The following is a 72,089-nucleotide window of genomic DNA, read 5'->3' as shown; positions in this document are numbered from 1 at the left end:
AGATGTCTGGCTTCTAATAGGAAAGTGCAAATAGCCACATTTGACCTTGCAGCTTTAGATTTGCATATAAGAAAGTATCTGAGTCCTGAGTCGGGAAGATATAAGCAGCCATACCGATTTCAAAGGAAATGTCTCAATGTTAGGGCATCTTTAAGGCCTTAAAGATATCAGCGGGATTTCAGTACACATTTAAAGTTAATCATGTGCTTATGCATCCTTTCTGAAGTGGGCCCAACAGCCCCATTGAGTCTTGCAGAAAATCTTCAATCCTTACAGGCCTCAGGATGTGCTTTCCCGTTTTATTCCTTCCTCACCATCTTTCCTTGAGATTTGGGCAGTGATGTGTGTGTTACTAGCGAATTAGAGCAGGATGAGAGATCACCCACTTTAGAAACCCCATGAATTCACGGTGTCCGGCTGTGTTGGGAGCTGGACCTTTCCGCTCTCCCAGTTATCCTTCTATACAGAGGACATGGAGGCAATGGGGCTCACGGAAAGCCACCTGTCTGAAGACCTCCACGGGTATCTCCACCTGCATGGACCTCAAATCCACACAGCAGCCAACCACCTTTACCTTTACTTTATATAAAGTCTATACATTGACAAGGATTTCTGGGTCAATGGTGTTCCTGCAGCTTTTCCTCCAACTATTTTTTTGGCTCCTAAATTTTAAGTTGAAATTCAATTTAACCAAATGCGCAGATGAGCTGCTGGACTCTAATGAGGGCTGAGCATGGAAATGTTTTCACATGTTTTTACTCGCCATTTCACCTCAAGGTGATGTCTTTCAAGGCTGAAAGAAATTTATCAAAGAAAAAGGTGATGGGGGAAGCTAGCCCTTTCCCACTGCTTGCCATCAGCCCAGAGAGAACTGAATTGAGCTGTCAGAGCTCAAAGGGAGTGTGAGAGGGAGACACGCAGCTCCATGCCAACAGTTCCCAGTGCACATTCTCCCTTGAGCCTCAGGAGGGCATTTTGATGGTGCAATATGTGGCACTAATCAGAACGATGAACTCTGCTCTCGTGAGACCCCACCTGCAGTGCTGCGTTCAGCTCTGGGGCCCCCAGCATGAGAAGGACATGGAATGGTTGGAGCGAGTCCAGAGGAGGCCACAAAGATGATCAGAGGGCTGGAGCATCTCTGCTGTGAAGAGAGGCTGAGACAGTTGGGGCTGTTCAGCCTGGAGAAGAGAAAGCTCTGGGGAGACCTTCTAGCAGCCTTCCAGTACCTGAAGGGCCTCCAGGAAAGCTGGAGGGGGAAATTTTACAAGGGCATGGAGTGAGAGGACGAGGGGGAATGGTTTTAAACTGGAAGAGTGTAGATTTAGATTAGATATTAGGAAGAAATTCTTTACTGTGAGGGTAGTGACACACTGGTCCAGGTTGCCCAGAGAAGCTGTGGCTGCCCCCTCCCTGGCAGTGTTCAAGGCCAGGTTGGATGGGGCTTGGAGCAACCTGGTTTAGTGGAAGGTGTCCCTGCCCGTGGCAGGGGGGTTGGAACTAGATGATCTTTAAGGTCCCTTCCAACTGAAACCATTCTATGATTCTATGAAATATCTGGTGCTCTGAACACTCCACCAAAAGGCAAAGCCTTCCTTTTACTGAAAAAAAATCTGAGTGGTGGTCGTGCAATGACAAATCTTACAAAACATCATCTGTGCACAAGCGAACCAACCCCCACCAGATCTTTCTCACTTGTCCCATGGCAAGATCTTAAGTGCAGTACAGCACCTTCATGGACAATACCAGCAGCTGCAGGTCTAATTAATAATGAAGTACTTGCCACAAGGGCCACCAATATATGCCCACCCAGATCCCAAGGCTACAATTAATATTGTCCTTTCTGCTCTGGTGACTCCCTCAGAAGACAGATGCCCTTCTCCTCAAGGCAAGCTTCCTTACTTGCTTAACATCCCTTGTTCACCAGTAAAGGGCTTCAGTGCTAAAGCAGAATTAATAATGGAAGCATTAACCGTAACTCTGATCATCCGTAAATGCACTAAAGGAACGTTTTAGAGTAAGGTGCACTTCACTTCCCAAAGACGCAAGGAAGCATATATTTATGCTTTAAAATCAAGAGAAATAAGGATAGAAGGTTAAAATAAAAAATAAGGTTGTAAGGCTAAAAGGAATGTTTTATTTTTTTTCCCCAGGAAATCACTACTTGAAAATTTTCACGGACACCACAGCCACTTGAATAATGAATAAAGTAGACTGGTTTAAATGCAGTGAAATTGCCCTCTCCTCGGCTTCCTTTTAATCTTTTGTGGCCCTACAAGGGGCCTTAGAAGAAGAGGCCCTGTGACATGCTAATCCAGCAGTCCTCCAGCAGCTAAGCTTAATCAGTCAGTAAGAGCCGAAGCCACTATGCAGATTTTCAAGCAGGAACCTCAAATTCCCTTTTTGACGGCTAAACATTTGTTGGTTTTACATCTGCGGAATTAACTGCAGAAAAAAACAACAGTAACCACAAACAACTTAAACGACTAAATCCACACTGCTAATAATTCCTAATCTCTAACCTGAAAGTCCATAACACTCCTGATTGCCAGCTGTCAATAAAGTTATTTTATAAATGCATGTTGATTTTGAAATTGTAATGACTCTGAATTAGTAAATGTGTGAGACAGAATGGTTTTCTGAGTCAGGGGCCCTACATTATGAATGAAAAGGTTTCCGATGTGTGTAGCTCCTGGGGTCTCAAAACATTTAAAAATGAATTCGCCATCACTCAGAACACCTGGGAAGTAATCAGATGTTTGTGTTTCGCAGAAGTTAAAACCACAGCATTAACGCAAACCTGATGGTTTGTATCCTGCCACCAGGTCCACTGCAGCACGAGTCAGGATTGAGGCCAGAAAAGCTGATTGCAATAGAAACTGATAGAAACCCATTTTACTATGGAGCTGTGTCTTGTAATTAATTACCGGTGTGTCTAGAAAGGTGCAGACTCCAGCTGGAGTCACAGTTTCAGCTCTCTCTTGAGATTTCACTCTGCTTTCTTGCAAGTGTTGAGCTCTTCCTGAGCCCCCCAGGCTTAGGTTGTCCAGAAAGTCACCTTCACTGCAGGACCTGAACAACCTTTGGGACTGTTACTTGACTGAGAAGAGAAGTGGTAGCAGGGGCACAGGCAAAAAGAGAAACAGAATGCATATAAGAAGAGCAGTGGGATCAAATAAACCTCATTTTTCCAGAAATGGACCTAAAAATATAATTTTTGCTTTCTATTTGTGCATTTCACAAATCTTGGCATTGTTTATTTTTCTATTTTCTTCTGTTGCAACCAGATAGACTGCAAATCTAAAGTGTGGTCCTTGCCAACAGACTCTTGTGACTGGGAAAGTCTGTAGCTGATTACACTTCACTGAAGCAGCAGGGATTTAATATATTTCTCCCTTGCTGAACAGAGCTTTCAAAAGAACTGAAAAAAAGCTTTAAATACTTAATTTTTTTTTAATCAAATGGTACTAAAGAAATCAGGACAAAGTGCGCACAGTCTGAAATTGGTTTTCCTTTAATGAGTTAAAAAATAAACAAGTTGAGAGTGCACCTTCAAGGAACCAGCTTGGTATTACCTAAAATGATATTGCAGAGAGTAGAACCAAATTCTGGCTTTAGTTTGCTTATCTACACATTGACTATTTGATCATCTTCTTCACGTCTTACAGAGATGAAGGAACTCCAGTGGGACAAAACCAACTATAATCACTAGAAATGCATCCAAGCAGTCATGTTATTATTTAACCATCTGTTTTTAGAGAACATGTCCCACTGTCCATGTGTGGTTTTGGCCAGTCTCTTATAGATGAAAAAATGGATTTTCATTCGTGAAGGGCTGACCTGAAGCTCCGCAGGAGAAGATATTTATGGGGTTAAAAGTCTCCTTTTCGGGAGAAGCTAACAGCTGATGAATATATTAGCTTAACTCAACTCCATTCCCCTCCTGACTATGCAAAGGTGAGCTACACCAGCGTGCCCAAGACGGGAATCAATTACCTCTCATTCCCATGCTGCTAAGTATTCAGATCCCGTTGGTACATCTCCTACTGTTTGGCTCCAGTTCTCTTGCAGGTTAGCAAGGAAATCAGATGCAAATCACATAGGTGATTCCTCTGCAGGAGGACAGAGCTGTGGCTGCCAAGGAGGAGGCAGGCTGCCTTTGTGTTTTTCAGAGTCGCATAGCACTTAGCCACACAGTTCCCATTGACTTTCAAATGGGAAATATGTAGATGAGAGTCAGAGTTATGGAAATGTAGCCTTTCACTGTATCATTAGTTTTTTGTTTCCACATGACAGAAACTCATGATTTATTTTGAATATTTAAACTGTGTCAGTGCAGCTTTTTTTTGGGGGGGGGTGGGATCTTTTGGCGACTGTGAAATAAGCAATCCCTACAGTATTGGCAGTGCATCACTGAGAAGCTAACATAGCTGAAGAACATTGTAAAGGGGCCTATTTTGCATATCATCTAATCAAATTGCAACATATGTAGTGTCCTTATAATTATAGGACAGGAATATGGAGGTTATCATCTGGGTTGTGCTCCTCCCTGCTGGAAAAATCAATTAGTCAATATGCTACATCTGTAAAGTAGAAATAATACCTTAATCACATGGAAGTTTTAAGCTTTTGTCGAGGCTTGAGTAGTGCTCTGATATTTTTTGATTCAGTACAATGTACTGTCTAGGCCGTATACAGATATTAGCAAGTTAGTGACTATTACAGTTCCTTCATTCACACCATCCCACTAAGCATCTTTTATTCATGTCTTGACTGGCACTTATGTCTGTGGTTTAAGACTGGACTACATGGGACACAGTCAGCAGGATTTTCTGTCCTCTTGTTAACACTAAAGAAAACCAGAAATTAACTCCACTGAAAGCAAGGCTACAGACAGTTTCAAACTGAGCTGCAGAGATGTAAAGAGATGGAGGCTGCTGCTACATATATTTTTTATCTCCTCAAAGTCTTATGCAATCCTGAACATTTAGATTTAGCAGAATCCATCACCTGATGGTTTGATTTATCTTGCTCGAGCCTGCAAAGCAGTTGAGCTACTTAGCAATTCAGCTGAGATTATGGCTGAAAAGCCCATGCTGGTGTGTCTCGCCGAATCATGTCCTTACTGCAAGAACTTCAGGGGCCACAAGATGATCTGGTCAATGAGCTAAGAGGGACCATTTCTCTTAGCTAAGCTTTTCTCAGAGGAAAATGGATATTTGCATATTTTACCAGTAGTATTAGACTTTGAATAGTTACAAGGAAGCCATAATGGTATCTGCTTCTAAATTATTTACCCACAAGTACCTATCTATAAGTTATTTTACTATTCAGGACACTTTATTGGAGTCTCTGCCTTGTGCAGAACTACAGAAAAATTACTGGCCTCATGCTTCTCTAAATTAAGTAGCATAAATCATGAACAGTTTCACTGAAACCAGTGAAATTTCAGTGATGTACAACTGATGGGGAAAGAGAAGAGGGCTCTTGAATTTCATAGCTCTGTCTTTAATATGCTCAGTCCAGGGGTCTTCAGCATATAACCCCTCTACCACAGATTGCCTCCTGACAGGACTCTGATGCAGAGTGATTATTTACAAACAATGGTGCTAAACTATATTTTCTCCATGGAGCAGGGCTAAATACTAATAAATGCAGCACATAACACATTCTTCCCAATACGCACCTATTAAACAGAAACCACAGGGTGATCAGCTGCTTCGTGACTGGGACAGCTTGAAAACAGAGAAGTGTGCCTAGTAATTTAGTACACATGCTCTCTAAGTTTGCAGAAGAATTTGGGTTGGGATTGATTTTTTTGACAATAATTCGTTTGTGTTAAAACTTTGGAAAAATATCTGGGCAAAACAGTTTGCAAAGAAAACAATGTTTTAAAAATCTGAACTATTGTCTAATCTGTTTGGTCAAAAAGCTTGGGACAGGCTATAAAAAGAGTGAGATTACAGAAGAGGGATGAAATTAATACAGTTTGCTTGTCATGAGGATCCCTCTTCCCCCCCTGAAGCCTTTGCAAAAGCAACAATTTGTGATGACATTGAGCTGCCTTTTGGGGGGGTCTTGTATTTCGTAGCTCCACAGGTTCCCAGATGCTTTTGTGCAGCATTAATATCTGTAATGATTGAGACTTTCCCTAATAAGACATAATGGAAGTGGAATAGAATTTCTATCGCTGTTGAAAGAAACAAGCACCATGTTCAGAACCTGGGAATCCAGCACTCTCTTACCCTCCTGCAGCAATAGGGGAAGATTGACCATGTGTATGCGGCAGGATGAACAGGTGGAGAGGAAGAAGGTCTGGAAGAAATGAACGCACAGCTCCTGTTCCCACATGTGCCTAAGCCTCGAAGTGTTTATTGCCCTTATTATCACTAAAAGACTTTTAAAAACTTTTTTCCAGAACATGCCTCCACCAAATTTTTTCACTTTTCTCTCTTCATTTTTTGTAATCTCTGCCAAGCTCCTCTCCTAAGGATACAACAGGGAAGTTCCTCATAGGCAATTTTTTTTTGAAGAAGTAAAATACAGGCATGTTGGCAGCAATTTTAGTTATTGAGAATCAAAGGTGCTGAAACAGCAGGAGAGAAAGGGAAGAATCAGTTTTCAGGCTAGGAAATACTAGCAACTTAATCAAAGGGTTTGCAGGCACATAACCTTACTCCGTCTTTGTGTATGTGTTTTGTTACCCCAAACTGGAGAGGAAGATGAAACCAGTGTTTACAATCTGGTCTTGCAGGTGCAGTCTGAAAGTTTCATCCCTGTGATCGCCAATTGCTTTTCATCCTTTCTTTCAGTCTTTATCCTTCCTTTCCCTGGTGATGACAAATGGGGACACAAAGAAACAGGGAAGAACAGAGTGAAGCGCTGCTTTCCAGCAGCCACTCGAACTTCGAGTAGAATACTGAAAGAACCGGTATAAAAGAAGGGAGGTTTTTTTTTTTTCCACTTGCTCCTTGTTAAGCTTCACAGCTCAACAAGTGTCCTACTTTGAAAGAGAAAAAGGAACAAAAATATCCACTCACTTCTCCAACTCCCTAATTAACCTCTTTTTCTTTCCTTGTCTACATTTCCCTTCAGTGCTCTCTTTCCCAATTCTATCTTTTGTGAGACAAAATAGTGGAAGATGAGACAAAATGGCAGAGGGATACCAGTAGTTGGGAATCTTTTCAAGAAAAGCATGCCCAGAGCATATGCAAAGGTGCTACCTCTCTACTTAGATCATTCCCTTGGCAGCAGGACAGGATAGGCAAAATCAAACCAACACTCAGAGATTTTCAGCTGCAGATCTCAAGGTTTGGCAGGCTTCTTTATCGTTGTTTTCCAAATGGGAAAGCAAAGGGACAGGGAATTTGAGAACATATGGTGATAGAATAATAAACTGGTAAACAGAATCCTTCCAGGCTATGTCCTTCATTGAACCCCAAAGGCAATTAACGATAACAAATTCAATCTGATAATAATAGATATAGGACATGATTTCAGAGAGCCAGAAGGTAGCCATTGAAAGTGTCTTCAGCCTCCCCCTGTCACAGTTAAATTGATGTACAACAGCAAATTTCCCTTAAATTTCCTTAAATTCCCTTATCATGGAAAAGACAGGTCAAAACTCAGTTTTACCACCAAAATACATCTCTTCTTTGCAGAGATTTCTTTCACTAAGATGATGCAATTCTAAAAATGTATCTATAAAAACGATAACAAATACAAGAATCTCCTTGTTTACTGAGATATTCTTCTGACCCTGAGGCCCTTATCACAATCATGTTCATCTAAACTTTGGAAATATATTATGCATTTAATTTAGCTAAGAACAAAATAATGAGCACTATCCCAGCAAGTATTTGGTTACTTCTTCATCTGTATACCACAAAGGGACACATGGAAGAAGATCTGTTGCTGAACAAGTTGCTTTCTTTTATTATACCGGATGCCAGCACCCCTGAAGTTCAGAAAAATTAAAAAAAGGAAAAAGTAATTAAAGCATGCTAGGCCTAATTACTTTCCTGCCTGTTTCAGCAGTGTTTTGGGGGAGAGAAATTTTAGTACTTCAAACCCCCATGTCTGCTTAGGAACTGCAATCCCCAAGCCTTCTGCTGTGTAGAAAGCTGGAATTCTCTTTTCTCAACTGGACAGCCTCCTGCTTTCATCAAGAAACTTGACATTTCCCATAGCCAGCTCCACATGGATCTCCTTCCACAAGATACCATTGAGACCCAGGGATTTGAAGAGGAAAATACAAATGACTATTTATACTCTTGACATATTGAGAATGTTTTGAATTGAATGCTGGTTGCTGAAGGATGCTGAGAATGTTTAAACTTAGAGGGTAAATACTCAAGAAGTAAACAAGATTGTTGGAAGGCAGAGGACGGTTCATGCTCTAACAATTCCTGTAACTACTCTGAAGTTGGCTATTTTAGAGGTACAAAGGTTGATACACAAAAGCCCTGGGAACATAATAAAAAAAAACAGAAGAAAATATCTGACAAACAGTGGAAGAAAAGGGAAAATCCAAAAGGGAAGTAAAATAGTGGCAAGAAAAATCAGAGATAATGAATGTAAAATAGAAATAAGACAACAGCAAACATGCAGAGCAGCAGAAATGCCTACTAGATTGTTTAGGGTTTTTTTCTAAAAAAAGAGATTTGAAGCCAGGAAAAAAAAAAAAAGGTGATTGGAATAAGGGAAAATGAATATTTCAGGAGAAATAATTTTTTTCCCATTACTTGGCATTCATCTGGCCACATCTGGAATACTGCATCCAGCTGGGCCTCCAACAAAAGAAGGCTGTTGACAAACTTCAGGGAGTCTAGCATAGGCCACCAATGTGGTCAGGAGGTTGGAGCACGATGTACAAGGAAAGGCTGAGAGTGCTGGGTTTCTTCAGCCCAGATACTCAGCAGGGACTTCGCAGTCTTACAGCACTTCTGAGTAAGTTATTAAGAAGATGGAGCCAAGATGAGGTGCATGACAGGGAAGGATCCATCTGGATAAAAGAAAAAAAACCCATCCAGTATGAGATATTCAAGGCAGGATAAATTGTGGGACCTCCATCCTTTGAGATTTTTAAGACCCTGCTGGAGAAAGCCCTGAGCAATCTTGTCTGAACTCAGTGATGACCCAGCTGTGAGCAGGAGGTTGTGTTAGAGACCTTCTGAGGTCTCTTCCAATCTGCATGATCCTCTGATTCTATGATAACTTCAGCAGAGACATTTTAGACAGAGTAATTTGGGAAAGGCAGAGAGAAAAGCAGTAGCTACTGAAATATAGGACAATTCGAGCACAGGCTGAAATATTTCAGCAGTTAAGATGGATTTTTGGAAAAGAGACAAAAAGATTTTGAAGACTGCGAAGGATGGAGAAGGATGTCTGACTAGTCAGAATTATAATCTGTGAATCTGTTCCTTCTAGAGTAAAGAATAAAGTGTTAGGTGAAAAGCAGGCAAGGTCATATCCATGTTTTCCCTTTGCTTCTACCATTTGAATAACCATGGATGGAAAGATTCTCCAGGACGTAATTCAGTGCTTTCTTGTGCCCCCCCTTTCTACCCTACACAAATAATTTGGGTTTCTATTTGTTTTTGAAGCAAGTTAGCATACTTTGCATACAGATTTGAATGGGAATAGCTTATGCAGAGGAAACCTTTTTTGTTGCCATCCTTCTTATTAGTCAAGAGCACATATACTACATTGATGCGTGGTGGGCTCTTGTGTCCTCAGGCCTGCCATTAGTCTATGTGAAACGGGTAATAAGAAAAGCTGCAGGATGTACAAGAATATGAAGTTGAATTGTTTGGAGGGGTTATAACCAAAGTTTGGACAACACTTGATTAGCACAGGCCAGAGTTGCTAGAGGTGTTGCCATAGTACTGTACACATTTGTTTGATAACAGGCAACAGTTACTGTCCATTTTACACTGGTGTCACATTTTGATTTCTTTATCGATGTCTGCATTTGAGTCCTCATCAAGTCTTGCTGCTCCACGGGGAACATTTGTAGATCAAGGTTCTGGATAAGTAAAATCTTGACATTCCTGAGGGCAAAGGGAGCTTTGGTCTGACTCTCCACAGGATTTTAACAAATTGTAGTACGTTTGACATTTAAGGAGAAAGAATGGTTCACACGTATCACCAAATGGTAGCAGCTCTACAAAATAAAACTACTATGATATTTTGTTTTGCATTGCCTACTGTGTATGTTCAGCAGGTTAGTGACATCCTAGAGTTTTCCTTCCTTGGAATGGAAACACAGTCATTAAATTTGATGCCAAGGCTGTTTTGCAAGACTTTTCATTACAGTTGTTACACAACTAAGAAGTGCAATCAGGAACAAAAGATGGTAGGTACTTCCCACTCTTTGCTGCCACCTCCTTAGACCACACCATGCATCCTGCTTCATCTTAGCCCTTCTTTCATTTGCCACTGATTTGTTACAATGAACATATCTGAAAGATTGTGCTCACACAGAGAGCTTGTGAACCTTTAAGGGGACCCATTGATTGGCTTGAATAAAACATCCATAAGTTCGGATGCCTGAGCATTATGCAGTTGATCTGATCCTTCCAAGATCCACAAAGCCCTGACAATGATTGTGAGGCATATTCTTGGATGAAGGATCACAGTGTCATACTCGTCAACGTAATATTGTAATTCTAACGATAAAAAACTTATCACCTTCCCCAATACTACTAAATTTTGTGTAGTCTTACAGGAGATCAAATATTCTTCCCAAGAAAATAAGAGCACCTCTTATACGTGCTAAATAAACTCCCACACCTTCATGGACAAGCTCCCAATAATGTATTAATTATGAGCAAATGAGACCAAAGGGAACTATGGAGGGGCATCCACACCCCTACCACCAGACTGAAGGCTTTATCTAATTTGCTTTGCAGGATGGTGAGATGAAGAGTCTAGTCTAAGTGATGTGCTTTCCCACTGAATTTAAGTCCATACTCCCAAGTGGTGGTAGAAATAGCTGCCACTGTGTACTAAGGGACAAGTGATCAGAGACTGAAGATATAAGGAAACACATGTACAACAATTGAGTAGCTCTCATACTGCTAAGACAGGAGATGTCCTAAGAAGAACTTGCCAGATTAAGATGTAGATCCACCATAGTTTTGATACCTTTTCACAGAATCACAGAATCAACCAGGTTGGAAGAGACCTCAGGGATCATCGAGTCCAACCGTTGCCCTTACACCACCCTGTCAACTAGACCGTGGCACTAAGTGCCATGACCAGTCTTTTCTTAAACACATCCAGAGATGCCTGGGCAGCCCCTTCCAATGTCTAATAACCCTTTCTGAAAATAAATTCTTCCTGATGTCCAACCTGAACCTCCCCTGATGAAGCCTGACGCTGTGCCCTCTTGTCCTATTGCTAGTTGCCCGGGAGAAGAGGCCAGCTCCCACTTCACTACAACCTCCCTTCAGGTAGTTGTAGACTGCAATAAGGTCACCTCTGAGCCTCCTCTTCTCCAGGCTAAACAACCCCAGCTCCCTCAGCCGTTCCTTGTAGGTCAGACCTCCAGACACTTCACCAGCTTGGTCGCCCTCCTCTGGACTCGCTCCAACACCTCAACATCTTTCTTGAAGTGCAGGGCCCAGAACTGGACACAGTACTCAAGATGCGGCCTCACCAGTGCCGAGTACAGAGGGATGATCACTTCCCTGGACCGGCTGGCTACACTATTCCTATTAGAGGCCAGGATGCCATTGGCCTTCTTGGCCACCTGGGCACACTGCTGGCTCATGTTTAGCCGGCTGTCGATCGGCACCCCCAGGTCTCTTTCCACCGGGCCGCTTTCTAACCACTCTTCCCCCAGCCTGTAGAGCTGCATGGGGTTGTTGTGGCCGAAGTGTAAGACCCAGCACTTGTTCTTGTTGAACCTCATGCCGTTGGTCTCGGCCCATCTATCTAACCTGTCCAAATCCCTCTGTAGGGCCTTCCTACCCTCCAGCAGATCGACACTCCCACCCAGCTTGGTGTCATCTGCAAATTTACTGAGGGTGCACTCAATCCCTATGTCTAGATCATCTATAAAGATATTGAACAGCACCGGCCCCAGAACTGAGCCCTGGGGAACACCGCTAGTGACCGGCTGCCAGTTGGACTTTGCCCCATTCACCACCACTCTCTGGGCTCGGCCATCCAGCCAGTTTTTAACCCATTTAAGAGTCCAAAAGACCCTTTTAATTCAAGATCTCTCCACAAGGTAGGACCTAGAGGCCATCTCCTGCATTTTTGGAGACTCTCCCATGTCAGTCATTTCTAGGGATGCAAGTAATCTGGAAAGGAGCATAGAGTCTTCAGTGTAGTGGAGAAAACCTTTTCCTGGGATTGTTTCCACTTACATTTTATAGTAGTTGGTTATTATAGAGTTTTAGTTACTGTACAGACTCCAAATTTTACCCAAATGTGGATTGTGCTGACAGTTTGCCGGAAGCCAGATAGTGACAGAAAAAGCAGGACAGAGTATTCTGTGCTTCTAAAACATACAGGGGTGATTTGCTGGAGACATGGAATTTCAGTACCCCATCTGACAGCCACCTTCATCTTTAACTTGTGAAGTTGAATAAAGTGGAAATGTTGCCTCCTGGGGTACATAGTCTACATGATTTGCTCAAACACCACTGAAAGCCCCAGGGCCCAGAATTTCTTGTGATGGGCTGGACAGTACACGCAGCCACAACTGCTATTCTCATCCACATGTTACATCAGGAAACATTTGCTGTTACACAATCAAAACCAGCCACAGTTAAAATTTCTGAGAAGACAAAAAAATAATCTCACAAGAAAAGGACACGGGGAATTATTAACTCAGCTGCTTCATTTGGCATGTGATATTCCAAGGGATCAAGAGGAATTATATGAGAAAAATGCACAGAAGACATACTGTGGATTGCTGTTCATTATCAAATTAGCACCTTTTATATCATGTTTCAATCTCCTCTCAGGCTTTGCCTTGTAATGTGTGTGATTAGGAGTGAATTAATAATAGCAATAATGTGCCAGAGAGTCCATTTTTCAGTGAGTGCTTTAAAACAAAAATGAAAAAGGTGCTTTTACAATAATTTTAAAGAATACTTCATTAAGTGGAGGGAGGTATACTAGAGACAAAACTCCATGCCCATGAAAACACAGTATAAGCACATAATTTCCAGGCCTCTGCCTTTAATTGCATGTGAAAGTCATTGTTCCCCAAACAAAAGAAGCCATGGGGTGAGTGTTTTGTGTTTCATTGTGTCTTTATCAACTTACATCACTCAATATGAAAAACGCAGTGAAGTCAGTGGTGCCAAAGTTCTGCTAGTTTCTTACTGGTCTAGTTGCTAAGGTATCCTTTTTCCCAACTACTTTTAGCCATTCATGAATATTCCCTTGCCTCACAATACGACGCAGTAATGTGGTGCTTTTTCTCTGGTGACCTCAAATTCTTTCAGCAAACAGTTTATTTTGCATCACCATGCTGCAGAGAAGATGCTCTGCAGAAGGCATAGAGTCAGACTAGTGGGTTGCTCAAAGTCTGAAGTCAGTAGAAGGGTCAGGGATTGTTTTTGTTTTTTTTTTTTAAGAGTGGAGGGCATAACTGTGTGCATTTTATTCTTATCCTCTGTTGTGCAGAAACACAAGATAAGTGCGTGGTACAACATTTGACAAAACTATCCTCATCCTTAAAAAAAGGGCATTCTGAGTTGTTTTGTTTCACCAAAATTAGTCAGGCAAAAAGCCTGATGGAAGATAAGCTAGCAGAGTGAGGGAAAGCAAAACCTATCGTCTTAGTGCAGTTGTTTGAAAAGTATTGGTGACTATAGAGAATAGTGCTTCTTCCTATGAATGAGGAAACAGAAGGTCTCAGATAGAACAAAGTTTTGTATGAATGAGTTTAAGCATTGTATGTCTGATTTGGTTTCCACCATGGCTTCAATTGAAGGAATATATTAATTTTCTTCCTCTTTTCAAGTTCTTTCCTCAGCCCTCATTTTTTAGCACACAAAGAGAGAAAAAGAAGAGAAATAAGTTTCAGATGTCCTCCCACACAAATGTGGATACAGAGCTTGGAAAGAAAGGTGAGAAAAAGAACTACAGTGATACCCTTAAATATAGGTGAGCGTTTGAGAGAAACGCTGGGTTTCGCAGAGCTCAGTGATGAAAGGAAGCATTGGAATTTATGATGAACATGAAGTGCACACCAAACAATCACAGTTAAATCCCATCTGTCCCCTACACACAGACGATACATTTTTCTTTCTAGTAGACTGGTGACACTGCCCAGTATTGCCTCCCTGCCCCAGTCCCTCCCCTTTGGCTTTCAGCATCATTCCCCATGGGAAATTCGTGAAGAGAGCTAATCAGGAGCAACAGGCAGGGACTTCAGATATTCTGTGGGCAGCATGCACCGGCAAGGATCACCCTCCTTCCTTTGTTTCATAGAAATAAGGCATTATAACTGTTAATGAGTAAGCTAGTTGATAGACCCACTTTTTTTTTTTTTCTTTGAGTTCCCCTGTTTGCTTTCTGGTTAAAAGCCACCTAGCACTTCTAGGATATTGCTATGGAGCATCAATACATGACACTGCTAGTATTATCCCTTGACTATCTAGGAAAGTTCAATCAGAAAAAAAGAGGTGCCCGGACGGGCAAATTGGACCTTTGAAACATCTAATTAAGGCTACGTTTGCATACTGATTTCAAGGTTGACTACCTTTGCCCTTTCACTCAATATGGACCATATGTAAGCAACAGCAGGATATTAATCACAATGAGAGAGCATGTTCTCCCCCTACTTAGACTTGCTGTAGTTGTTATTTTTCCTATATGCTTTATATTCAGAGAGTTGAGGCATTACTATCAGAAACTATTAAAACAGAAACAATACCTTTCAATTGCTCTTTTGCAGTGAGGAGTCAATATACATTTGCTCTGTCTTGGAAAATAAAGAAGCATAATGTGCTGCTTTGTGCTGGCTTTTCTCCCTGCTTAGCATTACCCTTACTGTCTCTTAGATAAGCATCTCTTCTCTCCGTGATCTCCAGAAAAAATCTGAAATTGCTGTTAATTTGATCCTTCTCCTTTCCAGGCTTCTTATTGCTTGAACTAATATTCTCCTCCCCAGTACTCGTGTTTTAAAGAGCTGCCATCTCATGGAAAAACTTTGAGAAACATTTGGGTTTGAAAAACATCCTCCTCTCCCCATTGCTGTGGACATTCACAGATAAAAAAAATCTTTCTTCCTTTGTTTTTCTTTTTCTTTTCCAGGCTTCATTGCTTATTCTTTAATCACGCATACAGTGAAGATGATTGTCAATTCCAGACTATGGGATGTCAGACTACAGAGAACAGCTTAAAGCAGAATTTTTCTACATGATAATGTTTTCGCTTCCTGAATACTCTTAAGTGCAAATCTATTGAATTTACTGTTTTAAACACTATTCTTCATATGTGCAAACAGAAAAAGAAAGTACACTCAGAACTATCCATATTAAAGGTGCAAATGCAAACCAGATGACGGCTACCATAAGCATAGCATACAGAGAACTCAAAATTGTGCCTTGAAAAAACATTTTAAAATAAAACAAAAAAAATGCATTTCAATTTGAAAGGGAATGGAGGCAAGAATACACATAATGAAACAAAGATATTGCACTGAAACCTACTCTCATACTGCTCTGAATCCAAAATACTTTGCGATGCTTTATGGAATCATCCCCACGTATAGCAATGAAAGAAAAAATTCTCTTCACTTGTTCATTCTGCTTTTTAAACCTTTTCCCCGGAGCGGTGAAAAAGAGAGATGATATGTAAAAAATTACAATTCTGCCTTCCACATGCATGCCTTGTGAGAGCACATTAAAAAATCTGTATTTAAGCACTTAACTAACAAAGCCGCAGCTATGGGTGGGCACGGCTCCTGGCACTGCAGGCTTTCATGTGCTGGGAATAGAGGAGGAAGCTGTCACAGGGCCACAACCACAGTACCACCACACCACTGGCACCCAACCTGGCAACATTCCCACCGAAAAAATTCTTTGCCTTCCAGGGAAAGAAAGGCCAAAGGTTTTGGCTCCTTCCCAGCAGAAGATCATCCTATTCTTGTTTAGGTCTCCAGACCTGAGCAGCACATGAAAGTTTGCCAAAGGGGGACTAAGGATCAGACCAAGAGGAAGCAAAACTCCAATGTCTCCCAGAACACTCTGGTTTTTTCCTTCCTCTATACAGACAATAAGCACAAAAATAAGTTAAAGATCTTATTTTCCTGGCATTACAGACACAGATGGTGGTTTGTACCTACCAGTCTGTTTCTTGCTGCCTATGCAGCTCAGCAGCTCTGGCCCATGCATGCAGGGTCTGACGATTCTTCCTTGTCTTTTACGTACAAATACTGTTTTACAAAGGCAATAAGATTCCCTAGGCAGCTCATTTCAGGGAATTACTGCATTTTTTTTCAAGCAGTTAGTCACTTGGCCTTCAAGGTCTAACGTTTTGCCTTGTGACCCACCATGTAAAGGCTCTCAATAAAAGATGGAAGTAGTGCCACATCCTAGCACTTGCAAGCTGAAGAATGAAATCTTTGAGGCTCCTCTGCCCACCAGCTTTCTTAGAAGTGCAATCTTCAGTCCCTCCCCACTGGTTTTGGATCCCTATTCTTCCCAGCTGTCTTTCTGTCACCTTCCTTGTGTGCTGAGCATGTTCCTCACTGCCTCCAGGAACCTGACTATTCTCCTTCTCCTCCTCCTCTTTCACTAACCATCTTCTTATCTCTTCTCTCCCAGCTTCTGTTGCTAATTAAGGAAATAATCTTCCCATCCCGGAGATCTCATAATTTGTTCACTGCTTATGGAAGCATCTCTCCTAGCCTCTTTTCTTTGGTCCCCTTGCCTATGTTTCTATATCTCTTCTCTTTCTTTTCCCCAATAATCCTGTATTAATTACCCTCTCTTCTCTTCTTCCCACCTATATCCCCCTTTTGAAACCCTGCCAGAATTCATGCTGGGAATCTGATAGCTAGTTATTTATTGCCAAGCCTGCAGACAAAGTGGAAGTAGCCTGAATGAGCAGACATTGGGGAAGTCCTGATGGCAAACCATGAGACAACTGCACGACTCATTTAGGAAAATCACAGGAGACGCTTTCTAACAAGATGACATCCTCAGTTGGTATAAAAACATATAATTTATTTCAGAAGATAATCTAGTCAAGGATCTGCCACTCCAGGATCTGTCCCTGAGAAAGAAATGCTGAATATAACTGAAAAAGTCAACATCATCCCACATATTTTCCAAATGCCCTGGTTTACATTTTACTTGTTTAATTTAGATGTAAAGAGGACTAAATTCTAGGTACTTTAGTACCAGGGAATTAAACACTCAGTTTGGAGTTTTATCTTCCACCCCCAACCCCCTCCCCCCCCTCCAAGATTATATGCAGCACTTAAACTGTCTTGTGAGATAATCACAATTTTTCATATTATTATTATTTATGTTTAACTCTTATCTGAAATTAGGAAGCAAACAGGAGCTACTCTGCTGGCTCAGCAAGCTGAAGGGCTGCCATATAGGTTGTTCTGCACTTGAGGGACTGGACTCTGATCTCCTTCCCACACAATCTATTTGGGTAGAAAAATCACAACCACTATAATGAGTAGTATATCTATCTCTGTGTGTCAGCTCAGGGGGTGCTCTTCTGGGAGAAAATTAAATGTGACCTTCTGCTGTTGATGTGACACAAACACATATATTACACAAGCTTCTGGATCAATGACTGTTGCTTGCAGCTCTCTGATGTGCAATGCTCCTTAAGAAGAATATGAGCCCCAACACTTTGCTTGCATTTGAGAGACTTTGGAAGTGAGTCAGATATGACAAACATTTTGGGATATATTCGGCTCAGCACAAACTGAGTGAAACAGAACTAACTTCAGTGTCGCCTCTGGGCTTAAAATGTCATGATAGCAGAATTCAGTTCCCATTTTTCTAGGGTAATAAAATTGTTTCATAACTTTAAATGGATGATCAATATCATGTTCTGCAGGACTGTGCTGCTCTACACCTCAAACTACCATATAATGGAAATTCACTGATGTCCTAACAACGACACTACTAAAGCTAACAACAGTATTCATTTCTGGCCTTATTTTGGCTGGACATAAATCAGATAAGTCTTCTGAAATCAATGAAAGTTTGTAGAAACATGTAAGAGATCATGGTCCAAACCATTTGAGACCCAGATTTTAAGACTGCTCCCACCCCTGCCTCCATTCCCTTCTCTGCTCATTTCATCTCTGGGTTTGTGTACTGGTTTTGGCTAAGAGAGAGTTAATTTTCTTCATAGTAGCTCATATGGTGGTATATTTTGTATTTGTGACCAAAACTGTATTGATAACACAGGGCTGTTCTAGCTGTTGCCGAAGAGTGCTTACACAGCATCAAGGCCTTTTCTGTTTCTCACACCGCTCCACCAGCGAGTAGGCTGGGCATTGACAAGAAGCTGGGAGGAAATATAGCTGGGACAGCTCACCCCAAAAGACCAAAGGGATATTCCATACCATATGATGTTGTCCTTAGAAATAACAAGTGGGGGAAGAAGGAGGAATGGAGGATGTTTAGAGTTACGGCGTTTGTCTTCCCAAGTAACCATTACATGTGATGTAGCCTTGCTTTCCAGAGAATGGCTGAACATCTGCCTGCTGATGGGAAGTAGTGAATTAATCCCTTATTTTACTTTGCTTGTATGCACAGCTTGTGCTTTACCTATTAAACTGTCTTTATCTCGACCCATGGGGTTTTGCGCTTTCATCCTTCCATTTCTCTCCCCCATCCCACTGGAGGAGAGTGAGCGAGCAGTTGTATGGGTGTCAGTTGCCTACTGGGGTTAACCCACAACAGCTTGATGGATAAAATTATTTTTCTTGTGTAAGAAGGTCCTACAGACCTGCCACACACTACAAAACATTTATTTGTAACCTTAACCCTTATGGTCATTATAGTACAAATATTGAGCTAATCTAAGGACTCTCTTTAACCTAATGTCAATACCAGGTCCACTGAATGGTCTTCTGTCTTCATGAGGTAGAGTCACTCTGCAAAGAAATTGTGGCACATTTCTGTTTCTCACAAATCTGCCCACAAGCAGGACACAGAAACTGCAGAGAACGGTGATGGTCAGTGACCTGATAACATGTGCTCAATGAAATTCTCTTTTTGATCATCTTTGAGAAATGAAAAGAGCACCTATGAATCTGAAGCCTGTTTCTCATTTGCTATAGCAGACTCATAAATAACTGCACGAGAGACTAAATTGCATTGTCTAACATGGATGGGTCTGTATGGATCAAAATTAGATTTCCTGGATATAGGAATTTGCCACTCGATAATACCATTGATAGTGAGCATATAATTCCAGTGATGTCAGTGGAGTCACACTAGCCTATAGCTGGACTAATGGGAATGAAAACCCATCTCATGGGTAAAGATATATAGTATTAAATAAAAATAGACAGTCAGAATAACTACCTCAGCCTTGAGTAATATGTTGGGTAATAGCCTTTACTATTAGTTTTACTCATGGGAAATTTTACACAGGGAGGAGAGGCTAAGTTTCATGTGGAAGAATCAATTCTTGGGACAAAGGAAAATGACAAAGATAAAAGCAATGACAAATATGGCTGAAGGTATCAGAGAGAAACAATTGCTTTTCAGATTAACCATCCCCTTTTTAAATTGCCAGTGGCACTCTGTTATAAAAAATAGTGTTTCTAAAATCAATATATTAAACATTTTGGGTCCCAATTTGTGAGAGTCCCTCAGAAAGGCAGGAAACTTTTGTATCATTATTCATTAATTCTCCACTTCTTTAAGTGCTTTGGGAATTATCTGTTAAAGCAGGAATGCAGTGAAGAAAAACTAAAAGAATGTGCGTAAGTACATAAAGTTGGCCCCCTGTCAGCAAAGCCTGGAGTGTGATAAGGAAAGCTTTGTGCAAGGAGTAGGTATTTTACGATGCCACAATTATTGGTTCAATAATCAATTGTCAGGGGTTTCAAGTTGCAATGAAAGCTATCGCTTGCCAAACAAAACACTGCAAAAAGAAAAAGGAATAAGGCCTTGAACACTGCTGCACTTATAAGTTAACATTACCTGTAGTCATGCTCATGAACCAAATTTTGCAGAGCTCAACAATTTTCTGGAAGTGGAATAACATGGTCTCATAACACTGGGTTTTCCCCTGCTACCTCAGTTCCCAAAAACCCCATCTATTCCCATAAAGCCGAAGCCCTTGTCCCACTCTCTCCCCACTTCTGACAGAAGACAAAATGTTGCTGATCTCTGCCCTAATTGGGAGGACTGAAATGAGAACAGCTGGAAATACAAATTGGGCAGGAATATTTCTTTCTCTATGTTCCAGCCTATTAGGGTTTGCTCTTCCTCTTGTTTGACCTTAAAGTATGAAAAGCCATGGGCCAAAATAATCAAGGGACAAATGGATACCACAATCCACAAACTATCTTCTCATTTGGTTTGCTCTTCATAAAGCTGTTAAACCTTATGTACAAAAAGGGGGCTGGCTCCATATAGTCCAGAGCCTTATGAAGGGACTTTGACCAAGTATTATTCTCTCTTAGGATTTATTTTGCACTGGTGTAACTGGCTGCAAAAAGCAAGACCAATGAAGAACCAGGTTTTCCTCCATCCAGAGGCCACATTAATCAGGTTTGCATCTTTTTTAAACAATCTGAGTTAGTGAAACCCTTTGGTGGATCAAACCATTTCGGTTTGATGTCTTATTTTGGTTGTAGTTTGAGGAATGTATAAATGAGCAATTCCAATTAAGGCACAGTAGTTTTAAGAAGACAGCACCCATCTCCACCTCCAGACCTGTCCACATGTTTTCTCTCAGCCATTCCCAAGTGCTTATGTCTCAGTGATCCTTGTTCTAACTTTGATGTAATCATAAAGAGTTACACTAAGAGATACACAGGCAATGCGGACTGATGCTAGGAGCAGATCAGAGGCTCAGCTTCCATTTCAGTCACATTAAAGAAAGGAGAGAACACAGTTTTCCTCTTTCCTTCCTTCTTCCTTTGCTTGGTAATAAGATCAATGGATTTGCTGTCTTGTTCTTCTTAAAACAAAACACATCTCTCTATGACGTGAGGGCAGTGTTGCAGGCTGGTCAAGTCAGAAAACTAAGAGAGGACTTCAGGCTGCAAAAAAACAAATCTGGTGCATAATGGGACCCAGCTGCTTGTACTGAGATTTCTCTGGATTAGCAACAGATAACAAATTTCAGATTAAATAAATGATATGTGTTCATATCCGTGCTTTCTCCACTCCAAAACCCTCAAAACCAGAAAAGAACCATTTTTTATTTCCAGAGTTGACCATTTTTAGAACATTTATTTATTTATTCTGTTCAATCTAGATCCAGCAGCAGACACTTGAATCTCTGCTGCTTCACATTCTCTATCTCTTGTCACATATAGGGTATATAGGGATGTAAACTGCTATCAAATTATAAGTGATTTGCACTCATTTTGTACAGATGCAGATTAGTACAAAAGTTGAAGAACGGCAAAATAATCCAGATGATTAAAAGAAACCCTGTTTTCTTACATGCGCAGTTTCATTATATTCAGATTTAGGACATGTGAGTACCTCTGATCAAGCTCTTAATAAGAAAAAAAAAAAAACACAAGAAAAAAACACCAAATTGTTTTGGAAATCAAAGCTCTGCTCAGGAAATGCAGTTGCCACTATTTCTAAAACATGCACAGGGCAACCACGACCACCGCTATTCACATGGGAGATCGTAAGAATGAGGTGCTGAATATCAAAATATATGTATGTTATGTACTCAGAAGTTATACAGATACTTTGATTGGGACCACTAGCCAGACCCTTTGTGTAACACAGAGTGGAGGGTGTAGCTGAGTTAATTCCAGCTTGAACAAAAGTATATACTAAAAACACAACAAGGAAAAACATATTCCATGTCTAGAGAGTCATTATATTCCTGCTCAAGTTATTCCCTTCATAGTTAATAATACATAGTTTGCTTCAGGTCTCTTTGCCTAGCTTCAGCTTCCTGACATTTCGTACTGATGCATCGTTGTCACATATGTTCAGAAGAGCCCTCTGCCAGTGAATTTCTGTTGCCTCTGTAAGTAGTCAAAATGATCACATTGGCCCTTAACTTGCACTTTGAGGAGCTAAAACAGCTGGAGTTTTTCCTGTTGTTCACTGTGTGATCTGTTACCAAGCATTTAATCATCCTCATATCTGTTTTCTAAATTTTCTCTAGTTTATCAACATCCTTTCTCTACCATGGGTACCAAACTAAAGAAGTATTTCAACAGCAGTTAACCCATGCCAAATACTGAGGTGATTTCACTATGCCTACATGAGACGCCACTGTTCATGTACATGAGTAAAGGTTCACAGTGTTTGGCTACAGTGTTAAACTGAATGCTCCTTTTTTACCTAATTATCCATTGTGCCAGAGAAGTGTTTTGCAGTCTCAGAGTGCCTGACTAGAGTATCCCCAATGACAAGTATGCCTTGCTTTTTCTTTTCTTTGAGATATGAATTTACATTTCACTACGTTAAAAATGAGTTTGCTTGTCTGTACATAGCTTACCAAGACACTTAGATATCTGTCAGTATCTCCTACTCTTTCATTACTAACTCCCCCAACTTTTAGATCACAAAACTATTGAAAATGACCACATTTTTTATCCCAGGTCATTGAGAAAAATGAGCAGCAATGTAAATCTAGGAAATGGTGTCTCACAATCTTGTAAAAAGTTAGTTGGAAAGACACATAAGAAATTAAAAATATCAGTAATAACTTATGGAGAGAGACTTACACACTGTACCAGAACAATTCCCTTTATGAATAAAATTTTAGTCAGAAATAGCCCTTCTTATACAGATAGGGATTAGTTAATCCATGTTGCTATATCCAATATACTTTATGAAGGATAAAAAAACATTTAGAATTAATGTGTTGGGGTTATTAACAGTCAGCTGACACCTGCAGATAACTAAGGACAAGTAACAGGAATACTGAAATCATTATACACTTACTCATATCACAGAGGGGTCTTTAACCTCCTAGTTTTCTTCTTACATAATTTGATTACTAAAGCAGTTTTCCTGTCATCATAAGTCCTTGGCAATACTGGATACTGTGGCAACTCTAAAAACTACACCCTTTACTGTAAAATATTTTTGTGGACTTTTTTTTTTCCCAGTTGAAATATACTCAATGTCTTCCTGCAAAATATTATTTGGCAGTGCCTCCATCTTTATCTCTGACTTTCAGTCACTGTTTCTCAAGTGGGAAATAATATGCCTTGGAGTTATTAATAATCATATGGAACTTTTTCAAAGAGTATTCGGGGTGTGAAGTATATACACCAAGGACATCCATGTCAATCTGATACCTTCCTACCTAGATGTTAGCTATCCTATCAGTCATAAGGTATTTCTAATTAGGACTAACAAGATACAGAGCCAATAACAAGAAATGATGGGGAGCTACTGGTATTCCAGTTTTGCCCCAAAGAGACTTTGAAAACCTAGAATTTGACAGAGGTTTCCTTACAAACTGACTCTGACTTATTTTGCAAATCAGAAAAAACTACAACATGCGGTCCCACCTGCCTGTCCTACATTGATGTCGAGAATATAAACTGACCTGAATTGCTCGTAAGAACCTAATTAGCATGGCTACAGGGTGAGCAGTCCCTCCAACATAATAATTTATTAGCTAGAAGTCCCTGGGCCTTGGCCAATGCAACCTTCCTGCCAAGGAGATCTCAAGAAGAAAGGAACTTAACCCATAGGATTTTTTGACTCTTAGCATGATGAGTTTTGATAAGGAACCTTCCCTCAACACATTTACCTGAAGTTGAACAAGAGGAAAGAGGAAAGGGGATTTGATGCCCTTTGGGCTACATTGTTATTTTAATTTCTATTAGTAAGTAGCTCCCTGGTGACCACGAGGTAATAGTCCCCATCAAGAGCTCCTGCATTGTCCTTTATCAAAGAGAAAAGTGGCATCTGCTTTCGATAGGCTTGCTAAATAGATGTTTAAACTGGACAGATACTGAAAAATATTTTGGCATGTTTGCCTCAGGGGGTTTTGTAATCTGTCTTCATCATATCTCCCAGTGCAGCTTGTAAGAAAAGATGGAGGTTTCTTGTGTTAACTTTTTTAAAACATATTTTCCTATTCTTTTCCTTTTCTCTGGATTGTTCCCCAAAAGAATGTCTAAACTAACACTAATTGCTATGAGCAAGGTTTGAAAATATTTAGGCTTTGTCAGCTTATTTTGGGATCCTCCCTTCCTTATGCTTCCCTCTGTTTCAGTTTGAAGAGTTGATCTTCTTTTCATATTAATGAATCTGAGTCATCCTGCATGGCCCTTTTATATGTTACCTGATTTGTGTGGCTTTAGTAGATCAGTTGCCCCAACCAATCTGAAGTTAAAGAAAACTTTTAGACTTGGGGAATCTTTCTCCACCTCCCAGTCGGATACTTCTCCCAACACGTTCATTCACAAAGACAGAAGCAGCCTGGGCATGAGTGGTACTTGACCAAACAGTTAAGATAACTGTGTTTTGACTTTGTCCTTCACATGGTCCTTTTATCATACCAATGACAATAAATTAAGGCAACATAGGGACTTGCTTTCATCTAGAAATGCAGATCTTTTCTTTATTTGCGCTCCAACTAGGCTGCTTCATTTGGCATTTTCTGTCTCCACCCCTGTTTTCATGTGTAGAAAACACTGAGTCATTGCTGATAAAACAAGCTTGAAAGTTAACTATATTGTTATCAACTATTAACATCTGACATGAGTAGACTATATCTAAACTTATTTATTGGGGTAGACACCTAATACTCTGTTAATGTTTGGTCTGGGATAGTTTTGAAACATCATTCCTCTTTTAAGACTATACTTGGGATGAGAAAGTTAAAAATTCAATAGCCAAGGGCAGTAGCATGGGGTGATTTTTCACCCAAGTCCACTTTGCTTTTGTCGAACACCTCTCCTATGAGAGAGTTGGGGTTGTTCAGCCTGGAGAAGAGAAGGCTTAAGAAGACCTTATTGCAGCCTTTCAATACTTAAAGGGGGCTTATAAGAAAGATGGGGACAGACTTTTTGGTAGGGCCTGTTGTGATAGGACAAGGGGTAATGGTTTTAAACTAAAAGAGGGTAGATAGAGACTGGATATAAGGAAGAAATCTTTTATGATGAGGGTGGTGAAACACTGGCACAGGTTGCCCAGAGAGGTGGTAGATGCCCCATCCCTGGAAACATTCAAGGTCAAGTTGGATGGGGCTCTGAGCAACCTGATCTGTTTGAAGATGTCCCTGCTCACTGCAGGGGAGTTGGACTAGATGACTTTTAAAGGTCCCTTCCACCCAACCCGTTCTGTGATTCTATGATTCTGATCTTTTTTTTCCCCTTGCCTAGAAGACAGGACACTCTCCAGCCAATAAAGGGTCTACCTGCAATATATTGGAGCACAGGTCAAGTGCACGCTCTGAAATTATCAGTCTCTGATGAATATGGGATCTGAAGAAAGGAAACACACATGTATTGTCAGAATGTCCCAGGATTCAAGTCTTTTGGTGTGACATAGAATTCAGCTCATTTCTAAATCTGACATGCAATTCTCCACGAAAGCCTGTAGATTTGGGAATGCATCTATGCTGAACACAGAGTGTTATAGACAGGGTTGGATACCGAGAGCTCCTGACAGCTAAATGGCTAACCTTTTCCAAATGGAAGTAACAATTCTCTGCCTCATACAGAACAATGGATTTGTAATTGAGAAGATCTGACAAATTTAGAAAGGATTTTGTGCATGTGTTTGAAGAAACTGACATTTTTACAATCTGGCCTGGAATCGTCTTCTAGGATAGCATTGAAGAGATCAAAGTAAACATGTGTAGAAACCTAATAAAACCAAATGCCCCAAAAGACAGGTCAACTATCTTTCTACTTCCTCACTTGACTGCAAATGTGATTCCCATTCAATAATTTTGTGTGAAGAATGATGGACTGAATTTCTCTAGACTAAAAAGACTGCTGTCAGGACACTGCAGTAATATATTAAAGGAAGTGAGAATGAGAGACAGAGCTGCCAGGATACCAAAGTGATTTGGCAAAGAGGAAATAGGAAGTTATTAGAAATAGAAAGATATTAGAAAACTCTTATATAGACAAATAAATTAAGAGACAAAAATGCAAGTGACTTCTGGGTCACAATACAGAGCTGCAAACAGATCAGAAGTCCCCATGTCCTCTCCTTTGACCTACTTCTTAAGATCAAACTGTCTCCTTAATGACTAGTGTAACTACAACTGTACATAGTCTAATCAGGGCATTCAGGCTTGCATAATATTTATATTTCAAACTTAAGGTCCACCCAGTGCTAAAGCACAAGGAACTGGAAAAGGAGGGCTGGGTAGCACGTCCTTTAATGAAGCAGTGGGGAAGAGATGTCTCTACAACGACCAAGAAACAGTGACAGAAAAGAGATCAGCTAACTTGCCCCGTGGGACAGGATCTGCAGGCTGGGGGTTGTTCAGCTCCCGCCCAAGCTGTCTAGCACATATGCTGTAAAAACAAGTGTCAGCTAATGGAGCGTGCCCTCATGCTCAAGGAGAGAGCAAAGTGCATCCTGTTGCGTTCCCAGTGGAATCGGGATCGGGACAGTTGGAGACCGACAGCTGTGGATGGGCGGTGCTGAGAGTGTCCATCAGGTGTTGACTTTCGTTCTCCCTTGTTTTCCCTTAAAGATGGTTCCTCTAGTTGAGAGTTGTCATTCCCAAATGATACTTTCTTGGGCATTCTATTATTAGAGAAAAGGATAATGTCTCGTCTCCTTTTCAGTAGGATCACGGCTGCATCAAAGTTGATCACAATCGGGTTTTTTTGCCTTTATTATAGACAGAAGAATGGTAACCTTGCATGGAATAAATCAGCTTAACAACAGATATTTTAAAAAGCCTTCTTCCAAGAAATTAGCCTGAAATCTACACCAGAGGCATAGGGTTAAAATCAGAGATGTATGACATTAAACTTCCCTTGTTCGTCATCCCAGCTGTGGGAGTCTCGCAGTGAGTTACCTATTGAGACAGGAATTACTGGAACTGGTCCAACTCCACCATGCAAAGAAGTCTAACAAGGAAAAGTATCATTTGTGGTAACTTTGCTGAAGTTCCAGGATGATCCCCATGAAATTTCAAAGGTGAAATGATCTAACAGAAATGGGGAACTGTCTTGAAAAAGGAAAACACCACATGTCACATTAAGTGTGGCTAGAAAATCTGCCCCAAAATGCCTTGTCTCCCCATGCTCCGACAGAGAAGTGGTTAATTACCATATTTGGTGAAAAATGCATTTAAAAGCATAAAATTGGAGGTTTGATTATATTCGGTATGTGTTACTGGCAGAGCTTCGTGAAATGATCAACAATTATCTTTCTCATCCATCAAGTGCTCAGGGATCACACAAGGACAGGGAGTAGGAATATGAAGTATGCTGTGCCAAAAACATAAAATGTGTTGTTTCTCTTGTAGCATTCTTCATTTTTTCCCACATTCTCCATGCACATCATTCAAATTAAAGGTTTTTTTTCAGCATAGCTACTTTCCCACTTATCTGGAAGCAATCAACACCACAAAACCTTTTCAACATCAAATTCACTACAGGAAGGCATAAGTTTTTCAGGACACAGTGGAGTTTCATTTTAAACCAAGAACAAATTAACGCATTCCGATTTAACTTCAGCACTTGATTAACCCAAAATGAATCAAAAAATGCTGCTCTTTGACATGCAAAACCATCTTTATTATGTTGCTACTCATAAAACTTCATATGCAATGGCACAACTGTGCCAAAACATTCAGACAACAAAAACCAGCTTAATTTCAGAGATTTACACTTGTTCCTGAAAGACTGAGATATTTCATGCCTACAACCAAACTTTAATTAGAGCTAAAATTACAATACAATGCATCCCGTCAAAGTAGGCATGCTATTTATAGCTGCATATTTAACTCTTCGGTCGTTAGATGCTCTGTACATCAGGATCACTAACATTCTGTTTAGCTAAGAAATTCATCGCTCGATGCTTAAAACACAGCTGGAGGGAGATGCACAATATGCCACGCTGTAAATGCCACAGGAAAGATGTGTAGCTCATGAACACTCATGTAGCTCATGTAGTTTCATGAATACAACTTGCATGCTTATCTATTTACTTTCTGATTATTTCTCTTTGAGACACTCAGCCTATTTGTGAAGGACAAACAGTAGAAATCCTGATACTGCAAACAGATGTGGATGCACTTAACTGGGAAATCCATTACTTCAAGGAAGGGCCAAGATTTCCATGGGACTCTTCACAAGACTAAGCATTCGTTACTTATATAAAAGGATCAGCACTGCAGTTATTTAATTTACTGTTTATTACAGGGGCATAGAGTGCTAGTTTGAGGTCCGAGAGTGCTCTAAATTCATCACTTAACATGCAAAATTTTAGTTAACAACAGAGGATCACAGACCGAACAGTAGTATTAGATGTTGCAGCCTAATCATCATAGCTGAAGCACAACTCTCCCTGTCACCACCATCCAAAACTGGACTTCTGAGAAGAGGGGCAACATAATGGAAATAAAATCATAGAATCATAGAATTGTTTTGGTTGGAAAAGACATTTAAGATCATCATGTCCAACCATTAACGCAGCACTGCCAAGTCCACCACTAAACCATGTCCCTAAGCACCACATCTACATGTCTTTTAAATACCTTCAGAGAAGGTGACTTCACCATTTCCCTGGGCAGCCTGTTCCAGTGCTTGACAACCCTTTCAGTGAAGAAACTTTTCCTGATATCCCATCTAAACCTCCCCTGGCATGACTTGAGGCCATTTCCTCTCGTCTTATTGCTTGTTACTTGGGAGAAGAAACCGACCCCCACCTCGCTACACCCTCCTTTCAGGTAGTTATAGACTGCAATAAGGACTCTCCTCAGCCTCCTTTTCTCCAGACTAAACACCCCCAGTTCCCTCAGGCGCTCCTCATCACACTTGTGCTCCAGAACCTTCACCAGCTTCGTTGCCCTTCTCTGGACTCACTCCAGCACCTCAATGTCTTTCTTGTAGTAAGGGACCCAAAACTGGACACAAGATTTGAGGTCCGGCCTCACCAGTGCTGAGCACAGGGGGATGATCCCTGCCCTAGTCCTGCTGGCCACACTATTTCTGATACAAGCCAGGATGCTGGTGGCCTTCTTGGCCACCTGGGCACACTGCTGGCTCATATTCAGCTGACTATTGATCAACACCCCCAGGTCCTTTTCCACCAGGCAGCTTTCCAGCCACCTTTCCTCAAGCCTGCAGCATTGCATGATGTTGTTGTGCCCCAGGTGCAGGACCCGGCACTTGGTCTTGTTGAATCTCATGCAATTGGCCTTGGCCCATGGATCCAACCTGTCCAGATCCCTCTGCAGAGCCTACTACTACACAGTGCATAGTCTCAACAAGCACAGACAGAAAGTCAGTGCTTGCCAGCCACTCGAGAATTCAGCTTTGTCCAGATTTCATTGAAGACTCTTTTCAGACAGAAGGAACAGATCTCATGGGTGAAGGAATAAGGAGCTCCTTTAACTTCCCTACTTGAAGTCTAGAGGTACAACTCTTTGCAACCAATTGCCCTCTCTCAAGCAATTTACTCAGGTGCTTATGTTTAGCTGGGATGAATCAGGACTCAAGTACACAGAGACATGGCAAAGTATGTTGCACTCCATGCAGAGGTGACACAGAGTGCTTTGCCATGATATAATGAGGGATCTATAGCAGATATTTTGACCTCAGAGTTCTGTGGAGCCAACTTCCACTAACTGTGTGCTATTAGCACTATTTAGGTTTAAGGATCTCAAGATTATGCCAGTTAGTACTGGTCAGATAATAGTGATGGGATGCTTTGAAAACAAAACTTTATCTTCTGTTTTTAAGGTCAGAATAATCCAATGGCAATTCCACAAAGTAAAAATTAGATGCCCTGACTGCCCAAAAGAGCTATTTTCAAAGGTCACATACATTGTTAATGGAAAGCTAGAATAACAGCGATGAGAAAATTGTGAAATATCCAGTATCTTAGATAGAAAAACAAATATCAGGCTATGGGCAACAGAGGCATGAGGCACGATCCCAATCTATAGAAGATTTCCTTTCAAACCTGGGTGTCTATTTGCAGATATCCAGTAAAAGCCCACACATTAATTACAAAGAGCACAAGATAAGAGTTCAATTCATTTAGGTCTTTTGTTCCAGGCATTTCATGGCTGTCAGTCTGAAATTTTGAAAGACGCCCACATTGAAGATAACCCTATAAACATGATAACTTGGGATTTAAAAAAAAAGGGGGGAAAAAAGAAGGTATACTTTCCCCACATATGGTTGTAACAGATGTGGTTTTAAATTACCGTTGGGACATAATAATGTTTTTTGAATGGACTGAATGTTAAATAGTTGTCTCCTCCTATGTGACAGACATTAGTGCTTAGTGGTTTAAACAGAAAACTCCCCATTTGTGTCTCTAGCTGGCGTGTACTTCATTTTCAGCCCACGCTGGTCAGAGTGACTTAATACCTTGGCCTGATGTCCCTCTCACCAGCAAGAGAAAGGATAAAATAGGATTAAAGAAATGAAACAAAACAAAACCAGGCAACATCCCCCCCCAGCAGACAATGCCAGGCTGCTGCATTGTTCCTTACACAACAAATCCTGCAGCCCTGCAATGGAAACTCACTGGAGAGGACAGCTGAGGAAGAAAAACGTTAAATAATTCAGAGCCACTAACATCAAGTCTGTTGTAGGTATAAAAATAGTTACAAAACACCACTCTCCATGTTTTCATTATAGGAACTTTGACTTACTTGGAAACATCAAGAAAACCCCAAACCTATCACCCTCCCAGCCTCGCACACTCAATTAGTCCAGCAGTCGAAATGACATCCATTCCCAAACCAGCCTTCAATTTTCATGGCCATTTCACATTTCTGCACTGGGGGAGACTGCACAGATCCACAGCAGGAGTTAAAAAGTCTGATCCAGAGCCCATTAAAACCAACAGGAGCCTTTGAATTAACAGTAATGATCTGGCCCTGGTTTAGGTTCAAGTGCTGTGGTGCTTTGGGGATTCAAGCAAGATTGGATGTGACCAGCTTTTGTTATCTCCAAAAATCTCTGTCGCTGGGAATGTCCACTTCTAAACACTCAGTCTGTGAGAGCAGTGCATATTTTAAAGGAAGGCCTTCATGAAATATTCAAGGAAATATGATGCAAGGTGAGCTACCATATAGTCTGTGTAAAGACAACTCAAGGTATTTTAATTTGAGCAGAGCGAAGGAGAGAGAAACAAACAGGAGTGTTCACACATGAAGAATATGTGCCCACACACACACATTTGATCAGCAGCTTTGCTGGGGCTGGGTGTGGGGAAATGAAATAGCAGCTGACAAGTAAAAAGTATCCTGATTTTTCATTTTATTTTTTTTCATGCACGGCAGAGATGTTACAGAATTTTTAGCCTTCCATGCTCTGAAAGGGGGAAAAATCCCAAAAGAAAAAAATAATTCAAACAACCTTCACTGCACAGAGCATAGCAGAACACCAGCTGCAGCAATCCAGCTCTAGCACTAAAAGAGCTGGCACAGGTCCCTCCGTTCCTGGTATTCCCCCATTTCCTCATCCCCAACGCCACCTCCCAAAAAGATCCACTTTTCTTCCCTAGTATCAACTTCTAACATCCCCTTCTTTCCTGTTACCATCTTCTCAAATAGACACTTGCTGTCTGACAATCTCAGAAGACATAGAAAGCCAAAATAGATAAATACATAAAATTCAACAGAACTTCATTAATTATGCAGAAGGTATAAAATAATACAAAACTAAGTGATGCAGGTGTACAATAACGTTGCTCTCCAGAGCCCGTGATCAGCAGTGTTTGGCACAGAGAGCCACAAACAGATGACATTTTAAAGCATATGGGGGTATGCAGGGATGTAAACAATGGTTTGTAGCTTCTATACGAGTCATTTGTGCATTCCTCCAATCCTAAGTAATACTGTGAACAGCACCAGCAATAATAAGCCATAAAACCCAATACCTAAAGCAAGAACTGTTCAGGTAGACCCAAATGCCTGTCAACAAACAGGGCTTTAAGTGACAGAGGTAGCTTTATCTGCTCACACTTTCTGACAAGATAAAATCAAAAACAGGAGAGAATCTGAAGTTTCCAAATCCTAGGCGTCTTTGCAGGGCATCATGAACGCAACATGGATTTTAGTATAGGAAGGAGTGAAATTTAGGAGGTGGAGGTGCAGGGAAAACATGTCAGGCTGTGAAAAGATGGTCATTAAGTTGTCCCTGGGTTCAGGACTCAGGTGCTCCAGCGTGGATGAAGCGAGGGGCATAATTTGCTGTTTGAGAGAAGAGTAAATGCTCGCTAGAAAGAAGCCTAAGAAAAAAGACTCAGATGCTGTCAATGAGAAGCAAAACCATTTGAGCCACAGACAACTTCACAGTCAGATGTCACAAGACAGGCAGGCTGGTTGTTCATACTTGATATTAAGTGTATTTTGTTGGTTATATTTTTGTTCAGATTATCCCCAGGACAAGAATAAAAGTCAAAATGAGAGCCTTTTTCATTGCTAGGCTTTCTGACTCTCTCTCGAAGCCTCCAATCATTACACCACAACCTACTCTCACAATACTGAGTAACTAGCTGGGTGATAAAAACACCAGATGAATTCAGTGTCAATAAAAGCAAAGTAATGCATAAAGGGAAAACCAATTCTAACAATACATACACAATGTGGGCTGTAAATTAACTGTTACCAGACAGGAAGGTGGCCAGGGAATCACCATGGGATGTCCTCTAAAAATATTGACTCTCTGCTTGTGCCAGTCAAACACACAAGGAAAATCTTAGGATATGTTAGGGAAAAAATAGACAACAAAAAGGAGAAGAATATATCAGGATGGTGCCGCATAAGCTAATGATGCCTTTCTATCTTAATGCCACATGCATTTTTGGTCAATCCAAGTCTAAAATATATAGTAGAATTAACAAAGACAGAGAAAAGGGCTCCAAAGATTATTGGAAATATAGGAAGACTTTTGCAGGAGTGATGGAGTAAGGATTTTCAGCTTGGAAAAGAACAACAAAAAGTGGGAGAAAAAGACCTCTATTAAATCATGATGCCTATAACCCACAGAGTAGGAGTCACCTAATGAAATTACCAAATTGTGAGTTTAAAGCAGAACAAGTGGAAGACTTTTTCACTCACTACATGATTTTAAATCTGAAACTTTTATTTACAGGATATTGTGGCCATCACAGCTATATACTGGGTTCAGAAAGAATCCAGCAACTTGACAGAGGACAACTGCTTCAGCGCCTACTGAGCAGGATGGTCCAAGAGACTGTCCTGAAGACAGAAGAGTGTAATGAAAAGGTACACTCTGTATTTTAAGATGAATAAAATCAGGTTTCATATCAGCATGATACAACTACTGTAAACAGTTGGCAACCCAGGAAAAATCTCCTGGGTCATGAGACTAGCCTAAAAACTCATCACCTCCAAAAAGCTGTTTGTATTTCCTTCTTTCTCCCTTCTTCTCAGCTCGTGGTCCCACTACATTGACTCAATGTAAGTCACTAACTCAGCAGAAAAAAAATCAAAACCCCTAGCAAAAGATGGAGCTAGTTTTCTCCTGGGTTGATGAATCAAATCATCAGATATATTCTGAAGGAGTGGAAGGACAGGAGCTGGGGAGAGAGGACATTGGAAGGGTAGGAGAAAGGGAGAGCAGGACCTCTCCTTCCATGGCAATGGGTCCTGAGGTTGGCTCTGATGTGAAACTACAGCCTTATCACTCACCTGTGATGATGACAAAAAAGGAAAAAAGCTGATCACACAAAAAGTACAATTATCTGCTCTTTCAGTTTTAGAGGCTTCCTCCCCACCCCCTTGCCTTGTTTTTTGGCTATGATTTGCAATAACAGTTGCTGTTACAAAAGAACGTTGTTATATTAAATCAGAATTCTTCTGTAAGAAGGAGCATGAACCTGAAGGTGGGATACATGGGAGTTTGTGTGATTGCTCTGTCAGTGCAACATCTCCTGAGAGTTCTTTGGTTTTAATCCCATTCTACAAATCCCGTAATGTTGTATCGCTTTGATGCAGCTTTGTGAGATTCTTATTAATTGTATTCACTTTTGTTTCCAGGAAGCTTGAGATTTCATCATCTGCTAACATATGCTGAAATGCATGTGTCAGTTTTATAATAAATTTCCAATATATAAATATACCTATAAAATACACAAACACAAGACTAATGTGCAACAAAATCTCAAGTTATCTGTTTATTAGGGAAAGGCAAAGTTAGTAGTGCTGTCAATTATGGGAAAAGCAAGGCAGCTTTAATAATAAAACAGCATTCACAGTTTCTCATAACTATACTAAGCAAATTGTTTGGGCTGAAAATTTCCATGCCAGCTGTCTGCCTCAGGCTGAAGTTTTTTGGAAAATTTCAGTCAAAACTGTTCAGCAGATTCTAAGAACAAGGCTAGGGGAAAATATGTTGTTTTACCCACGTTAAAAGAATGCCTTTAGCCTTCTCTCTAAAACCTCTTCTGGGATCTCTAGGACTTTAGAGGAAGGGCTTGAAATTTGCCTGGAAGAGAATAGTTTTTCTTTCAATGAATTTTGTGTGAATCTGTGTGAATTTGGCCAGGTTTAGACATCTTTGATAAAAACACTGATGCTACATGCTCCTGGGTGCATTTGTATACATTTGACAACTTCCATCACTTAAATTTCTACCTCTGTGGGACTAAACAAGATGTTTTGTGCTGTGGGACATGCCAGGTCTGCATCCAAGTATCAGAACTGAAATCGGAGACTCTCTCTGGTGCTTGGCATGATCCCCAGCCGGGAGGAGTTGAATGAGGTTGGGGTGAGAGACCTGCAGAGCAGGGCTTAGAGGGGTGAAAACAGGATTGCAGAATAGAGCTGGAAGAGGGAGGAGATGAGGAGAGGACCAGACTGAGTGGGATGAACTGAGAGGGATCTGTGTAGGAGAGCAGAGCACTCTGTTAAACCAAGCAATGATGACCTGTTAATTTAAGCCATTAACACATGCAAATACAAAAATGATGCAATGTGACAAAACTACTATCTTTTGCAAGACTTAAAAAAAAAATCCAACAAAGACCAAAGACTAACAGACCAAAAATAAGTTTTAAAATTATATATTGGAGACACAGAATTTAAGAAAAAACACAGTGAAAGTTGCCTTAATCAAGCACCCTGTCTGCCTTCATTACGGTGCAGTCATTATTCACAACAGTGTGTTTTATCCAAGCCAGCCCGAAGATGAAGCAGTGAGAATGAGGAGTAGAAGATGAGGTTTATGATCCCTGTCTCACCTGTTAGAGAGCTGTGAGGTTTGTAGTGACTAAACAGAGGCAGAGGAATGAGGATGAATGTGTTTCAAATCAGGGCAGCCGAACGGTGCCCCAAGACTGTGGGCAACATTAGGCAAGTCACTTCAACAACCCAACATTTCGTAACTGTGTCAAAGCTAAGTGTGTTGCAACCTCTGGATGATCATCCTGATAGCTCTGAGTCTATTCTGCTTACGTGTCAAATGCCCACAAGAGCTATTAAAGGCCGTGTGAACTTTGCTTTTCTTTAGCACCATAAGTAACCCCTGATCATCGCTCTGTCTGCAGGAATGCATTGGGAGATTGGCTTTTGTGATTGTTCTCTGCTTTCTAGCACAAAAATCTGTGCCAACGCCAAAAAGCTGATCACACCTTAAATCCAGCCACACAAAGGGCAATTTTCTCGAAATAGCAGCATTTGATAGTTCTTGGCTGATGGAATCTGTGCTGCACCAAGCCCAACCAGCCAACACTGTGTATCAACAAGCAGGAAGGAAATGCCAGTGTCTCTCACGCTCTATCAGTTTTTCCAACCACTTCTGGCAGTTACTTCTGAAGGCTTTTTGACTAACCAAACTCTCCTTTCCTATTCTTCATTGTATTACATAGATGAGGATGAAATGGTTTTCAGCACCCAAAGACACAGAGGCAGCTCTAAAGGAATTAGCAGAATACTGAAAGCTTTCCATTATAAAATTTGGGAGTTCAGTTGATTTATGAGATTGGGCCATTTAGTCCAAGGGACCAGGCGGAAGAGGTGGTTTACGACTTGGTGGCCTCCGGGACTTTGCTTTCATGTGGACAGACAGTACTTGAACACACTCCTGCTCAGGAATTGAATCATGGCTTCTCTTTCCCTCCATACAGCATGATATAGAAGACCAAGACTGATTTTATGCATGGACCAAATATTCCCCAGATTGCACAGCCCTAGACTGTAAGTTTTAAGCAATCTCAAGATTTTTGGTGCACTTATTGGAGTTTGAGGGGGAGAAGACAAAGCCTGTGAGACCTTATTGCATACATAACACAGGGTTGAATTCAAACAGTAAAATATGATTTAATCCTTCTGGTTTCTAACTTTTGATTGTTTAACTGATCAACCTCCAGAATACTTTGGAGACTCAGTGTGTGCAAATGCATGAGCAGGCAAGCGATGCAGCTTCTACTAAGTGTTTAAAGAGAAAACTGGGCTGAATAATCACCTAAAACCTAAATCAATGGGCAGCGAGACATCTCTTGCTTTCACATTTGCTATTGCTGCCTGAGTAGCACATCTGCCACCAGAGCATTAGCGGTAGTTACAGTGGTGAAGCAGGATTCTGGAGTGCAGTGGTTTTACTAGACCATAGCAAATACTACTTCACTAAAGCCTGAGAAGAAATCAGTGAAATCGAGTTAAATCATCCCCATATAAATGGACTGATAAATGTGGTTCAGCAAGCTCCTCCACCTAAATCGACCACTAGCAACTCCTCTCTTCTTCACTTCTCTCTTTTAAAAAAACATGGATGTCACATCCCAGAAAGCAAGTCTTACTTGGAATAGGAAACTTAACTGCCAGCCCTATTGCATTTCACAGTGCGTTTTCCTTCTGGCTGACAACACACTGGAAGAACATAAATTTCTGTGTCTGCTGCTTTCACAGACATCTTTACATTCAAAAAAAGATCACCTCCGATGACACCCAGCAGGACAATGTGCGATGAAGTCTGAATCCCCCTACAGTACAAACAGCTTCCTTCACAGAAATTTGGCATAAAGGCATAAGGTTCTTGGTGAGTAAGGCTCAAACTTCCCAAGAAATTTGAACTTTCTGTGAGAAGTGTTTGTCACTCCACATAGCCAAGCAAATGTGTTCTCCTTTTCAGATTTCAACTCTGCCTTTAAAGATGCTCCAGGAAGACTGACTCAGGACAGCTGGCAAAAAAAAATAGCCATTTATAGGAAAATTATTTGACTATCAGCGCAGCGATGGTGAAACGGCACAGAGGAATGCAAATCATACATTTATTCCTGAGTAAAAATGTAAGTCCTATAGCCACACTACAGCATCACTCCTCAAACTATACTAATATAGTCAGAGATTAAATTTCTCCATGATTATTTTTCCTTTTAATCTATAGCAAAGAGGAAATATATATATATTTATATTTTTAAAAATACTTCATTACAAGACTTTTTCTCTGAAATATATTGGTCAGGGATCCACAAATAATACCCAGTTCACTGGTAAGTGACATGTGTTACTCGCCAGTCAAAGTGCCCAGCAATGCCAATCTGTCAGTTCAAAGCAGAAACAGAATATTTCAGTTTTAGTTACACTAAGGTATGCTGATAAACCTTGTAAAAGGGCAGGTAACAGCCAGTCTTTAAATCTGAATTTACAGAGATTTACAGAGTTTCATCTCCTCTAATAAAATCCGAGAGAGAGTTTTGAGCCACTTCACTTTTTGATATTAGAATTAGACATTTCTTAAGCACAGAAGTTTGCTTTAAAAAAGCAAAAATAAAGTCTCAAGTGCCTACAGAGATAAGATAAAAAGAGAAAGTGGTGTTAAAGAAGATATCAAACCAGCAAGTTTTTGTTTATTCATCTTGTTAAATTCTTCTTTTTCCCCCCATAAATTTTTAAAACTGCCTTGATTTGAAATCCTAATAAGAAATCACATATGTCATGCAACATTCATCCTGCCAGATCTCTCTCATCGTGCTATTACTGCAATATTTGTAACTTTTGATCTGGAAACATCAAGTTACATAAGATCATAGTTCTGCTCCTTGCAAGGATGTGATTCTGTCAGAAAATGAACCACTGAAGCGGGAACTCGAACAGAGCTGGAAATAACTTTCCCAGGGAAAAGGTAGTTTTGCTTAAGCATCTCAGCTATTTTAAAGTGAAAGAACTCAACATTTTATTCTCCTGAGCAGAGAAATGGTAAACCACCAGGTTAAAAATAATCAGAGCGGGCTCTTAATTGGAATACTGTGCGTGTTGTAGAGGGAACGAAATAACATTTTAGTTATTATGCACTCCAGGAAACCAATCAAACAAAATAAAAGTGAAAAAATTCCTCACTTTGTAAAACAAAAGAGAACATTTTCCCTTGCCAGTGTACTGTCTGCTCACCAAAACAAAAGGAAAGGATCTAATTTAAATGAGTCAAGTAAAATAATTAAGCTACAAAGACTTCAAAAAACCACAGTCTTCTCTGTGCAAATCTCACTCCTTCCCCAGACCCACTGAAACCAGAGTGATGAGTCCCTTTTTCTATCCATGTAGTAAAATCAATCATTGGGTGGGGGGGTATCTCCCCTCGCTCCCCAACCAAACCCAGATGAGCAGTTTTACTCTGAATGATTTTTCCTTATTCTTTAAAATCAGAGAAGGCAAATTCTCCCCAGAAGAGCATTTCTAAACTAGGATCCCTTGCTAATAAAGAAGGAAACAATGAAGTTAACTTGTGCGCCCCTTCTGCCTTTTCCCCCTTCCCCTGCCAAAACCCAGCCTGAGAACCTCTTCCCACACCAAAGACCCTCTTTCTCCACCAAAACATGATTTTTTTTCTCCAGGTAACACAAATAAACGACAGAGGAATTGAAATCTCCCCTTGTAAAGTTGTGCACACATGCATGCACGTATGTACGGGAAGGGAGGGTGAGGCACAGAGGCAGAAGTCCCTGCAGAAATATAACACTTCTCAGTGCAGTGGCAGTAACTCCCAATTCTGGTGAGGGTTTTTTTTTTTTGTGGGAAAAGGGGGAAAAAACCAAAACAGGTTGTCTGCAAAGGCACCTCCTCTCCTCTTCCTGCCCCAGCTGTGGGTGCAGACCCCCCTTCCCAGGGTGGTCTGGTGCAGAGCAGTGGTCCCAGCCTCCGGGGGAAGCACAACCCAGGTAACATTTTCACGTGCCTGGGAAATGCCTGGCCACACACCACGACCTCACGCTCCCTTCCTCATCCCCAAACCTGCTGGAAACCAACACAGACCTTAATTTTCCTTGCTCATGCGCTGGCTTGGGAGTCACATTCTTAAGGGATGATGGCAGCAGGGAATCCTCCTGGCCACAAAACAGCCCGCACCAGCAAGGACTGATCCAGCAGCGTGGCACAGGCTGGGAATTTAACAAGGAAGGGCAGCTCGCAGTGGTCACAAACCAGCAAATTCCTACAGCCTTGTAACAGACAGAGCCAAGCGAGCTGCTTTGCAGGCTTGTCTCACTGCAAAACAGCGCAACAGGGACACGTTTCCCTACCTTTACGCCCCACGCCACACACACACTTATGAAAAATATGTGTATATTTATACACTCCCTGTTTTTTCCACCCAAGCCTATAAAAGTGCTACAGGCTGAGACACCGAGTGGGAGGTGCCTGGCTCGGAAGAGGCCAATGAAATAAATTAAATACAAATCACTGGCTCAGCCCCAGCCTCCCCCAGCGAACCGGGAGATGTTCGGGTTTCTGCTGGCTGATACCCTGCCCTTGCCGGACCCAGCGTGCGGCTGGCACATGTGGGCTGCTGGCGTAGTACGGGCGTAAATGGCAAACCTTGGGTATTGCAGGCACATATGGTGCACATGTTGGGAGCAGAGCACTTTCCATAGGAGGGGAGGGGCCATCCTACTGGTAAGCAATTTTATTAGGGTCAGCGAAGCAGAAAGAAATTGGGTTGGGATAAGCTGGGATCTGCCAAGTTCCCCTGCCCAAATCCTGCGCCCCAGAGAGGGGAGCAGCACACTAACAACTTGCCAGGCTACAGTAGAAGTTTACCTATAAAAAAATGTACAGACAACTTCCAGCTTCAAAGCTTTACTCTCATATTATGTCCCTCCCTCCACATGGGACTTTTCTCAGGAAAAAAATAATAATGCAGCTATAAATTCAGATTTCATTGCAAACAGTTAAGAAAGAAGATGGGGTGGAGTTGGAGAGATTATTTGATAGCTTGATTCAGGGTTTTGGTGTTTGTTTTTGGTTTTGTTTTTTTCTTAAATCATAAAGAATTTAACTTTCCTGGAAAAGCCATAAACAAATGCGTTCAAGATGCAAAGAGGTCTTGTCTATCTAGTTAATAAGTATTTAGCTAGCTCTGTTTTGGCTGTATGAAAAATGTATTTCAGACTGTGTATCCCATAAGACAAGGAAGACTGTGGCATAAATATGTTTTTTTTTTTTTTCAGATCATGTGCTTAGATGGTTGTAACCACTGTGAGTTTCTAACATGGTCATGGTAAGAAAGAGTAAATACATACTACTTCATGAATACTTTAAGGTTTTTTTTTTAATTATTATTTTTTAAAGATTTGGCATTCCTTAACTGCTACTTATTTCAAAGTAAGATATTTTAGACCAAGAAAAAAAATATTTTTAATATTTTAGCAGCCTGGTTTTATGTTCAACAGCCAAAATTTGTATTTCAAAATGCAAATCGCTGAGAATTAAAGCACGAGTGAACCACTGCATTTCTCCCAGGCACTCTAGCATCTTTTCTCCAATGCCACACTGTTTGGAGGGGGCTTTTAATACCAGCAGGGCATGGCTGGAAGCAGGGCTTTAACATTTAATGCCTAAGAAACAGAATTGTCACTCAAGTTGCAGTCAAGCGCATTTTTCTGAATTTTGCTGGAGGCAAACCCACCCTCCCGTGGAAAATGGGAGACCCCTTCCCCATCCCCATCCCTGACTCTATCACAGATCCAAATGTAAACATACACACACACACTCCCACCACGCACCACCCTGCAGCAGGACATGGGGACGGGGCGGAGGGTTCAGACAGAGCAAAAGGAGCTTTGTGCAGCTGAGAAATACCAAGGCACTTCTTTTTTTTTTTTTTTTTTCCCCTTTCTCCCTCCCCCCCTTCCCGCTTTTACTATTACATAAATAACGCCGATTGATCTTTAAGCTGCATCCTTGCTCCAGTGCTTCCAAATCTGCACTGCTGCCTTCCCCCCGGCACAGCCGCACTGCTCGGGGTGCAGAGGGAAGGGTTGGGGTGGGTGTTGGATTGGAGAAGCCACCCTAAACATACCCTGGAGCAAGGTCTTGTGAGGCTGAGGGCTGCTGGTCCGCACCACCCCAGCCAAGGAGCCTCCAAGCAGCATCTTTGCCTCCCGCTGAATTGCTGCAAACTGTTCGGAGGGAGCAGCAGGGCTGGGATGCGAGGGGAGAAAAGCAAGCTGGGCAGAGGGAGGGATGGTGGGGAGGAAAAAACAGGGATTCAGGGAGCTTCTCCCCAGCCCCAGCCCGGGTGCCTGTCTGTTTGGTGGGAAGAGGAAAGGGGGAAGGGAAAACTGGAGGGAGGCAATCGCACAAACGCACTTTTCAGAGCAAAAAGCAAAGCTTACCATGTCTGCAGGCTTCCCCCCACCGAAATGCCACTTATGTGTCCAGCGATCCCAAAGTGGGCAACTACAGCCAGGCACGGGAGCTCATCTCAGCAGGCAGCTCGGCAACACACCACCGCCACCCCCACAAATCAAAACCAAAATAAATAATAAAAAAGAAAAAGGACGGGTCCAGCTTCTTTCCTGGCAAGAATCGTCCCTGGTAGGACTGCCCAAAATAAGCAGCTGCAATCCAAAGGCTTTATTTAAAGCTTCCCCCCTCCTCCTCCTCCTCTCCTTGCCTCGCTCTCTCTCTCCCTCTCTCTGTTACACACAGAGAGAAAGAGAGACACACACAGGTTACATGAATGGGAGGCAGGAGCCGGCGCTCCCGGGCTGGGAATGACAGGCACACATGCGGCCGGCTGCTGCGCACCGCAGGGCTGCTCAGCATGGCACGGCACGGCACAGGGGTGGCACGGGAATGGCTCGGGCACGGGGATGGGGATGGTGTGCAGAGGGGATGGGCATGGCACGGATATGGGCATTGGGTGGGAAGGAGCGTGGAGTGGCACAGGCATAGGCATGGGGAGGAGATGGGTATCGGTATGAGATGGGAATGATGGGCATGGACAGGGTCATGGTATGGTCATGGTATAGGCATGGGGCAGGGGGGGACATAGGCACAGACATGGGTATGGGCATGCCATAGCCATGGCATAGCCATGGGGCATGGATGGACATAAACATGGGCATGGCAGAGACATGAGGAGGAGCTGGGCATGGGCATGGGCATGGACATGGTATGGGCATGGACATGGTATGGGCATGGCATAGTCATAGGGTAGGGGTGGACATAGACATGGGCATGGCATAGACATGAGGAGGAGCTGGGCATGGACATGGGCATGGCATGGTCATGGCATCAGAATGGGGCAGTGGAGGACATAGGCATGGGTATGGACTTGCTCTAGTCATGGCATAGGCATGGGACAGGGGTGGTCATGGCGTGGACATAGGGAGGAGCTGGGCATGGACATGGGCATGGTGTGGGCATGACATAGTCATGGGGCAGGGGTGAGCATAGACATGGGCATGGGCATGGCATGGGCATGGCATCAGAATGGGGCAGTGGAGGACACAGGCATGGGTAAGGGCATGCTACAGTCATGGCATAGGCATGGGGCAGGGGTGGACATGGCGTGGACATAGGGAGGAGCTGGACATGGGCATGGGCATGGCATGGGCATGGGTCAGAGCTGGGCATGTACATGGGCATAGGCATGGACATGGTATGGGCATGGGGAGAGGATGGGCATAGGGAAGGCATGGGTATAACATGGGCAAGAGGAAGGGATGGGCATGCCTATGCATGGGGAGGGGATGGACATAGACATGGCACAGAGAGGTGGATGTGGACATGACATGGGAAGGGGATGGATATGGCATGTAGAGGGGATGGACAGGGGCATGGGGAGAGGAGGAGCATGGGCATGACATGGGATTGGACATAGGTATGGACATGGTGATAAGATGGGCTGGGTGTGGACATAAGCATTAGAAAGTAATAGAGAGGGGAGAGAATGTGCTTGTACATGTCATAGGCATGGCTTGGGCTTGGGTATGGGTTGAGTGTAGGCATGGAGTAGGTATGGGGATGAGACAGAATCGGCATTGGCTTCAGCATGTGAATGAGATGGGGATCAGGACGGGGATGAGGACGGGATGGAGGGCTGCCTAAGGTGGTGCCTTCACATCCTGGTCCTCGTGAACCTTTCTCTCTCTGTCTTCCCAGGGCCAGGTGGGCTCCAGCTTCAGCAAATGTGATGGGGAGGGGGAAACCTCTGTTCCTTCCCTGCCCCTAGTTAGGCAACTTGCATAATGTCTTGCTTTTGGGGTCAGGGAGCATCATCCACAGTGGTGTCAGGAGAGTTCACTGTTATTATTATTACTAGTATTATTACATAGTTGTGTTGTTTAATAATTAAAATCAAATTCTCAGGAAGAAGGCCTGCAAGATTTCAGTTGCATAATTTAATGTTATTTCTTCTTTGAGAGGAAGATCAATGTTACCATTTTCTGCCTTTTAAATATTTGTGGGGGTTTTGTTTTGTTCTTAAACTGTAGTGACAGGAAATTAGGGCTGTTTAATGCTGCTATTCAACATGGTCTGGAGGGAGAAAGAAAGGGTTGTGGTGTTGCTAAGTGTCAGGCCCTGCTACTGCTTCACTGCCTGGACTTGGGCAAGTCCCTGATAACTTATCCCTGCCAGGATTCATCACCTGTTGACGTTTACACTCAGCCTATCATTTTCCCATCCACCAAATAGTCACACTTTTCTGTTTCAAGTCCCTCCTCAAAACTGACTCTTACAAAACTTTTCAGCAACAGTCTCTAGATATGGCTTGTGTTGGCATCACAAATCTTGGAGCGATACTGGATTAGGCCCTAAAACTGCATTATAAGAAGAGTTCTGGACACAATAGACTGCAGTACTTCACGCAGGGCTTTGAGCTACATGGGAATTGTCCTCTTCATGGAATACCTTTAAATCAGCCAGGTGCAAGTCTGTTTTATTCTGTCTTTTTTTTTCCCTTGTCCTAAAATTTCCAGCCTTTGTGGAAAGCAAGAAGTAAGATTGTGTTTTATTCCAAACCCAGAAATTACAATAAAAAGGCACACAGCATATCAGAACATAATCTTAAACAGCAGAGTTCTCAACATAAAGGTCTGCTTTGCAAAAATAGCTGCTGCTGTTCACTGTTTTTTTCAGTCATACATATTAAAAATGAAATAGATTTGCATCAGCCTTATTGCCTCTGGAATACATTCCACATCAGGAATCTAGACTCTAGACAAAGGTAATTTAGGTCTCTGGAAGGGCAAAGTTTAATGGAGAAATATATATATTAGGAATAGACCTCATCCAAATTCAATGGTAATTGTATAAGCCTTTCAAAAATCATACAGTATGCAAGCTTCCAAAATTTCTGAACAAGAAACATTTCCATTTAAATGCCAGGAGGCAATTTTCCCTCTCTTGTTCAATACTAAATCAGTCACATGAACAGTTTACATTTGATTTTAGAAAGGAAATGGAACATCTTCACTTCCAATTGCATATGAATTTTGTTTTTTCTTGTTCTTAGTCCTCTTACTTGTTTGCAATACTTCCCTGTAGTTCTGAAATTCTTCCATTTGATCCACCTGTTCACTCAAGCCATTTTTTTTTTAAACCCCAACAAAATCATTAAAAGAAAACTAGTAAACCCAAGTGTGGCGTAGAATAGTGTTTGTTTGAATTCTCATTGGTAAATTCAAGTGTAACAGATCAGCACTGTTTGTGTAATTGGCCTTTCCCTGTTAACTGAACTAGACAATGATGATCTTGGAATAAGAAAAAAAAAAAGAACAATAGTAATTTAATGGGAAATAATGCCTTTGCTTAGGAAACCCCCCCTGCTTTTATTCATAGCAAATTACTGTGGTTGAACAAGTGTGCTGCATACCGATTTGGAGCATATTTTATGAAGATGTACATTTCAAAATGTCAGTGTTCACCAGCCTACCACACTGTGCCTGTGTCCTGCACCACAGTAGCTTTGCACAGTTGAAACACTCTTTGCAAACAGAGACGATTAAGTCAAACTCTCTTCCAAATAGTGTTTTTGCAGAATTTGTAAAGAAGCTACATCTGTAGAACAAGAAGGTGAATGAAAAGACTAATGCATGAGCCTATTAGACCTTGTGTGCTAGGAGAGCAGGGAGAGCAAGTCCTGGAGCTGCCGCTCAAATTAGCACTTAATAGTCCTGATGTCGGATTGTGTTTCCATGTTGACATTTGCTCCAACAAAACAATGAAAACACCTATTGTAAAGTCCCCATTCATCAAGCAAAAAAAGTAGCAACATCTGCTGTGGTCAAAGGTTTCTTGCTGAAGAAGCTCAGCAGCAGAAGTGTCTTTGGCTGGTTAGGAGAGCCCTTTGCCACGAGGTGCTGCACTAGTTGACAGCCGCTGCTAAAGATATTTTTTTTTTTTCCTGCTCCCAGGAGAGTAATCCAGAGGGAAAAATTCATATATTTTAATCAATGGAAGTGAAACCATTTGCCTTTCAGAGACTATAAAATAATACACACCCCAGGGTTCAATGCTCTTTTCTACTCCTCCAGAACATTCTTAAGGGGAAATCACTCTTTTCTTGATGAATGTGCAATTCAAATGTGGAAATATGCCATTCTTCATGCTTTCTCCATAGGGAACAAAATGATTTCTGTAATTAAACCCTTTTTGCCAACATTTCCTGATGAGAATAGCTTTTTTTTTTTTTTTCCAGACAAGGGGAAAAGCCATGTACAAAAGGGTTTGCAAAATCAGTTCTGGAGGGTTTGACCTTTAAGCCTCAATTTGAATTAGTCATTTTGGTTTAAAGGCGCATGAGGATGAGGCACATGAGTAAGGGCTGTAGCTTAAGTTCCCAATCAGGCACTGTTGAAAGAATATGGCTGCAGGACAAAGGAAGATATGAGCACCACTGCTAACGTTGGTCTAGCTATTAGGGATGACATTAGCACTGAAAATACACAGCCCAGTCTTCAGCTCACTTTAGCAGCCCCAAGTGTGTAGCCAGGGTCCCTGTTGGGCTCCTGCTGAAGTCTGTACTACGACATCATTGGTGCACTGGTTCCCATGGTAGCTAGATCAAAGAAATCCAGCTTCTCTGATATGTATCAGCCTGTCATGGGCAGTGTAGACAAAACTGGAGTTAAATAAAAAGTTAAACATATGTGTTAGCTCTTGTAGGACTTGGACCTGAAGTCCACAACATGTCCTTGTCACCACAGAATGGACTTTGTAATACAGAGAGATCAGGATATGGGATGGAGCTTTTAGCCACCTGCACAGTTGAGGGTTGAAACCTCATTCCTGTATGACAGATGGCAGGTTGAACCAGAGCTAGATGCAGAGCTGAATCCTGAAGTTCCCACTCTGAGTTATGTTATGTCTCTCTGCCAAAGCTCTTGAGCAGGGTGGTGGAGCAGAAATCACAGGGGCTTTTTGTAAAGAGCGTGATTTCTGTTCTCTTCCTCCTCACTCCAAGCATGTCTGTAGCTTAACTCAGTCTGCAATGACTCAGAGAGGTCTCCACAGTTGGTACCATGAGGTGGACTCCAGAGCGGGGATGGAGGAGTGTTATCATTTCTAAGGATCTTTCCTTTTATTAGCTGATTTTTAGCAGCATACTAAAGGCTGGAGAGCGTAATTCTATCTTGACTGTGCCATTTGTAGCATCTCAGTGGATCTCAGGGCTTAAGGAGGACAGAACTGAGCATCTACCCTTCCTTTCCTTGTTTGCAGAGTACCAGTGTCTGTTGTCATACCTGAGAAATCAGCGAAGGCATACGATGGAGCTGAGAGTCTGCTCCTATTGTTTACTCAGGAAAAGTTCCCATCAAGTGAATGGCACATTTGCCTGAGTGAGTGTTGCAGGATTTGGCCCATATGCTTCTCAGCTCTTATATTTGCATAGTGCAGAATATGCTTACAGGACAGTGCCAATAAAACAGAACTATATACAGTAAGCACAGAAAAATCAACAGCCCAGTTAAGACCATTTACAAACAGGAGCTGAGCTCTGCAGCTGACATCCAGGCTTATAACGCTGTCAGAGACCTTGCTCTGTTGTGGGTAATATGTACAAGACAATTATTTATAGGCAATCAGATGGAAGGTCCTGTAAGTGTATAGGTCTCTATTCTCCCTGCCTTAAGCCTATTATTTTCTTTTTCCCTGTGAATTATTTATATTTTAACTCTGTAAATGTGTCTTTTTTTTTTTTTTTAAACTATGGAAAGCATTTCAGGAGGCCGCTTTCATGGAAGACACTTGTTCTTCAAGTAAGTGCTCTGGTATTGTGTAAACATGCTGCATATACGTGGCCAATACGTGCATATACGTGCATATACGTGCATATATGTGGCCAACTTCAAATGAGATACTGGTTCATTCATTCTAATGAAGTAGAACGAGGACTTTTTTGTCTCCGGAAATTCCACTGATGTCTTACGAAATAGGAAGATCTGCATCAAGAAGGTGCAGATCACGTCAAGAAGAGTATAAATTGCCCAGAGGATCAAATTATGCCTTTTCATAGTCATATTTTCCTCTCTAAAAATGTAAAATATTTTTTTTTTAATCCATGGGATATGATAGAATACTTCTTAATCCACAGTGCATGATAAAATGGCCATGAACAACTGTAATATAATACATCTTCAATACAACTGGCCGTAAGTATATTAGAAGAACCTCCAAACAATAATTACCCTATTACCGCACTGTGACTTCACATCCAATTTTGCTCACCTCACCGTACAAAATGGATGGAATAGATGACTTTTATGTTTTTAATAATAATGAAATGTTCAGGTTTTGATATAGAAACCTGACTACCAAGGTAATAGGTACATATAAGAACCTATTTAGAATAGCTGTGTGAATGGGAATTGCTGTTAAATTGCAATGAAATACTGTAGCATATCAAACAATATTTGAAATCAAATAAAACTTGGAAGGCCAATCTGCACTCATATTCAAACCCTAATCTCATTGTGAAGGAGACTTTTTCTGATGAAATCTGCTGTTTTAGACAACTGTGTAATACCTCCTTATTCTCCAATAAGGCCACTTCTCTCGGCTAACTTTAAACGACTCACTCTAGATTTATGCTTGTGTAATAGCAAAATTCATACGAATAGTCCCATTCACATGCTAGATGCTCTTGAGAAATGAAAAGCCAGTTATTTCACTCATAGACAGCCCTGGTCTTACTAAAAGAACAGATCTGAACTGCAGACACCTCCTTTCTCCTTTAAAGAGCAACCTCTGAGACAGTAGAATAAAGCCCTCACTTCCCCAACACCTTCACTCCAGGCATCTCCTTTCCATGCACTGAATCAACCATTGACCTTTGAGATGACTAAGTAAGCACATTATTGTATGATTACAGAGAGAAAAGGTGAGCTAGTGGTAACGGCACAGCAGATCTGAGTACGATTACTGGCTCTGATACACATTTTCATCACTTGTTAATCTCTTAGGGCTCAACAAAGAGCCTGTCTCAATGAATCCTCACCAGAGAAGTAAATAGCATCAACCATTCCTCTGTCCCCTGCCTGGACCACCTCTATCAGCAGGCATGCCACACAAACAGGGAGCGATCGGGCTCTGCTGCCTCTTCCTTCTCTGTCCTCCAGATAAATTGTGTTAGTTTACTGGCAAAATCTAGTTTGTATTATTGTTTGCACTTCAGAGTCAATATGGATATGGAAGACTAAGCTGAAATATATGCCTTGTGCATCATTAATAATAGCGTAGACTCTCCGTAGCTACGTGACAATTCCCAAACACTTTATTTAACAGTAAGCAATTTATCATGTCTGCTGTATCACGACCAAGTAGCTCAGTATCCCCAGTTTACAAGAAGCACTATTCTCTGTGCCTATTTGTACTGCTTATATCAAGACAGACCAACAGTCTGAGTGCTAGCTTTCAACTCGGAAAATCCAGGTTCAGTTCTCTGGTGTAGCAAAAAATGATCTAGGCTTCAGTTTCCTCTATATAATATACAGATAAAAATACTTCCTCACTTTATCAGATGTTGTGAGGATAAATGCATTAAAGACTGTAAGTCTCACCACTACTACAATAGCCAGAATTATCTCAAATAGATACATTTAGTGCAAGTACAGCGATATTTAATACATACCCTATGCATATAAACCATGAGTCAGGGCTGATACAAACACAAACTATGCTAAAGAGTTAAAAAATGGTGCTTACTTGCATGCTTTTCTCTAGTTTACACGCCATTAAAGTTTGTATATCACAGACTAGCTTCGGCTCTCAGTCACGATGGAGCACGTCTGCTAAAGTCAGTGGTTTTATCCCAGTCGTACACTCATGTAGGCAGGAGCCCATTGTCTGGGCCGAGACACTCAATCTGAAAGAAAAAGAATAAAAGGGCTCCAGTGTGTAAAGTCATTCATTACAATTTGGAATGAACAAGGAAATCAGTGGGGTTGCTGGAGGTTAAGCAAGGGCAGAAATTGGTCTTTTATCATTAAAATGCCATAGGGGAAAAAAAAAAAATGTAATGGATCTAATCCTGCACATCTGTACTCACATCTCCTACCTTTATTCATTGCAAGGGGTCACAAAGAAACAAGCATGTACATTTGCAGGACCAGATGAAAAATTCATTTGTAACAGAATTTCAGAAGTAAGCAACTTCTTTTTCCTAGGATGAAGGTCCAATGCAATTTTGATACAACCTTTATATACTTTCAGATAAAATAAGATTATTTGGATTGCCATCCTACATAAGTAAATTTTCTACAGAAACTCAGAACTCAGAGACATGAGAACATCCCTCAGAAGTCAGTGAATATTTTTGAAGATTGGACCCAATTTTGTTTTTAAGAGGAACTTTTTCAGTGAGAGAAAAGAAAGAAGGATGATTACAAAGCTTTTGATACTGAAGACGCATTGGATTACTGGAAAATGTGGAGTGAAAGTTGTTTTGAAATGCTCCAGCAGCATCTGTGCTTATTTTATTGTACTGGATCCCCTTATCTGTGATGACTTTATGCATAGCATCAAGAGGATGAGATGTTTGCGTAGCTAACCTACAAATTTAATTAAAATTATAAGTAAAACCTTTTTTTTCAAAAATGAAGCGAATGACATTACTTGGTGAAACTTTTTATTCTCTCTATTTCAGAACTGCCCACACTGCAGTCAGCATCTACCAACAAGCATCCAGACTTCAGATAAACACCGCAGTGAGGGCAACTCAAAGCATCCTTGCTGATCAAGAGTTCTTCAAACCAGAAATTGAGCTCAACCAAGAGTTCCCTCCACTTTCCTGGGGGGAATGTGATAACCACTGGAGCTAGACTTTGCTCTCATATCAACTCTGCATGTGATAATCCTCACAAACTATGGCATTTCACCTTTTACTTCCTTTACCCTCCCCACCTCACATGCCAGTTCACCAGGGGTCAGAGGATGCTACAAAGGAGGAATGCTACAAAAATTACCACCTGTATCTAAGAGGTTAAATAAAATAAGTGGTTGATCCTATAGACTGTTACTCAATCATACGTCTAACAGGGACCAAATAGTCCAAAAACTGAACTGCTACTCTACAACACTACTGCTAAACCCCAGAAAGGGGTTGAAGAGGTTGGATTTTTGCTGTAGCATTTTCACATTTAGTGACTACAGCTTTAGAGAGTGAGGTTTAAGTGGTGATTTTAGGAATCACTAGGCAGTAGATTTTAAAAAGGTCCTTTTTCTCATTTGAAATCCCCAGATCTAGGCTATGTTGCCTGTTAGGCTTGATCATGCCTGATCCAGCCATTTTCAGAGTGCAACTGGATGAGAGGATGGGCTCAGTCATTTGCAGGATGAGAGACTACAGTCTTAATATGCTATTTAATTTATCCTATAGGGCTGGGTAAGGAAAACCATCAGAAAAGGTTTCATGGGCCTATTGGGTCAGATTAAGAAAAGTCACATGAATGCCTTTAAATGACAATACACAAAGGAGTAATGGAGATAGTGACAAATGTGCCTTCCTTTCCCTTTCCCTTTTGAAGAAGTAGCTATCCCAGTTTTCTGTGAAGCTACCAAAGACAGAACAGGACTCAAATGCAAACCTTCAAAACAAAATAAGGTACTTCACTTACTTTTCCTCTACATCTCTCTGCAGAAGTGCCTGACACATGACATCTGTCAATGAGGGTCATAATATCCCCATCCTATAACCCCATACTAGTAGTGCTTAGGCCCGACGGCCTCTTTTCCTAAGGAAATAAGGCTTTCATAGGAGTGCTGTCTGTCCATCTGGCTCCCCATCTGCCAGTCCTGCACCCAGCAATATATTGTGAACTTGGTGGCTAATTTCACCCCATTCTCTAGAGGGGCAAAAGCTTAAAAGATATAAATATCCTACATGTTTTATGAAAATCAGTGGTGTGGGAGACAACTACAAAGCACAGCTCGTTTGAGTGAAAGGCAGCGGTATAAGCTCGTTAGCTAATTGCTTGGCTCGGGCTGCCAGCTGGCCAGTCAACACGTGCAAACTGGCCAGTTCATCTACCTGTTAGTGACTTCTTGGATCTTCACACAATGCATCTGGCCACCCGGCAGAGGAGGAGAGGAGACCTTTGTAGAGGGAATATGTGTGTACAAGGCTAGACAAAAAATGGAAATGAAGACATGTCGAGGGCTGAGGTCAAAGAGAAAATGGTATTATTGAAGTGGAGAAGCAAAGGAAAGACAGATTTTGTGGAGGAGGGATCTGTGATTTAAATTGCTAATGGAGCGACTCGGTTGTTCCTCCTGTGCTGGAGGACAGGGTTGGACTTAGCTTCTCCAGTGAGAACTTTCCTTCTTTTTATCTTCAGAGCCAAAGAACAATTTCTCTGGTTAAAAGTAAAGGTCCTCATAATCCTATGCCTTGTTTCAGACAGTTACTAATAGGGAGAGGTTAAGGAAAGAGCAGAAAAACACGACGTGAACAGAGAACAGCCTACGGAAAGAGCCTTATTATTCCCTCTCCACAGCCAATAAACTGAGACACCCGAAGACAAACTGGATTACATTTCTAAACTTCAATTTAAAACGCTGTTAGTAAAGGCATGCAGTAAATTTGCCGCAGTGTCAAAGTCAGGGCATCCAGTCTCCAAATCTCTGGTGCGGGAATTTCCCTGGTGTAAGTGGCAGCAGAGCCGCTCTGCTCACCTCTGCGTTCAGCTGGCAGGCACTTTGTCAGGAGTGAATTACTACCCATGGTCGGACAGTGGAGAATGAAAACCTACTTCTGGCTCAGTCTTACCATCAGTTAAGCAGATCCCACTGCCACTCCTCTTTCAAATACATTTTGGCATTATTTAGTACCATTCCACCCCCAGAACACTCAGCTTTCCCCATTCCTCGCTGCTCCTTACCCCTTACACTCCCTTCTGTGTTTAATGCACGTTCACCCATAGCATAAAACATTCAGGACACACAGACATCCAAAAAATCAGCTGAATTCAGGATTTCCAGTGTCAGATGATAAGGCGCCCAAGCTAACCTACTGGTAAATTATGTGGTAAGCAAACCCTGTGATCTACACAGATAGCTTAAGCTTCTGCAATGCTAATTGCTATTACAACTTTAAGCTAATATTTGAGCCTTTCTTTTGAGCAAGGATGTGTAACAATTAGATTAGAGGATTTGGGGCATTACAAAGAGAGATAAAAGCAGCAGTTTCGTCATGGTATGTGGTATTTTGTTTACATAGAGATAATAGCAGTGATGATAATAATATTAATAATAACTATTCTATTTGGGTCCAAATTCCTATTTAAGGTGCATCAGACCAGATCTGGAATAATGCCTGCATCAGGACTACCCCAAATTTATTCGGGATAAAGCATGCAGATCTCTAGTCAAGGACCAATTTGCAGTCTCTGAAGAGCCCAGCATGGAGTACGATGAGCTCTAGCTACTCACAGTAGTAAATAGTGAGCCAACATTTCCGAAGCAGGGCCTGAGCTTGGATATTTCTCTGTACTTCTGTCCTGAGCATCGCTGAGAGCTCTGATGGCATCTATTGCACCCTGGTCCTGATGAATGCATGACAACTCCAGCAATGAAAGGGACCTCTGTTTTTTTGCTCTCTACAATCCTTATGCTTTCCTCTCTCCCCTCTCCAAATGTATGTGCACAAGTAAAAAAACAATATGCTTGAATACAGTGATAATGCATAGCATGGATTAAAAAACAAACAGTGCTAAACTACAGAGAAAAAAAGTTCACTGCAGCAGCATGCCAGATTTAATACATGTTATGTTTTAGTGTGCCTGGGTCCACATCTTTAAAAATTTCTACAGTGTATTAAAAAAAAAAGGCATCTTCTTGCACATATTTTTAGTGCATTTTTTTCTATTTCACAATGGTTTTTTTTATTTGTTCTCCTAGGCACCCAAGGGGAAAAAAAAGATCACCCCATGACCATAACAACAGCCAGCTCATCTGATGAACCATAGAATTCCTTGCCTCAGAGATAAGTCAGATAACATAAATGAGCATTTGGCCCCTGAAATTTTACTGCTGCTGAGATCCTGGAAAATAAATGACAAACACCCCGCCTTGCCAAAAGGAGAAATTCAGATTTTCCTCTGCTTTAGATACTAAAATCAAACTTCCTAACTGTAAGAGTTTTCAAGTATATACCACCAATGTTCTGGAAGATAGAATCAGTCACACAAAGCAAAGCAAATGTGTGTATCCACTCAGGAATATTGAAAGTACTATTACAGTACTAAAAAATAAACATATCTGGTAGCAGCGGATTTAAAATAACTCCCAGCAGCTGACAATCTGGTCCCATAGTCACACACAGCAAACAAGCAAAGCAACTTAACAGAAAAAGACAAGTTTCCTTGTTTTAGCAAGCCCTCATTCTGCTTTTATACTATCAGATACACAGGATACCTCAAAGCAGGCAAGGTAGTCAGATAGGATGATATTTTTCTTACCCATAGGCACCGAGGTCCTTTAAGAGAACTGCATCCCGCAGACTGTCGATACTTGGTTGAAAACTTGAAAAACAGGTTTTAAGCAAAAAGTCTTTTGAGAATTAGATCCAGACTCAAGAGGCTAAAAGCATCACTTGAAACAGCCGCTTTAATTTATTCAAATAAAAGCCACATAGCTCAAGGACAGGTAAGTAGGTAAATAAGCCATCACCATCTCCTTCTCGGCAAAGAAAGGCACCGTGAAAAGCCTGCATTAAAGTAGATCTCTGTGTAGGAAATGAAGGAGCCTCAGGTATAGACATTTGATTTATTTTTTCTGAGTGTGGCACAGGGGAGCGTGCAGTAGCTCAACCTGTTGTAATCGAACATGTGGGTTGCTAGTTGTTGCGATGATATTGCAGCAGCCACTTCATTAAAGAGGCTGTGTCTTTAGCAGCAACAGTTTATTTCCTGCATATAAAATGAAAGCATTGCCAGTGCTGCTATTCTCTGTTGTTCTTTTCTACCCCTTCACCACCTTTTTTCCTTCTTTCTTTCTTGTAAAGAGCAGGTAGGAACACGGTGAAGGAAGGATAGGTACTATATGTTTCTTATTTGCTGAGCTGACAATCCTTTTGCTACTTGATTTCACTTTAATAGGATCTTCTTGTTACCCACCTACTGTAGCTCAGCGTGGAAAACCTGTGCATCAAAAGGTTGAAAGCTTGAGGCAAAACTTGCCTACTTGCAGCTCTAGATGGGGTGAGGGAGAAACAAAGTCATATGGTTGCTTTGCAAACAGTATTAAGGCAGTTCAGGGAAGTGTAGGTTAAGGACATTATCTTCCCCATAAATTAATCTCCATCAGGCTTCTACTCTTTCTGAAGGCAGAGAAGCTAAGGGAAGAGTCAAATATATTTTAGAAGTATGTAACTGTCAAGGGGAAGTAGTTGAATGATTTCTTACATGTGAGACATAAGTGCATTTTTGTTCGGTTTGTGTACGCATGTGTGTGTGTTTGTGTACACCCAAAAGGGACCCTGTGACAGAAATAATGTGAGTGTAACCATCAAAAGGAGAGGAAAAAAACCCCACAACTATGTGTCTGGGCAGCCTTCAGCTATGTGCTGGAATATGACCTGGGATCACCTGTACAAGCCCAAGACCATGCAAGGGTGTCCCTCTGTCATCCCCACTGATGACTTTCAGAGAAAAGGCAACCCTGGTTTAAGAGAACCTCTGGGATATAATATTAAAACCTTACTCTTAAAACCAAAACTGCCTTTGGAGCCCTGGCTGCACCTGTGTTTCCCAGCACTTACTCTGGGACTTAAAATCCAATGTCTACATAAGTCTTATTGCAGGGGGGGCGTACATGAGAGTTAGCCTTGGTCTGGGGGAAATGGAGGGTAAGACCATTGCGGCAAGGAACCAAAGGGGATTAAATTAGGCGTTTGTGTTGGTGGGGGGGAAATTTCAGCTCTGCAAACAGAAGACCTGACATTTTTCCCGGCTGCTCTGCACAGCAGCAGGACAGAGTGCGCTGGGAAGCGCGTGTGTACCACTTCCCTCTGCTGGAGGCAGCTCAGACTGTTACCTGCCTCCCTCCATCTGAGGATATGTCTATAGGTACCGAAAACACTCCAACCCCTATCATCCAGCACAGCAGCAATAATGAAGTGGCCACGAATCATTTCAGTAACTTTCATTTATATAAAAATCTCAGTGCTGACTGTGGGGTGGAACAGAACAGCTCTTACAGCACGCAGAAAAAATAGGGCTAGAGAAAAGGGATGTGTGCTGCAGAGATTGTTTAAACTGACACGTTTCGAAAGGAGCCAGAATATCACAGCCTGGACATGTAACACTTCTAAAAAGAAGAATGAACTGTCTGATTGCTCACAGCTTTGCGTGTTTGCACAGCCACGCGCATCCCCCCTGCCACCAACACTCTTTGCAGCATCAGTCAGGGAGTGCTTTGGGGATTTTTAATATACTGATATCCATATAGCCATTGATCAGGCTTGTTTTGGGGTTTTTGCAAGATCACAGGTGAAGGGAATGTGGGGGACAGAATAAATTAGTGGAGAGAAGAGGAATCTGTCTGCAAGCCATCTTCCCTGCTCCCCTCTTGCATCATCTTCAGGGACTGAAATACCTAGTGTGTTACTGTATAACTGGTAGCTTTCCCCACTTATCCCTTAAGTGTAGATTTTAAACTACACTACCTCGGTCAGTGGTTTTATGACCGAGGCCATCTATAGGCTGTAGAAATGTATAGCCTAGATGGAAATTGATTTTTTTCTCTCTCTCAAGTATGCAGAACATTTGCTAATGTTTAAGGTGTTTTATTTCGCCTTAGATTAATACTCATTACTTTCTCCATTAGCCTTGGCGGACCAGACCCAACTAGACAACCACCCTTGCAAGCCCACTGACTGCCACAGGCTTTAAGAGTACATGTAGTAGGAAAGTCCTGGAGACTCAGGGCTGGTCAGCCTCTGCATCTCCCATGGGTGGCCTCCTGATACTCTACCATTTTGTTGATATCATCCTTGTCGTCATCCTCTCATGATTGTTCCTGCAAGAGAAGTTGTAATGTGGTAGCACTTTACCATCAATACACTAAACTCTATAAAATTTTTTTTTAAGAGCCATTGCAGGGAGACACAAGCATGTTTCACAACAGGATACACAGTTGGAGAGGAAAGCCCTACATTTATTACAAGATATGATCCATTAGAAAAAGAAAAAAAAAGTGAAGTTTATGTTTTGTGCACAAACCTTTCTTGTTTATCTACCAGTTTCCTCAAATAACCTGATTTTGTAAAGGGTGCTTATTATCCCTCTTTCCTGCAATCTCAGCGGTTGTAGACTAGCCAACCATGCTGCCTCCTCTGTCACATTTGCCCACATTGCTGTGAAACAAGGCTTGTTCTGTGCTTCAATTGTAAATCCAGCTCCAGTAAAACATCACCAGATACCCCTTTTGTAGGAAAAATGGGAATGAAGAAATATGGAGAGATTCCGTCATGTCACTACCTATTTATTTATTGAAAGGGGAAAGGGGTGGCATTTGCCTCACAAACCAAATTATGACACTGATCTAAACTAGCAGAGACACTTGTTGCAAACAGGAGGAACAAAGCTGGCTAGATGATTTGCTAAATAAGCAGTCCAATAAAACTGGAAATAAAAAGGAAACAAGTTTTCTGTGCCTCACATGTATGCACCTATATTGGCATTTTACTTGGCCAGGAGGGTGCTATTGTGGCAAATCTGTTGATGGTTCCCACTCACTGTTTCCCACTCACTGTTACTTGGTTTGCTCCTCAGAGTTGCCTTGGAGCAAACTGGATTCCTTTTAGGTAGAAATGAAGGGGATGATGGGCTTCAGAAGTCCAATTAACATGTTCCAGCCAATAAGGAGCATTTATTCTATGGGACTAGAGTAGACTAGCTCGAAGCTGCTCTTGCTATGATGTACTATGTAGCTGTAGCTTATAAGATCAGAAGACAAAGTGCTCTTCTTCACCCAAGTACAAGTATCAAGAAAGCCATGTGATAAAAACCAAAACGACAGCCTCAGGGACATACGAAAGGCAATTCAGCCGAGGTCAGCCCAAGGCATCCTGGGCTATGGTCGCACTAGCGTTTCTACAGAGATTGGAGCGCTAAACTAGTAGAAAAGATCTTGTTATGAAGATGGAAGAAAACAACTGAAAGAGACTAAAACCATGGTATATCAAGATATTCCTAGATATTAAGGCAGAATTTCTCCTGATGGTCTATGACAGACAGGAGTTGTCATAGAAAAGCAGTTGAATGGAAGTGGAAAAATTAGGGAAAGAAGGTGATGATCTATCTAAGCGCTGTCCCTCCAGTTAAATGCTTTGCACCTGAATTTCAAGAAATTGCACAATGGCAATTGTGCAAAACAGAAAATATGGGTTATTAGCTCACATTTGAAAATAACGACTAAATTTATCCCGTGTGCAACTGCACTGAAGCCAAACAAATTACAGAGATTAGGTTAGTCTGCACTGGCCATTCATGCCTTTGGGATAGATTAAAATCTGATTGGAAGTGTAGAAAGTTGGCCTTCCATTTATTGTGTCAAACCAATGACAACCTCCATAGGCACTTCTTTATTCATATTAAAAAAGAAAAAGAAAAAAGAAATAAGAAGGAGAAGAAGGCAGCAAAACAGAAAAAGAAGAAGAAAAAGAAGGAAAAGTAAAAGGAAAAAAAGGAAAAAGGAAAAAAAAAAGACAAAAAGGTAACCAGAATGTATTAAGATGGATATTAAAAAGACTGCTCTCTGAATGAATATGAAACAACAGATTTTCTTCTTTCTTCCTTCTCCCTGATAAAGAAATTCTGATTTTCTTACTTCAAGCAAGGAAAGATAACTAAATGATAGAGCATACTGACCACAGCACAGATGCTTTGTTTGCAATAGCGTTTGATCCATGTCTGATATCCCTGATTATCTCCCACTCCACGCCTTAATCTGGCAATGAATGTCCCTGCAGTTAGGGTATGGTACTGGAAATGGTACTAACATTTAAATCTCTCTAACTAACTTTTAAAATAGTTTCCATCCTATTTTCCAAGCATTCCTTGCCATTACTAGTCTCTTGTGACCAGAAAAATAACAGGCATATAAATAAAATCAGAAGGTGAATACAGTTCAATGGTGACTTCCTTTGCAAAAGGAATGAAAAAGAAAACGCTCTTCATCTCATTAGAGCAACTGCTTGCAACAGGGTGAACCTGAGCAGGGACAGTGATGGAGGGAGAGATCTGAGTCAAAGCAAGAACTGGACTAGGAGCTTCCCAGGGATTGTCACATTTGGCTGAGGACAGAGAGGTTTGGCAGGGCTGCAACCAGTCCATCATCCTGCTGGAGAAAGAATGAGGCCATGAGGCTGATTAGCAAGGAAACACTGACCTTAATTTTATTTCCAACGATGCTATTCCTTCCTTAAGTTGATTTGAAAAGAAAATATTTTTTTTTAAAAAAGCAATGTTTTTGGTAGAAGTGAAATACAAAATAATATCACATATGTTTATTGATAAGTGGAAACTATTCTGGTGTTAATACACCTCCATGGCCTCTTTCTCCCCTAAGATGAGTCACGATACTCACAGGGGTCAGAACAGAGGGTGCCACAGTGAAGTTTCAGTCCTTAGACGAGGCACTTCTGGGCCTCAGTTTCCCTCATCCAGAAAAGTTAAATAATACGTGTTTTCTGAACCTTTCACAGTTCTTTGATATCCTCTGCTAGGAGGAAGACTAATTCTGCTAAAATACTTAATACCAAATGTTTTCCTATCCACAGGGATGGGAAACAGAAGAGTGTTTTCAGAAAAGCTTCAGCTTTTAACTGTCAGCTTTGTAAAGTTCTAGCAGACCTGCAAACTGCAATAAATATTATGGAGTTAAATATGACTTCACCATCCTTCTGTATTTTGTCTTTACATAGTAAGATGTGTAAGGGCCCCTCCAGAGGTGTCCCTGCTCAGGACTGGGCTCTTCCTGCAGTTTTTTTCTATTCATCTGTGTCTTGTGCTTTGCCCTGTACAAATGTTTGCAATGATTTGTAAGCAATCTATGCAGAGGTAGGCCCAGATGAGAATCATTATTATACTCAGACAGCTTTATGCATTGACAGAAGATAAAATACACCCATCTCCTTAATACTATATATGCACTTTCTCTATATATAGTATTAAAGTGTCCTTACTGACATTCTAACCATTCTAACCAGTATCTCGTGTTTATATTTGTACCTTTTTTTTTTCCTTTAGACCTACCACAGTAGTGCTCAAAGTGAATCAAGATAGCTTTGTTTAGTTTTGTTCCAGACTATATAGTTTCTAACACCGCAGGGACACTGTGGTTCAGAGAATAACTCTTCAGACCAGGAGTCTGGACAACTACTACTGAACAACTGTGCACTCAGGTAGTCTTAAGTTCCTTGTAAACTGAGGAGAGCAGTGATTTGTAAAACTGCCTTGAGACCTGTGGCTGGGAATTGTCAGGTGGATGCCAAGCGTGACTATAAATATAATTTGGGCAGTTAAAGGGGCTGGAGCCAAGCTCTTTCAGGAGCACATTTTTAAACTAAGGATGCTGAACATCTCAGGCTCCCTATCGAAGCTAGAATGCTTTCAAAGCTTGCCAGACCATCCACATTGAATTCAGTGAGACGATTCAAGAAGGAAGAGAATACTGTCAAAAAGGCGGGTAGCCTTGACCAAGCCATTAAAAGCAGCAAGCTCAATATTAAGTATTATATCAAAATTAAGAAAAACTTTAAGTTATTATCTAAAAAACTTCATGCTTCATCCAGCAGAGATCTAGAACTTCAACGGGGATTTTGGGTCACTAATGAAATTAAGTGTAAATATGTGTTCCTACAAGAAAACTGGTCCAGTAACTTTTTTTTTGTCTCCATCACCACTGATCTCTGGTTGAAAAGTCCACAATGCGTGGTAGCTTCCGCAGCTCTGCTGAGATTTATAAAGCAAAGTCACTGCAGCCCGTTGTGAAATCTATTCCCCATTCTTAAGGTTCAATGACTGATGGGTCAGTGCAGTTAACATGAATTTCTGCACTGAAGCAGCCATAGTGTTAAATGACAAGGATGACAGTATTTCTAATTTGCAATAATAATGCAGGCACTGAAAAGAGAGCTAACCCATAATTTTGTTATGTTTTCAGGGCTTGACTTTTGTTCCAAATGTCAACAGGGCGTGCAAATGTCATGCAAGTCTCCCTTAGGACTTGGCTCAAGTTCACCATGCAGATACTTCAGAGGCTGCCTTGGATGAAGGAACTTAAGAAACTTAGCTTAAATATAGGAAAGGAAAAAAAGCTTTGATAGATCATGTAAAATTGCTGTATAAACTTCTGCGGATTCCTATTTGGACTTATATATGCATGCATACGTACACACACACACATACATATACATACATGTATACTATACACACAAGATTTCAGGATAAACTCATTGGCCTATTTTAAACAATCCTGAAGTATAAAGTATAATTTTCCAATTTGCCTCCTTGGATTATGCTTCTAGCTGATTTAGCTGGTTTTCCCCATTTCCCTTTTAATTAAAATTTAAAATTTAAAATAAAAGTAGATGTTGAAAACTTCTTAGAATGATAGTCCTGGAAGCCGTCTCTTCAAAAGAAATAATATATAACCACTGGGAGAGGAAACTCCTATAGACTACTCCAACAGTATGCTTCAGACTTTTTCTGCATGGAAATGCTTGTAGATGTGAAAGACCTGATGACACAAAAATTCCTATGTAGATCCCTCTGGGGCATGGCAGTGTTGAATTGCTTGGCAGGGCTGAATGGAAAAATCTGTGCAAAAAGCTGCCCTTGCACTTGTTCATGCAAATACAGGGCTTGTGTATATCTTCACTGTGTGAAGATCTGGAAGGCAGAGCCTGTTCTTGACCAAGATACAGGATATTTTAGAAGTTATTTCTTCCTGAAAGTGTGGAGGATGTAGAAAGGTTTGAAGAAGAGAGATCCTTTAAAGAGGACCTCTCTGAAGGACTCAGTTCTTTTGGAGGCGTTCTCAGATAAATTTCCTTGGTAGGGAGAGCCTGGGAAAATTTGAGTGAAACTGTAAAAGAAGGTGAGAAACAGTAGAAATAGTCTAAGAATCGGGCAAACAAGAATCTTAAAGAGGTGGGAAGGTCTGTGAACTTCATAGGAAGAGGCATCTGGAGCACTAGAAGCAAGGTGCCTCTTATGAATCCACAGGGTCTTTGATAGGCTACAAAAAAAAAACAAAAAAAAAGGACCTGTTAGAGCAGGTCCAGAGGACGGCCATGAAAATGGTCAGAGGGATGGAACACCTCCCCTATGGAAAAGGCTGAGAGAGTTGGGGTTGTTCAGTCTGGAGAAGAGAAGACTCTGGGGAGACCTTATAGCAGCCTTTCAATACTTAAAAAAAGGCTTAGAAGAAGGATGGAGACTTTCTACCAGGGCCTGTAGTGATAGGGTAAGAGGTAACAGTTTTAAGCTAAAAGAGAGTAGATTTAGATTGGACATTAAGAATAAATTCTTTACTCTGAGGGTGGTGAGACACTGGCACAGGTTGCCCAGAGGACCTGTGGATGCCCCCTCCCTGGCAGTGTTCAAGGCCAGGCTGGATGGGGCTTTGAGCAACCTGGACTAGTGGAAGGTGTCCCTGCCCATGGCAGGGGGGTTGGAACTAGTTGACCTTTAAAGGTCCATTCCACTCAAACCATTCTATGATTCTATGATTCTATAAAAGATTTAGGACACAAACTGGGCAGCAGCAATTCTTCTTTTGGAATGGAACACAGTACTTCTTTTCCAGGCTAAATTCTAGTTTCTGTTCACTTCCATTATACTAAAACTTCGCAAATTGCCCAGGTGTCCAACATATTGGAACATTCAAGACATAAAAATATTCCACTTATTCCTGGTGAATTTGAATCATAAAACTGTCCTTTTTCCCCATGCATGGGTAGTAGAGTCATTGTTTCTCTGCCACTTCTCTCCTATTACTTGAATCCCATCATTAGAAATGGTATGGATCAAGTACCTTGCTTCACAGAAAACAAGCAGGCTACCAGCATTTGGGAATCTGCTAGTCTGTCAGTTTGACAGTGTGAAATAAGTTACACCTACACTTACCTCTTCACACAGGTAGTAAGTTGGTTGATTTATTTTGTTAAGGAAAATAGAAAAAGGAAATGTGTTTTGGCCAAATCCCAATTCCTAATATTAAGAGTGGCCTTTGTCCGAGAAATAAATGTTTATGCATTGCAACAGTAGCAGTCAATGACACAATATGCACGAAGTGTATATTTTGGAGGACAGTTTCCTCATGTTGTCAAAGTGACACCAATGATGGACAGATAGCATTTGTACTACCGTCTTCCTCCCTCCCATTCCTCTTTACTTGGAGATGTACAAAAGATAAGGTTATCTTGGACTTAGACCTGCATCTGAACTTAGAATAGAAATGTGATTGAACAAAGCATAGGAGACCCAGTTTTTCACAGAGGTTGAGATTATTCAAATTCAATCTAATCTGTGATATCTGAACCTCATAGCAAACTTTCTAGTAGCTCAGCTGGTTTGGCAGGTTTGACTTGTCATCACCTCTCTGCCAGATCAGGTATATGACTATTATAAACATTAAGAAATCAGTTATACATTCTTGTAATTTTTAAAAAAGTAATGAGACCACACACACAAAAAAATCCTTTTCCAATTCTGATCTTGGACATAAAAAAATCATAGAATCACAGAATAGTTTGGGTTGGAAGGGATCTTTAAAGGTCATCTAGTCCAACACCCCTGCAGTGAGCAGGGACATCTCCAATTAGATCAGGTTGCTCAGAGCCCCGTCCAACCTGACCTTGAATGTTTCTAGGGATGGGACATCTACCACTTCTCTGGGCAACCTGTGCCAGTGTTTCACCACCCTCATCATAAAAAATTTCTTCTTTATATCTAGTCTCTATCTACCCTCTTTTAGTTTAAAACCAGTACCCCTTGTCCAATCACAACAGGCCCTACTAAAATGTCTGTCCCCATCTTTCTTCTAAGCCCCCTTTAAATATTGAAAGGCTGCAATAACGTCTCTCTGGAGCCTTCTCTTCTCCAGGCTAAACAACCCCAGCTTTCTCAGCCTTTCTCCATAGGGGAGGTGTTCCATCTCTCTGATAATTTTTGTGGCCCACCTCTGGACCCGTTTCAATAAATCATTTATGTTCATGAAAACTAAGCCTTCCCATCCATCCACCACCACCATCATCTTCTAGCTTCATCTCTTCTACTGTTCAGTTTTCGTGCCAAATACTTCTTATTCCCTTATCTTAAAGTAGTGAGCATGCAGACTTATTTGAAGCCAACATCAATGCTGATATTTTTTGGCACTGTACAGAGGGAGGTACAGAGTTATAAAGCTGCTGGCAATTACCTTTCCTTACTGACTGAACATCACTTGAACATGTGATATGCATTGCAGCATGCAGAATGTTTGACATCCCAAATCTTTCCTTGTCAAAGCAGGAGCAGTACGTGATCCCACAGCTACAATGGCTTCATTCCTTGAACAACTGCTAGCAGCTATTGTGTTTTTCAGATTTATTCTGTAACAGGGTTTCAAAGTTGTCTGTTTAATGTCAGTATCAAAGATAAAGCTGATTTTATTTCTATATTTTGGGCTTTTGAGTTAAATACACATTTTTGAAATGTCTTTCTGAGGCTTCCCTTACTAATGAGCATTTTCAGAAATAAATGTTGGGTGTCACAAAAAAAAAATTGTTCTGCATTTCTGTTTCATTTCCTGTCATTTTGTAAACTCTTTTGAAATCAGTCATTCAAAATAGTAAACAGATGTTCTAATAATAATTAACAACTATTTCTGCAAGTAGGGGAACTAACAGAGCCTCCAAACCTGTGGATTTCTGTTCTACTCTATCTACAGCCCCCCTGCACCACAACAGCCCCAGGTTTTTTCCTTCCTTCCTGATTTCCCTATGATCTCAGCTCCTACTTCCAAAGCCTGCAGATATCCTGTAGATAATTTCCCCTCGGTACCCTCCATGCCTCCAGGCTCTCTTCTAAGTCTAGCAATTACCAGCTGGCAAAAGGCGCCACATGCTGTAGCTGATTCCAAAATATACATGTTATAACTGGCTGGTCACTACATACAGGCTAATTGTGCAGTGTCAGACCAAGCATAAAAAAGTCGTATCACAGCCTTTCTAGGCTGCAGGGTGCTCCCAGATTTGGAGGGTATTAATTTCAGTCTTTTCTTCTTACTCTCCCATTAATTTTCATGAGACTTCTCAGTACCTCATCATATTTTCTTGAAGATTTCTAGCCCTTGCCTAACATGATTAATTCAACAACTATTTCATTTGTAAGTAAGGGGTCTGATAAACAGATGGACAGACAGAACAACTGCATAAGGCTTCAGGAATCCAGAGTAAAAATTAGACTTTCATGAAGCTTATTCTCTGAGGAGCCCAGAAGCCTTGGTATCTGTTCATGAATTCTACTTCATGACATCACCTCATCAGAGAGATAAATATTATTGTCCATAATTTATAAATGAGTCAACAGAGGCACAAAGAGGTTAGGAGACGTCTCAAGATCCTAGACCAAGTCTGTGGCAGTGCCAGGGATATTTTTTTGACTGAACTGTACTATAATCTCAAAGTCACTGTACTTAATTAGGTCTTTAGTAAAGGTGTGGCTTTGCCGTGAAGTAAGAGTAGGAATAAAGGTACAAACCATGGAGAACCTTTTGGGATAGCTGGCATGACCTGTCTTATTGACACTTGACCTGTGCATGTTACAGACAGCAGATACTGTCATCTGAGCCACAGTCCCTGCATGGGGAGAGGGGCAGGAAGGGATAAGGGACACAGATGGTACTTGCAGACTCACTAGATTTCTGAAGATTAAATTTTCTACTCCTGATGCCCATCTTGTGAGCTCTTAGCTCTTCACATTTGTCTTGTGTGTTCTCAGCAGCCCATCCTTGTATCCTGTCACAGGCTCGTGGCTCAGTTCCTTTCTTTCCTAGGGTCTCCTCTTGCATTGACACTGGCCATGCCCAGCTTTCTCCTACGACTAGGTTTGCTACTGAGACTGTCTTTGCCCACTTCTCTCAAATTCATCTCTCAATCAAGCCTTCTCTGTTAGCCTTTCCTCTCTTTAAACCAATTTCAGTTCCCTGTTGCAGGACACCCCAAAGGGACATGCGACATTCTGCCTCTCAGTGAAATCAACAGCAAAAATTTTATTCCTCAGATCTTTCTCCCATAACCCCATGATTCTCGTTGCCTGGAGTTGCTTCACTTGTTGTTCTGAAAGGCTTTGGTCTCATCTGAGTTCCCCTGGATTTATTGCACATTTTCTTCACAACAGCCATCTTACAATTCCTTAAACTCCTTGGTATAACCCTATCCCCCGGTCACTATCTCCTGATTTGGTTTGGTGACCTCCTCACACACCTTGTAAAGAGAGGTTAGAGACGTTTACTAGGGAACTCTCTGTCCTTCAGACTCAGCTTTATTTTCCCAGACTGAAAACCCTGGGAGTCTGTACGACTAAGGACTCAGTGAAACCCATGAAAGACTCTGTGATTTGCACAGCTATTGGTATTTTAAACCATGGTGCTTAGATCTTCCTACACTTCACGATATGAAACATGTTACAATTATAAGTCTAATTATTTTTAATCAAATTAAGTGGTTTCTAGGTTTTCCCTATTATCATGTCCTGAGAAAAGATAGCCTTGGGACCATCTCAGATCATTTTAGTAAGCCACAAATATTTCGAACGTGTCTTTTCTTCATTCCTCAAATGTAGCTTTGCCCACTGGAAAAAAAAGGCAAAAAAAATGTCACCTTCTCTTTAAAGACAGAAGAGGAGAGGAGAGGAGAGGAGAGGAGAGGAGAGGAGAGGAGAGGAGAGGAGAGGAGAGGAGAGGAGAGGAGAGGAGAGGAGAGGAGAGGAGAAGGAAGGGAAGGGAAGGGAAGGGAAGGGAAGGGAAGGAAAGGAAAGGAAAGGAAAGGAAAGGAAAGGAAAGGAAAGGAAAGGAAAGGAAAGGAAAGGAAAGGAAAGGAAAGGAAAGTAAAGGAAAGGAAAGGAAAGGAAGAGTTATTTAATCTCTGCCTTTCTATCTAACTTCTTTCCTGCTCATCAATGAATCAGAGATTAAAAAAAAAATAATCTCATAAATTAGCTACAGGAACCTGGATTCAGTTTCTGTCTCTCATGATGACTTTCTGTGTGACCTTGGGCTAGTGTTTTCCTCATTTTATGAAGTAGTATCAAAACATATTCTTGCATTTTTGGCTGAAATAAGTCATTAGCTCATCAGACAAGCCTTACCAGTCTCTATAGCCATGTGTGCACATACAGTCCTGATCTCAACTGACGTCTCTAGGTGCTAATGCAATGCAAAGACTCTGCAATGAAAACTTTGCACTCATCTGTGCTCAGTCAATCATTTTGTGCAAAATAAAAGTTTTGATAATCCCATGACAAGTAAATAAATAGATAAATAATAAGCAACCCCACCACATTTCGGATCATGCTGTTTGGGACAGGAACAAGAATTCAGTAATGATGTGACTAGCAGTCCTCAGTTTTTCTTTCTAAAAGGTCCCCTTGAAATTGCTGCCTTCCTGCACTTTGCATTTTATTACTGGAGCACAGTAACAATGTACTAAAAATAAAACATATTTTCACCTGACCATCTTGCCACTTGAGGATTCTAGCCATTTATGAGATATGATAATCTCATAACCACTTTTCTCAATTAAAGAGCAAGTGCTCTACTCTGCTGTAAGGAGGATTTAGCTCACAGAACTGTCTGAGGCTGAACCAGGAGGCTGCCACATCCAATCCACTTCAGGATTTTCTAGAACAGCTATTCTCAAGTGCCTCAGGGCAGCTAGATTTGGCAATCAGGAGCTCTGTGTATGTTCATTGTACTTCCAGATAATCTGCATTATAGCACTTTGACAATCCAAACCATAGTCGCCATGGATTTGCATTGGACTGGCTGCTGAACACAACTGCTGGCCCGCAATTTTTGATGAAGTCTTCTTTTCTGTCCTTCGTGTGAAAATATTAATTTATTGAAACTGGAGCCAGTCACAAAAAACAGACAAGCTTCACCCTAAACTTTTGTCAAAAAAAAGCTTTCTGGCTGCAGCTATGTGGCTGTGAAGCAGAAAGTCAGTCACCCCAAAAGACCTGGCTGCTTGGTGACCCACGAGGTCCTCTTGCAGCTGTATAAATAATGAAATATTCATTCGGCCAGAAAAGAGACAAGCTTTTTAGTCCCATGGTTAAAAACTAATTTGGGACGTGTGAAATCTACACACTGAAGTCCTTGCTCCAATAAACATGTATTTATTCACATAAAGATCTTGGGCACCAGAGGGTGAGGGAAAGAGACCCGCCTCAGGGAGACACAGAAGGATCTTGATGTCCAAAGTGGCTTTTCTGAAAATCGAATCATTACTAATGGCACAATATGCACATGCTCTTTTTCCTCTCTCCTTAGAGAGCTTAACTTGACTTCAGTATGAAATTTTTTTAAATCCTGAAGAGTTTTGTGGGGACAGCAAAACCACTTCCCACCCAACTCTACATGGCATCCATCACCACAGAAACAGACACTCAAATACTAATGGTGCCTGTAAAGCATAAATTGAACTTTGCTAAGCAAAATTAAACCAATTAATCATAGGCCAAAACTTCAGAAAAAAACAGAAGTCTTACAGTGTGCTGTGAAAGCTACCAGCTTCTGGGATTTGCAGAAGTCTCACAGGACCAGCGTGTTACTTTGCTTCTGCAACAGCTACGTCAAAAACAGAGCTTTAACCAGGGCCAATAGCGTTATTGTTTAGAGTCATATGTGTTTCAGATACATGTAAATTAACACAGACTCAAGCTTTTTTTTTGCTTTGTGGAAGCCTTTTGGTAAAGCAGGGCTAGAAATTCCCTGAGGATGGATTGTTTGGCAGTTTGCCAGGTCTTTCTGTCCCCAGTCTTCTATTGAAGATTGGTATCTTCATAGACATCTCCCGCTTGTTCCTTCTCCTTTCCTCATGATGAGAGCTATCACATATGCACACACAAATATACAAAGATAAGGCAGGTATACACATGAGGAAATATTCAGACCTTAGCAGTTATAATTGCCTTTAAATTCCCTCCCCTGACTTTCAACATTTTATCCTTTTCCACTGACGGTAGCGAGAACCTCAGTGGTTATTTTTGCAGGTATAAATATTCTCCTTGAAAAAGTCTTGGCTTTTTCTGACTGGACAGGTGGATTGTGTATGGACACAGAGAGGCAATGTCCTTTCAGTAATGACATTTGTATAGGTGGTGGCATGACAGTTTGACTCGAGGAAGGTGGAATTCACACCGTTGATCTCATGATAGGTAGCACTGTGGGTGCCTGCCTGTTAACCAGCTGCAAATGCTTGCTTATGTGTTTTCTGGCCAAAGGGTCTCCATGCCATTATGCATTTGCCAGGACAGTTGTTTCTGCCTAGCTCAAATGATTCTGGATTTCAACCCAGCTTCGCTGTTGTGCAATGCAGAGGTATTCAGCTTTGCAATCCCTCCCTCCCCTCCCCAAAAAACCCCACTCTATCCTGCTACTTAGAAAGATAGGCAAAATTTATCATCAAAAAACAGATCAAGTGATTTGGCTCAAATCAGCAGAGTACACCATGTTGTTAAAAAAAAAATGAAGAAAGGAAAAAAATATTAATTTATGAGATTTTTTGGCTTCTTGTCAGGTTTAGGACCACGATTGCCAAGTATCTCATGAAAGATGGTTTGGACTTTATTCAGGCATCCTCCTGAAAGCAGCATGTACCAGAAAACACATTCCACATCATAGTCAGTTTTGCAGACTCAGGATGTCTTAGATAAGCCTTTCCTCTCTGAGATAAATCCAACCAGAAATTATTCTGATATATATTTTATCCTGGCAGAAGTCGTGGTGGCTTCAAGTGCTTGAGGATTTAAGGGACTTGCATTTTGGTCCAGACTTCGATCCAGTTTTACTTACTCGGGAGGGTACATCTTCTCTGTTCTGTCCACACCCAGTAATACTTATCTCTTTTGTGAAGGGCTTGGAGATGAACAAGTGAAAAATACAGTGTAATATGTAACCTTTCATAATTCTTTTGAACTCCATGTATTGGGTTGAAACCTTTTTCTAAACTCAGAAGATACAAATTATGGTGTGACAGAGCACTGAAGTGGAAGGGGTTTTGAGATGCCACGTAATCCATCCCATCTGAGCCATGCCTGTGGCATTCCACACAGATGCTTACTTAGCCTGTTCTTAGAGGCATACTTTACCACTTTAGGAAAATTACCCATTGTTTATCTACACTTAGCTTTAGAAAATTTTATTAAACTAAATCTTTTCATCTGGATATTTATTTTCTTGTGTCGTCTGTGGTGATCATGTACAGCATGTATTCACATCCTTTTTTTGCAGCAATATTTTCATACACAAACTGCAAGATTGTCCCTCAGCCCTCACTTCTCTTGGTTGAACAAATCCCACTTCTTCAACGTTCCTTCCGTGGACACATTTTTTCATTTCCTTTCACTGGACTTTTTTGCTGCTCATACAAATGTATGTTATGCCAAAGCGGCCATGATACATACCTCTGCTAAGGTATTGATCAGGTGTAATTAATGCACCTGACATGCACACCTATCTATCTGGTTACACATCACAATATGATATTTTTTCACTGTAGTATATTGTTGCAAGTTTAGGCCCAAACTTGCTATGATCTTCGGACATGGATAGACAGAACTGCTCCCTGTAGTAGTGCAGATGATTGCTTCCCAGTGGGCTCTTCACACTTGCCTTTCTTATTTCAGAGTATCTAAGAAGATCAATTTGGATTCTACAAATCTATCCTTTTTTTCTACATGTTTGCAAGCTCTCCTTGCTTGGTGTGATCTGTGATGCTAGGAAATGGGGTTTAATCCATCCTCCTAGTCATCAGTGAAATATTGAACAGAATCAGACCAAGACCCAACCACTGCCAATCCTTACGTGGAATCTCTTTTCACTAACAAAAAAATGCTTCTAGCACATCCACTTCTACTGCAGTTTCATTTAAACCTAGATGTGTTAAAAAGTTGATGTCTCAGAGCCTTTCAAAAGTGTTACTGAAGTCAAGGAATAGGGTTTACACTGGGAATTTATGGCCCCAGAATTGTCAAAGATAACTATTAACAAAGCACTTCTGCTGCTTTCTTAAATATTCTATGAGGAACTACATCAGACTCTGCTGATTTGAAAAAATCTAACTGGTCCAAACAATTTCTTACCATACCTTCCTTGTTTGACTCCTTCAGCCCTGATATTAATTTTGTTAGTCATCTAATCGCAGATAATATTTCTAGGGAAGACTAAAGCAAAAAGCCATTAAATGCTTCAGCCCCATCATCAGTTATTTTCTTTCTTTTTCCACTGAGTAACAGTCTTGCACTTACATTTCATTTAGTGACAGAACTGCTTTAGGCTGCTCCCAGCCCCTCCTCCTCCTTTCCCTTTGCCATCCCCCTTTCCCTTGCATTACCGCTCATTTGTGCCAGTACGACAGTTTGCAGGACCGCATGGTGAACAAATTAACTGATTCAAGTTAAAAATAAACATGTTTTGCTGGGTTATTTCTTCATGCTCTTTCCTTCCTCCTCTTATTATTACTAATGCACCTACCCAATATGCTTTCATATTGCTGGGAATCCTTTGCATAACATTTTGTCCTTTCTGATTTTGTCCCTGTGTGCTTGTGCTTATATTATTTCCCACTGATTTGACCTACCTTCCACTTTCTCTGTCATTTTTTTTCCTGAATTTCATAGAATGGAGATGATCATGCATCAGACAAGCTCTTATTAACCTTCCTACAACGTCCACATGGTAATTCAAGCCCCAGAGTTGTCTCAGTCAGCTTTTTGGAACTCTTTCCCCTTAGATTTCCTTCCCCTGAGATCTCTACCAATTAGCTGAATTTATTGATGTCTCCTTTCTTAAAT

The sequence above is a fragment of the Nyctibius grandis genome, chromosome 2, assembly GCF_013368605.1.
Source record: "Nyctibius grandis isolate bNycGra1 chromosome 2, bNycGra1.pri, whole genome shotgun sequence".
Lineage (NCBI taxonomy): Eukaryota > Metazoa > Chordata > Aves > Nyctibiiformes > Nyctibiidae > Nyctibius > Nyctibius grandis.
Note: the sequence above shows the minus strand (reverse complement) of the source record.